The sequence below is a fragment of the Benincasa hispida genome, chromosome 10 (genome assembly GCF_027475165.1).
Source record: "Benincasa hispida cultivar pf3 chromosome 10, pf3_genome.v1.1, whole genome shotgun sequence".
Lineage (NCBI taxonomy): Eukaryota > Viridiplantae > Streptophyta > Magnoliopsida > Cucurbitales > Cucurbitaceae > Benincasa > Benincasa hispida.
The window spans coordinates 9,084,728-9,156,816 of NC_143487.1; the positions used below are offsets into that span (position 1 = coordinate 9,084,728).

The window sequence follows — 72,089 nt, forward strand, 5'->3', positions numbered from 1 at the left end:
AGGTTTATCGGTCCTTAATGCAAGGTCCAAATCCATACACCCGAGAAGTATCTCTAAACTTTCCTTCCAAATTTTGAAGTTCAATCCATTCAACTTAGAGATTGAACTCATATTTCCAGATATTTGAGTAAGACCAACTGCCACAATAAACAACGAAACATATACTCACAATTAAAATATAAATAAAATAATTTCACATATGTGGTGGGCTCCCTTAACAAGATACCTAACACAACTCTGATGTTCAACCTTTGGGCAAAAACACCCGCTGTAAATGGTACTCTCAATGTAGTAATCAAAGTACTGACAATAAACTCTATCAAAAAATAGCCTTTCTTTGGACCGACTATTTGTCACATGAGCAATCCTTATAATTGTCACATACACATTACCACATACATACCGTAATTTGGCCAAATAATTATTTTCTTTGGGCCGATAATTATCCACTTAAATTCATGAATATGCACATCTTTTATTTCATAATTAAATTAATCTAAATAACAAAGGCTATTTTGGTAACATATAATTTTGACCAATTCAATCTAAATATAAGACACAATAATATAATAATATTATTATACAAAAATAATGGGAAAAGAACACCAAATAGTCTTAGACCAAAATTCACTTAATAATTGCATACACATAATACAATTAACGCAATATAAACATGTGAATATTACCAAATATCATTGATCAAATTTAAATTTAAATTAACCAAAATATCAATCAAATTTAAATTTAATCTACAACATGATCAATTAATTTTGAATCCACAACATGATCAATTAATGTTGAATCCACAACATGATTAATCAAATTTAACTTAAATCTACAAATGATTAATCAAAATTAAACCAGATTCGTAATATAATTAATTTAATTTAATCTTGATTCATCAATCAAATTTTAAATTCAAATTCACAAACTTAATTTAAAAAACTAAATTTAAATTCAATTATTAAGATCATGAACCACCAATAAGATCACACAAACAACAAAAATTCAATTGCCAATTGACCGATTTGATGCTCCAATCGACGTCCAGTTTCTTAGCTTGCCAACCATCAATGATGAAGCCTTGCTTCCACCACCGATGAAAGAAACTTGCTGCCATGAAAAGAATTTTGGCACTTGCCGACGATGACAAGAATATGCACACTCTATGCATATTATTTATTTATTATTTATTTTTTTAATTCTTTTAATCACAATATGTGTTCATTCTAACTATTAATAAAAAATTAAAAAAAAAAAAACAAATTTGTGTTCATGCTTACTATTAATCACACTAGATTACTAAAAGAACAAAAAAAAAATTATGAACAAAATCTAAACAATGGTAACGATTCAATTTTTGGGCTTCACTTTTAGGCTGTGTTCATGCCACAACAAAAAGAATCTTTGAATTCTTTAACCAAAACTAAAATTGAATCACAATACCAATGAAAAACGAATAAAACCAACAATCCAACATAAAATTTATGCTCTAATACCACTTGTTAGCATATACTTTAAATCTTTATTAAATATATATAAGAAACAAGAAAGGCGAAAACTATGTAGCTTGTTTTCGCCTTTCTTGTTTCTTTTTTCTTGCTTCCATGGCAGGAATTGAAACTCAAGATCCTTCATCCTCTAATTTTCAAGGGGCATTCGGGGCAAGGGTTATTATCAAAATATAATAACCACCTCTTGCTACAGTAAAAACTATTTCAAAACATCCAATTAATTACGGTCAACATTATTTTAAAACCCCATTTGCTACAGTTTTTACTATTTTACAGTATTTACTACAGTTTTTACTATTTTACATTCATCATTTTTTTTATTATTTGCTACAGTGTTTACTATTTCCTTCTCAAACTAAAATAGTTTACACCTCAAACACATACTATTATAACCCAAACTAAAATAATCTACACCCCAAACACAAATTATCATAACCCAACTATAATAACCTAGGACTATAATAACTAACTGATTGCTCGAAACACCTCCTAAGTCTCTTCCAGTATCGCAAATTTGCTACCTACTAATCGGACCATTCTTGAACAATACTCAAATTCATATGGTCTCCGCTGTTCCAATAACACTAATATTTTTTACGTCTTTAATCTTGTGATAGAAACCAACTACATTGCATGGAGTCAAGTGATGATCATGTTCGGATTGATGCCCTAAATCTCATAGGGTTCTATAGTTTGTAAACCTTGTATGAACAAACATGTCTATGTTTAATAATATTTGATATTATATTCACTTGGTCTATGAAATATATGATATTTCAGTTGCATTAACCACAAGCTAATAAACTAACATCCAAGGTTATCGTTGTAACTTAACCATGTATGTGGAGACATACAGGTGGATCATGTTTAGAGGATAAGGTACCCAGCCTTATCCTAGTGATACTACGAGTATGGCTCGCTTTGTAGATGTTACAAATGTTGTAAGGTACTACAAATGATTTGATCCTAATCATTCATGTATTAGACATGCGAGCGGGGATATTCTATACAAAGAAGTCTGTATAAGACCGGACCACGAAATTTTTAGTCTCGTTATATAACACCGTTTATAATAGAGACTTTCATTTCACTAGGATGACCATAGGTAACATGACCTTAATCCTAAGTGAGTTGTGAACTCCTGCCTATGAGGGCGGTCCTTTGATTTGTATGGGTGAGATTGGCCAGATCACCGACTCAACAAGCCTACCATGGGTATTCGTCTAATTAGGGAGCTGGGAACTCAGCTATACAAGATGAAATTCACTCTTTCCCCAAAATAGGGGTAAGTAGATAAATTGTTCCCTTAAAGGTTGATTCCAGGTCTTGAACAATGTGGTGTCACACTCTCTCCTAGCCCGAGATGGGTTTAATCATAGTGGGACTATGATCTATTGTTCATTAGAGAGATCAGTGGTACTTAAAGAGTTAGAGGTAACTATTGGGGCAAAACGGTAATTTGGCCAAACTGTACTTACGAGCAATTTGTGAAAGATCATTATACTATTGATTGGTTATATCCAATGGACACAGAAATATACCTGCAGTATTGATTGGTTATATCCAATGGACATAGAAATATATCTGTAGTGCGAAGAGTACAACTGTCGGTCTCTAGTGGAGTACCCGACAGTTAACGGATGGTGGATAATGTGATTAAAGAGTTTAATTAATTATTCATGTACCGTTGGAGCTTCAAGCTACAAGTCCGTAAGGTCCATTTGATAGCTCAAAAAGATTATATATGATATAATTAAATTGATTCAATTATATATGATATAATTGACATAATGTATTTGATACATTATAGGTTAATTGAAAGAATAAATATTTGAATGTGATTCAAATATATTTTCTATGAGTAAGATTTATAGTTGAAATTTAATATAAATATGATTTATATTAAATGCCATAAAATAGAGAAAAAGAATTATAGTTTATATTGTATGTAATGCAATATTAAAACTATAGGTTATAAATATAATATGGTAAGTTGGTTATCATATTTATTTATATTATTAATTATTTGATAATTATCCATTTTTTCTCTCTAACCACCTTAGTGGGAAGTTAAGTGGTTTTGTGGCTATGGGGATAAATAAAATGTGATTTTATTTTTTCCATAATTAATGTTACACAATTTGTGATTGGATATACGATTTATATAGAGAGCCTATACGATAGTCTCATCGCCTAAATGATTGAAGTAACTTTGCTATGCGATAGCTTGTTCTTCCTCAATCGTCTTCCTCCTCTAAACTCCAAACTCCTTCCTAACCAAAATAACCAGAGTCCACCACTCCTGGGTTCTCACATCTAGAATACCAAAGTCACCAAGTAGTAGTGTCCTTCACTATTAGTTCGAGTGTCTAGTTGTTGTTTGTTCAAGGAGAGTTCATTGCTATTCGAGGAGTTCGAGTTAGTTCGAGTTAGTTCGAGGGATTTATATGAAGAAGAGTTCTTCAAAGGTATAATCTTTAACCCCTTTTTGTTATTTGAAAGCATGCCGTAATTTTATTAAGAATGCATAATCTATACTGTTTACGGTAAACGTTTGGTTTCAATCGAAATGGAATTTGAACGATTTGCTTTTGCTCATAGATTTTCTGTAGAACGAGTTCCTTCAGAGCAGTGGTCTCATTGTCAAGAACAAGATTAGATTCGTTAATGGCGATATTTCATGTCCTATTGGAGAATTATTGAGTTCTTGGATTATCGTAACGATGTTGTTACAGTTTGGATTCTTAACTCACTTTCCAAAGAAATTCTCTTTCTAAAGAAATCTGGTTGGATCTTCAAGAAAGCCATCGACGTGAATGAACCTAAGGTTTTTTTTTCCAAAGGGAATACCAACATAAACCCACAGCAGAAAGTATTAGAACAGCTTTGAATTTATTTAAATAAAAATACATAGGCTAAACAAAACATACCTGGAACTATTATGGAGATAGTACCTTTTTCCTTCTATACTAAATTTACTCCAAATTTTATTCATATGAAACTTTGAATACCATTCTAGGAATAGATATATGAGAAAGAGTAGAGAGGTGATTGGTTCATTTTTTCTCTCATATGGTTGTCATCTTGGGTGTACATATACTCTTTTGCAGTTCATCCAGTTGTTCAATTATTGTTTGATGTGGATAGATTTTTTCTTTTTTTTTTTAACTATTAAGCCACGTTTACTAAACTTTAATAAAAATTTATATATTCGTAATAAAATTTTATTGATGGATCAATTGTAATGAACATAGATCGCAAACTTATTGGATTGACTTCAATCGCATTTACTTAGAATTATAAATTTTGACAAATTTATTGTTATCATTACCTCTACCTGTAACTATAATGACAATAGTAAAAATGTCAAAAATTTATAATTTTTCTGTTGTAATAGTAACAATATGGCAGTCTAACGGTAACGATGAGACGTAATTCTCAAGTGTAATCGAATTGAATACTATTTATTAATACATTACTTCATTATGAAGTAAAAATTTGGATGTGGGGTAGAGTGCAAAATAATCAAATGAACCCACTTTGTTTATTCCATTGATCTATTATGTTTTAAGTAGGGATAGGACGTGGTCTTATTGAAACTTTTTACTCTTAGATAAATGGACTAAAAGAAGGGTGCATCAGGCACGTGCACACCAAGTATTGATGTTTGTCAAATGTTACGTAAGAGAGAAATTTGAGCCAGCATCTCATCAATCTTCTCCTCTCGTTTTCTCCTCAAAATCTCACTCATTTCTCTTACTTTCATCCTCAAGTCTTCTCTGGTTTTCTCAACCACTACGTCTTTGATGAGCTTTGCCACTTCTTGTCTTTGAATTTTGCCGTCGGGATCTCTCTTGGTCTCCACCCCGACCCCTGCTTCTTCCACAACTCCGGCATTAAAGGGTTGGTCTCCAGTTATCGGAACCCCAATTATGGGTACTCCAGACACGATGCTCTCCAACACAGAGTTCCATCCACAATGGCTCACAAATCCCCCTATGTTCCCATGCTTCAGTATCTTCCCCTGTGGAACCCATCCTTTCACTACCATCGCCCTTTCTCCAGCCCTCTCCACAAATTCCCTTCTCTTTTGTTCTTCATCTCCTTTTTGATTATTAATCCTTTCCACCCATATGAAATTCGCCTCACTCTCCTCTAATCCTTTCCCTATTTCCTCCTTTTCTTCTTCCGACGCGTAACTTTCACTTCCGAGTGACACCAGAACCGTCGACAGAGCTTCCTTTTTGTCCAGCCAATTCTTGATCCTCCAATAATCTTCATCTTCCTGATCCTCCTCATTCGGTTCGTACACCAAGGGCCCTACTGGGATTACTTTCTTCTTCAACAGAAGGGAGAGATAATCCATATGTTCCCCATCCACTTCCCTGAAGCTATTCGTTAGAATTACATCACAAGAAGCATTGAAGCAATAGAAAAAGGCTTCTCTGACACTGCGGCTGTGTTCTGAAGCGGCGGCAGGGTTTAACTTGGCTTTCCAATGCTTGTGAAGAACAAAATCGGAGACTGGGTATTTAGAATCGGGGTAGTGAATGGAGTGAAATGCATGAGAAATGAGGGAAACTCCAGAGGTGTTGAAGTTGATGGCGGGGATATTGAGAGAGGAAGCTAAGCGAGGAGCCCAAGGCTGGAAATAGTCATAAATGAGGAGATGCGGAGAAAGTGTTTGTAAAATTGCCTCAAAGCGTGGGGCAGCCGCAGCGAAAGCTTGGTGGAGAGTGGGCGTAAGGTGAGGAGGGAGGGCGTTGGTTGTGTAAAGATTAGGAGGAAATTCAGGAGAAGACGGGAGATGAAGCTCCACAAATTCGATGTAAGAAGAAGAAGAAGAAGGAATTAGCTTTGGTTTAATGGATTCAAGATTAACAGGGGTTGAACAGAAGTAGATGTGAAATTTGTTGTTCCTACACCTAGTTAGAGCTTTGGCCAGCTCCAAGTAAGGAGAGAGATGGCCATAGCCAAGCCATGGAAACATCAAAATAGTTGTGGGGTTGAGGGTGTTGCTTCCAGCTTGTTGGGCTTCCATGGCGATGCAAATTATAGGCTGAGAGTTTGGAATGACATAGCTTTGTATTTTGTAGTGGAGACCAGAGAGGAGTGGGTTGATTATCACGTGCATAACGTGGTGGTAGGTCATACATGGATGAGATTTTAAATATTGACTTTGAAATTTGAAGTTGGAGTTTTGATTGGAAAAAAACAAAAAAAAAACTTGGGCTTGTTAGAATTTGAGAAGGACAATTTCAGATAACTTCACTGTATTTCTTCTATATCAATAGAGGGCAATCAAGCCTATTTTATACAGATTTTTCCAAATTAGGGTTCAGAAGAATAATTGAATAAAGAAATGATTTAAAGTTGTATATCACACATGGCTCAATTAGAGCATGAGGGAACAAAACAATGAATAGATTTGTTGACGAGAATCATAACAGATTTGATCCATTTGTCATCTTTCGTGCGTGACTTTTCTTTGTGATGTGGTAATCTTGATCTAATGTGTCTTCTTTGACCTATCCTCGTCGACGCTTGCTCTAACATCCCCCTCAACTTGTGGGGAGGTCAACCACTCCAAGTTTGGACAGTATGCAGAAATATTGTGACTGTATCAACGGTTTCATTAGGCAATCTACTAGTTGATCGGAGGATGGAACATACCTAATTTCCAACTTGCCTTTGAGTATTTGATCACGCACGAAGTACACATCAATTTCAATGTGCTTGGTTCTAGCATGAAAGATGGGATTGGTTGCAAGGGCTTGAGCACTAACATTATCACACCAGATGACAAGTTTTTGAATAGTTTGCAGCTAAATCTCAGCTAGGAGTTGTTGAAGCCAAATTATTTCGGATGAAGTATGTGCAAGGGCATGATACTCAAACTCCGTGCTGGATCAAGCGACTACTCTCTGATTTTTTTGGACCATGAAACAAGGTTATTTCCCACAAATACACAGTAAATAGCTATTGATTTCCTATCATCAATGTTCGACGCCCAGTCAACATCCGAGTAGACTGAGATGTAAAGATACTGGTTGGGTTGGAAAAGTAATCCATAATGTCTTGTGCCACTGACATATCTGAGTACACGTTTGGCCACTTGCCAATTAATATCGGTTGGGGCCATAAAAAACTGACTGAAATGATTTACGATGTAAGCAATGTCCAGTCTCATATGGATTAAGTATTGAAGAGCACCAATGGTGCTTCTATACATATATGGTTTAGACAAAAGAACTCCATCAGATGAAGCCCTTTAGCTACCAATTTGGCTTTATGCCTTTGGATTGTCCCATCTGGATTCACTTGGTGCTTCTATACAGATTGAATCTTAATAGAATTTTTATGAATTGATCTGACAAATTAGTTTATCGAAATTCTTGTTTGCAAAATCGTCATAGCCTATGCATATATTGATTGATTTAGTTGCGCAAATTAGGATCGCATGCATGAAGTCCAGACTTTTTCTGACCAAACTCATGTATGCCCTAATTTAATCTTTTCAAATAAATAATGCTATAAGATGTGGCTTTTCCGGCTTATAGCATGTCTCAACAATTGAACCCTTTCATAATGAAATTCAATTTTAACTTGTATGTCACTAAGGAGGAAGAGTTGTAAATTGAATTGGGCTAATTTGGTTTACTATCGAATTTGGCTTTTCCGGCTTATAGTATGTCTCAACAATTGAACCCTTTCATAATGAAATTCAATTTTAACTTGTATGTCACTAAGGAGGAAGAGTTGTAAATTGAATTGGGCTAATTTGGTTTACTATCGAATTTGGCTTTTCCGGCTTATAGTATGTCTCAACAATTGAACCCTTTCATAATGAAATTCAATGTATGTCACTAAGGAGGAAGAGTTGTAAATTGAATTGGGCTAATTTGGTTTACTATCGAATTTGGCTAATTGGGCTGTTAGATTTTCTAATAGGTTGACAGGTTGACAGGTTCAATGCAATTAATTGGTACCTAATGAAAGAAATTACATAGGATTATCTCTCTTTCTCTAGAAATTAGATAGATTCCTATTCTACATTACATTTACCCTTTTATTTTAATTTCACACGTTTTATCTCTTCCACACTAGAACCCCCTATTTACCGCTCTAGTTAGGAAATTAACTTAACAAAACAAATCACACTTCCCTGCGGATCGACTCGGACTTACCACTATTGCTATGTTTTAATAGTAATTGGAATAGTTCGGTATTTACAAATTTTCTTTTATTTCGTAGTCCTTTTCGGGAATTAAACGACACCGTAAGAGGCTCGAACAAAAATCGCGTTGTTGCTAAGGAAGCCATTAATATTTCGTTAGTTAAATTTCTAGTTAGAGTACTCTTTTGCTTTTGATTTGTTTTCCTTTTTTATGTCAGTATTCTAAGCATGGACAGATATCATCAACAAGGATGGGGACAATCGAGTGGAGCATCTCGACTTAGTGACGAGGTTTGTGACCTTCGAAGTCAACTTGCTAAGTTAACTTCTTTGGTTAGTCAATTGGTTGCAGGTAACCAGCAGCAGGTGAAAGCATGTAGGATTGATCACCCTAAGCAAGTATGCCCAAGTTTGCAATGGAGCCCTATGCCACAAGATTACTCCATGGGAGGGTATCATAGTTATATGGATGACGATTTCCATCGGCCTAGATGGGAGGAGCCCTATGGCTATGGAAACCTAGGATGGAACCAGTGCCACTATGATCCATACCCTGCCACATCCGACATATCGATGCATGCTCACACCGTCGACTCAGGTATGCCACTAGAAGATGTGATTAGACAACTTGCTATTAACAATCTTGTTTTTAAGAAGGAGATCTGCAACTTCCAAGAGAGCTTTAGTTTTCAAACTGAGGTTGGGACTGATCTTCAAAGTTTGAGAGACTCAGTCATTCAATCTTCTATTCAGTTGAGAGAGGATGTGAATCCTTGTTACACACATCTTATGACAATACCAAGGTGTGCAGTGATGAGGTAACCTATGTCGACATCGAGGATGAGTTGGAAGATAGCATGCCATATCTAGAGCCAGTTTGTGAGGACTATTGAGAATCTGACCCTACACCCGTCAATTTCCAGGTGATGGAGTTAAAGGTTGAGAAACCTTGCCCTATTCCAGCCTCTGGTATATCATACATTTTTTAGTCTTGTTAGTCTTGTTCTTATTGTTCTCAAAATTCTGTTGAGTCTTTTCTTTATTTTGACTCTTTTGGGTCACTTGAGTCTTTTGATTCTTTCTTTTTACCTTTTTTGTCTAATATGAAAAATACCAAATTCGATCTGTCTGGTTTTCTTCAAAATATGAAGAGTTTTATAGTCTTACCGGGCTATATCGACTCATCCAAGAAGGGACCAGAGAAATACAAGAATTTCTTTGTGCCTTTATAGGAGACTAGTCACGTTGAGCAATCGATATTAAAAATTTTCCCTTCTTTGAGGGAACCGGATGATAAAATTTACTGCTTTCTTTATTTGTTTTCTAGATTAGCTTTCTTTTTGTTTTTGTTTTTTTTGTTTTTTTTTTTTTTTTGTAGGGATGACCTAGAAGAGGAGAGCATTTTTTGTAAGCGAGCCTACTACTACCACCACCATCCCGTGCGCGACAATATTTCAGGGGTGGTTTTCTGTTCCCTTGAACTTTTTTTTTAGTTATATTTGAGATACATTGGGGACAATGTATTACTTTAATTTGAGGGTGGGGTACCCTGTTGGGTAGTTTCTATTTTAGTTTGGGGTCCTTGAGCATTGTGCTCGGACTATGCTTTGTGTGCTGTGATTGCCTTGTTAGCTCGGACTACTACTACCACCATCATCTCGTTTTCTCGGACTATGCTTTATGATACACTCTTCCTATAATAAAATTTGCATGAAATAGCGTTAGGAAAGCATGATCATGATTTTAGCCCAAGTTTAAAAAAAATTCTTATCTCTCATGCATCTTTAAGTCATTGTTTTGCGAAATTAAAATATTCCGTGCTTAGAATTGGGTTATCTGGCTTATATTTTGTTGTCACCCCGAAATATCCACCTTTGACTTAGTAGTAACCATACTTGTTGTAGAGAAAAACTAGACAAAGTAGATAAAATAGGACCTACTGTGAATAAAAACAAAGAGGCAAAAAAAGAAAGAAAAGAAAGAAAAGAAAATTTGTTGCTTGAAAAAAAAAAATCAAAAAACAAAGAGGCATTAGTCGACGTGCCTGCAAAAAAATAGTGTGTGTGTGCATGGATAGAGGTGAAAAGAGCTATCTCCACTATGTCTAGTTAGGGCCCATGAGAAAAGAGTGATAGGTTCTTGACGGTGGGGTGCGAAAGCTAGCCCTCTAGGTAAAATAAATTATTTTTATGTTTTTTGTGTGTGTGTTTAAGCACCCTTGTTCTAGTGTTACCCTCTTTTTGCAAGTTTGGTATGTCCGAGGCTGATAACCGAGCCAGTGTAGGGGAAAAACGAGATGAGGACCTTTTAAAACTTTTCTGAGTCGTGCAAGCTTAACTAGCAAAACTCTAGGCTCACCCATGCATGAATAGATTAAAAACCATTCTTAAACTTGTGCTTCACTGATTGATCATAATTGATTTTCTTTATTAATTACAAATTTTATTCTAACTGATTGTTGATACTGGAGAAACAACCTTGAAAATTAAGCTAGCATATCTTCAATTATCTTATATTTTATTTGATTGTGTGCTCTCTACCTTGCTCGGGGTGAGCAAGAATCAAGTGGGGGTGTTTGATAGCTCCCAAAAAGAGCTATTATTCTTAGCTTATTTTAGGCTTGGTAAAGGATTTTATGTGTTTATTGTGTTATTTTGTAGGTACCGAGCAATCAAGAGGTAAAACCAAGCAATCAAGAGGTAGAATTGGCAATTTGGTGAAGAACGAGGTTAATTTGAAGCAATTTAGAAGTGGTTTGAGCATCCGAGCTTCAAATGAGTCAAAAAGACCAAAATGTCCCTACTTCAGCATCGCAACGCTCACCTTATATGAAGCTCGACACTCGCCTGATATTGAAAGGTAGTAGCTTGATGTGTAGGGGAGTGTTGCAACGCTCGAGTTGGTATCAACGCCATCGTTGTAACGTTTCCCTGATGCTAATGGCTTTATTTTCCGAGCGTTGCGATGTTACGATGATTTTTATAAATACCTCTCTTTGTCTTTAGGTCAATATATGTTGAATTTTGGGGCCGAATTTGATGGAGGCCAAAGTTAACCTTCATTCTTTTTATTTTTTTCTCAGAATTTAGTGTCTTTAGGTTAGTTTTTCTTATTGTTTTGGGTTGTAATTGATGGATCAGATGTGTATCTTGGATTTGTATATGAATTAAGAGGTAACTCCTATCTAATTCCTTTGAGCAAGAGCCATATGTTTAATCTCTTGAAGGATTTCTAGTTAATTTAACTGAATTGTTGTGAACTTTTTAGGTGGATTTGATTGAATCTTAATGAAACTTTTATGAATTGATCTGACAAATTAGTTTATCAAAATTCTTATTTGCAAAATCGTCATGATTTAGTTGCGCAAATTAGGATCGCATGTGTGAAGTCCAGACTTTTTCTGACCAAACTCATGTATACCCTGATTTAATCTTTCCAAATAAATCATGCTATATGATATAGCTTTTCTAGCTTGTAGCATGCCTCAACAATTGAACTCTTTCATAATGTAATTCAATTTTAACTTGTATGTCGCTAAGAAGGAAGAGTTGTAGATTGAATTGGGACTAATTTAGTTTAATATCAAATTTGGCTAATTGGGCTGTTAGATTTTCTAATAGGTTGAGGGATTGACAGGTTCAATACAATTAATTGGTACCTAATAAAAGAAATTACATAGGATTCTCTCTCTTTCTTTATAAATTAGATAGATTCCTCTTTTAGATTACATTTACCCTTTTATTTTAATTTCGTACATTTTATCTCTTCCACACCAAAACCCCCCATTCATCACTCTAGTTAGAAAATTAACTGAACAGAACAAATCATAAATCGCACTTCCCTATGGATCAACTCGGACTTACCACTGTTGCTATATTTCAGTAGTAATAGGAGTAGTTCAATATCTACAAATTTTCTTTTGATTCATAGTCCTTTTTTGGAATTAAACGACACCGTAAGAGCCTCAAATAGCTTTAAGCACATGTGTTAGGCAATCCCAAATTATGAAATGACGTAAACTAGCTTTACGACCATTTCATTACTCCAAAGGTGTACTTGTAACACTTTTGTATAGAACGTAGTTCAATATATACGCTACAGTTTCTACTGCATAACCCCAAAACGAGTTAGGTAAGGAAGCGTAACTCATCTTAGACCGAACCATGTCCAACATGGTTCGATTTCTCCTTTCTAATACACCATTCTGTTGAGGTGTACCAGGTGCTGAGAGTTGGGATACAATTCCATGATCTATCAAATAGTTCTGAAATGTTAGATCCAAAAACTCTCCACCTCGATTAGATCCAAAAGTCTTAATTAGTCTATTTAATGCATTTTCAACTTTGGCCTTGAATTCTTTGAACTTTTCAAAAGATTCAGACTTGTGTTGCATTAAATAAACATACCCATATCTTGAATAATCATTAGTAAAGGTGATGAAATATTCAAAACCTCCCCTTGCTTTGACATTCATCGAACCACAGAGGTCTGAATGTACTAACTCTAGAGATTCTTTGGCCCTGTGACCTTTTCTAGTAAAAGATCTTTTAGTCATTTTACCTTCAAGACATGACTCGCACACAGGTAAAGAATTTTCTTTTAACTCGCTTAGAAGTTCATTCTTCACCAATCTCTCAATCCTATTAAGATTGATGTGTCCTAATCTGAGGTGCCAAAGTTAGACATCTTCTTTAGGAGAAATTTTAAGTTTTTTATGTTGAGTTACTGTAGTTTTAAATAGTGTTATGAAGGGCTTTAGTTGCTAACAGTCTTAGCACATAAAGGTTGTTTTCCAATTTAGCAGAACAAATATCAATGCCATTTTTCGAAATAAACGCTTTATTTACATGGAAGTTGATACAATAAGATTGTTCAAGTAAACACTTTACAGAAATTAGGTTTCTTTTTAAACCAGAAACTACATACACATTTTCTAGTAAAATGAATCTATTCTGTAAAGTTAACTGGAGACCTCTCACTACCACAGCTGAGACGACGTGCCCAGTTCCAACCCTTATCATCATCTCACCAGCTTCTAGTTGCCGCCAGGAACTAATTCCCTAAAATTAAAAACAAACTTGGTCAATAGTACCAAAATCCATAATCCAAGCAGAATCATCATTCTCAACTAAACAGGTTTCCAAAACAAGTAAATCATATTTACTTTGCTCGACCTTCTTCTTTTCTGCCAAATACTTGGAACAGTTCCTCTTCCAATGTCCCTCCTGGTTGCAATGGAAATAGATTCCCTTTACAACCTTGGCTTTCTTGCACTTTTGGGCAACAACTGGTGGGTTAGCTTTCCCCTTTCCACCTTTCTTCTGCTTCCACTTTTTGGTGCCGGAGGAAAAAGATACAGGCTTTGTTCCAGAGGTTGAAGCTCTGTGAAACTTTTTAAAGGATGAAACAATATTTGTTAGGCCCTTTTGTTCCTTGTTTTTCATCAAAGACTGGAAGGTTTGTAGCTCGTTGAGCAAGGTAGTTATGTTGTAGTCAATCCTATTCAAAACAGTATTACTAAGGAAGTGTAGAAAAATTTCAAGTAAAGATTCAAAATGAAGTTAACCTGGCTAGCTTCATCGATGACGGACCCATTCATCTCCGCCACATTGAAGTGGACCATCATGTTGAGAACATGTTCTCGAACAAATGCACCTTCTTGCATACGGGCATTGAAGATATGTTTGAGAGGGTCATGCTTAAGCTGTGCAAACGGTTATCCGAACATTCCCCTCAGGGACTCTATGATCTCACGGGCCGTGAGCATAGGCTCATACTTTTTGGTCAAGACTTCGAAAAGACTTGCCAAGATATATGCTCAGGCCTTTTTGTTTGCCCGTGTCCAACGCTTGTATGCTTCTCGAACATTTCGAGTAGCATTAAGAGTTAGAATTGGAGAACAATCCTCCATGAGGACAAAATAAAGTCATCAACGATAAGTAATGATTGTGTTTTTAGCATTAAGAGTTGGAATTGGAGGACAATCCTCCATGAGGACAAAATGAAGTCATCAACAATAATTATGTTGATTGTGTTTTTCCATAAAGTGTAATTTGTGTTTGTTATTTTGTTTGTGGCGAGTAGATTTAAGGTAGCGAAAGTCATATTGAAATAAATTTGCTGAAATATACAAATTATTTATATTAATCTATTTACAATAAACCATTAAGACAACCAATCAGTTTTAGCAAAATAGTCTAATGTATCATAAGTTACATCTATTTTGCAATGATGTTTCAGTGAGGCAGGATAAAAGTCACTGTAGGGTGATCAAGTGCCCCTTTACTGAAATGAGACATTTTCAACCAATAGACAGAACAATACCTTGTTACTGTAACTATCAATCACCATTGTTCGGTCCAATATTTTTTAAACTCGCTTAACAATTCTTGTAAGTGTAACCCCTCATTTTAGGTCCTAGAGTTCCGCCCCAATGAGCCAACCGTAGGGAAAAACCGATTGGGACATGAAACTAAAGCAACCTTATCCATTTCTGGAGGTTCAATAAAGCGTCATGCAAAATATGTCATCCTTTAGGGGACACCCATGGTGCCACGAGGCCATGCATGAAACTTTACTTCAAACTAATAAAAGAGACCGAGGGATTTGTTGTCATACGTCTCACTCCCACTTACTATAAACACTCTCTCCATTAACCTTGATATTGATCTATACAAATGTCACCCATAGAGGGACACCCATGGTGCCTCGAGGCTGAGTATAGATCTCATAATGTGAACTTTATGGAAAATGAAGCATCATATATCCCATCTTCTTCCCACTAAGCGTTTTGCCTAGGGTTAATTAACTTAGAAAATTCGGCTACTGATTTTATCAAAGTGATGGTTTAATTTGCCCAAAAACAACACCTGCCTTTAGATAGTTTAAACAATTTTGATTAAGGCCCATTAAACTCTTTAACAAACTTTAATCAAACTTGCATGCTTGTAACAAATCTATTTAATTCACCTTTCCAGTAAGTTTCCAGGTAGGGGTGTTACATTTCCGTCAACTTAAATACTCCAGCTTAGACAAAACTAAGCTTAATCAAAAGGTCCCTTATCGAAACATTTGTTACAATATTTAATCTTTTAATTAAGATCAATTTATCCTATTAAACCAATTAAAAGATTAAACTTAAATTTCTAATCTCATTAGAAAAGTGATCTTAGGTTTATGTGAATCATGTTTTAAAACAAATGATTATTAACCTAAGGTTTGCATGCAACTCTTAATTATTTATTTTAATTTCTAATTTCATTTTGTTATAACAATTATAAAAAGAAAAAAATTAAAACCATACATTGCATGTTGTGACATACTTTAGTAAATTATAACATTTATAAACTAACCTAATGTAATTTCATGCTTCATACAATTTCATTTCATTACTAACATATATAACATTTATATAATAAAGTAATGAAACATACAATAGCATACATCTATACATATATTTAACCAAATATTATAACATTTATAATATAAATGACGCATGGATATGCTATAAATGCATACATGCATATATTATAACTTTTATACTATATGATGGATGGGCATGCTATATCAATTAAATCATGCATATACATATATTATAACACTTATAATATAAATGATGCATGAAATTAAATGCATAACCTATGGTGGGATTTTATTTTATATGATATATAAAAAGGAATAAAACATACATCACGTGTATATTAAAATAAAAGTTAATGGACCGAGATTGGGCACCTATTAAACAAAATAAAAACTAACTATTACAAAATAATAGCCATCCAGTTCGAAATAGGTGAATCGGGCCTTGAACCACTCGAACCAGACCAAGAATCGATCCAGATGAACCCAAACAACTCGAATAGGAGAACCCACAAATTGAACTAGACTAACAGACCTCGAACCATGCGCGAACCGGAGCAGAACCACATGTCCTAGCGCCACGACGCTACGAAAAATTTCTTCGTCCACTGCATCGTAACATTGCGACGTTACTGTACAATCTCACCTATATAGTTTTGAACTACTTCGAAACTCCACCGTTTTTCGCCTCGAAATCTCCAGAAACCAGTCGGGAACAACCATGAACGACTCAACATATGAAATTACAGACTCTAAACAAAAATATGCCCCAAAACATGGGCCTTTACATAACCAAATTTACAATAGAAAGCTATAAATGAACACCATTCATGCGTCATAGAGATATGACAAATGGTTGGTTGCCAAGAGGTGTGCAATGAACGAATGTTATGAGCCTAGATTACCGTTGAAGCTAAACTTAGGAACTAGGCATAGACTTCCCCTCAAACCATACTTCTCCATACTTTTTTTTACACACATTAAAGCTACTGTCTCTCTAAGTTTTCTCAAAATTAAACTCGAAGTGTTCATTGCCTGTTTAGATGATTTCATCGCATAGTTTCTTTAATCGCATGGTTTTTTACTTTACTACAATTACTTTAATCCTTGTAGCGTACATGTCACTTTCCAAAAATTCATAGCTACAAATCCCTGAGTTCGACCTTGGTTCACACCGAGAAACTTGTAATTTGTTTATACTTGGCAAACTATAAGAACTTGTGATCAGTGCATGATTAATTACAACTTGGCGCACGGTTAGTTCAGCGCATAGTAATTCTATCACAGATTATGTTAACCGCATTGAACACAACAGAGCACGACCTTAAGATATTGGTTTTGAATACATAAATGAAGGAATAATGCATTGAAAGTCCATTTGGATGCATAGTAAGTGTGTATTGGATGCATAGTTGAAATTTGGTTAAGTGTTGAACAACACATAAGTAGGTTCAACTCGCCAAGGTGAGTAAGTCCATAGAAGGACCATGTTGGACACCTGGAAGGGTATTTTGGATGCCTAAAAGATTATTTGTACACTATCTTAGACACGTGAGGAGTACAAACAAAACATAAAATGATTACTTTGAAAAAAGTTGCACCAGACAACCTAAGAAAGACTAGGCTATAGGAATAAGAAACTAGGTTATGAGAATAAGAAACTAGGTTTTGATAATGAGAAACTACGCTATAAAAAACAAGTAAAGAAATTATTCTATGAGAAGGAGACAATAACCAAAAGAAGGATAAATAGGAGCAAGTTGGACGCATGGTGTGGACCAGGCATCCAAACATAATAAGGGGATGCATTGAGACCAAGTTACTTAGGGAGCAAGGCCAAGTTAACAGTTAGAAAGGGCATGTGGCGAACTTGGAAAAAGTCGACTAAGTCAAAGTAGGAGGTGGCCACATATGGAGCAAGAAGAAGCCATGAAAAGATTTGGTGATGACACCTCAAAGGGGGATGTTGTGCTAGGTTATGTATGTTGAAGACATGTAGACATGCATGCAAGTAGAAGATGTCAAACAAAGAGATGAGGTGAAAAGGCTATGAATACTCAAGGGAAGTTCATTTCACCTCATAGTTTCGTGACCTCTTAAAAGAAACTCAAAAGAGAGGTGTGGGAGAAGAACTTAGGAAGTTTGGGTGAGAAAGAGGAAGTCGACCGTCGCCGACATCGCCTGTTGACATGCTAAGCACCCAACTGAAGTCTGGGATGCATCCAAAAGGATGGGAATGAGCTGAGGAGTTCTTCTAGGCGACCAACTTGAAAGGATAGGTGACCAACCCAGTTGGGAAAGCTGGCTACGTGCCCACTAAGCAAACTAGGCACCCAACAAGTCTAAAAAAGATCATCTCAGCGCCCACTGTTGTCTTAGGTTGTCCAATGCCTAGTTTCATGTCCATTGGAGTTAGTAAGCCAAATTTAGGACTAAGAAGGACTCTAAGGTTCTTTTTGGCCCTACTCTTGGATTCTAAGCTAAACTTGGACAAATTGAGGACAAGTTGGTGTTTGGAGAAAACTGGGAATCCAAGAAGAAATGAGTAAGTTAGAAAGGCTTGGAAAAAAGAGAAATCTTTGCCCGTTGACTATGAGTGACTCTTTTTCAAAGAAAATCTTGTTTGGCAAAGCTTTAAAAGATTATGTCTATAAAATCATGCTTTGAGTTATTGGTTAAAATATAACTCTTATTTGATTATTCATGTGATGTTTCTGAAAATTATGTTTGAGAAAGAGTTTTTCAAACCATTGGATCTAGTACCCAGGACGAGAACTACTAAACATTGAGTTGGTTCGGCATTAGCAAAGACTGGGTGTCTTGATTTGGTTCCACCTCAGTGATTGAGTGTATTGAGTTGCTTCCACTTCAATATCTGGGTGTATTGAGTAGTATACCTAGCGATGTTTGGTTACAGGTTTAATGATTGATTTATCATACGTACTCATGTGTTGTAAAAAGTTTCATGTGATGCATTGCTTTAAAAGATTTATCATGCATTATTAAAGTTAAATACTGTTTCACGAAATGTCACTCACTAAGCTTCCCAGTTCAGTTTTCCAAAATATCCCCCCCCCCCCTCCCCCTAAGTAGCGTAAAGGAGAATAGTTCCAAAAGTGTCGTCTGAGGTCAAGGTCTGCCGCACTTCAAAGTTTAAGTCTGTTGTTTATGAGGATTTGGAAATTTTCAAAATAAGTTGTATAAATTTTGAATTGTTATTAATAAAATAACCCTTGATTGAAATACAGTTGTATACTTAGTTTTTAAGTTGTAAGTAAAACAGGTCAAGGCGGACAGTAGGTACCGCAAAAGGGTAGTATATGTCGTCTTCACGCCTCCTTCTGGGTGAAAGAGATAAGTGCAAGAGAGGGTGTGACATGATCACCATCAGGCCTTTTCACAAAGGTACTCTAATACCAATTTGATGTAGACTACGAATCTTGGAGAATTTTTAGAGTAGAAATATTATTCATTAGTTGTTCATCCATGAGAAGAAGACTCCTATTTATAGAGTTTTAATTCAAGTGGGGTAAAAAAAGAATTAATCTAAACCTATTACCTAATTACCTAATTTATCTTCATTCTACTTGCATCAAAGTAGCAAAACTAATAAAAGAAGTCGTGGCTGAGAAAACCAGCGAAGACATGGGGATGAAGGTAAGAGAAATGAGTGAGATTTTGAGGAGAAAATGAGATGAGAAGATTGATGAGATGGTGGTTGAAACTATCTCTTACTTAAAATATAATTTTATTTTTAAGTTTGACCAAGTCAATTCTTTCAATAATTGCATCACGCAACTTTTAAGTTTGTTTAATTTTTTTCCTCTTTTTTTAAAATGAAAAAAAAAAAAAAAAAAAAAAAATATCTTCATGTCATTTTTTAATGAAAAATTTTGACCCATATCACAGACCGGCATGTATTTCTTAAATTAATGAAGACAAAAGTTGGTTGATCTCGATGATTCTATGTGCCTTCATATCTTGAATAAAATAGTTTGGTCTAAATCTTGTGTTAATATCTGGGTCAGATTTAATTAGCCCAAAAATAGGTTTATTTTGGCCCAAAGACCACGAAACCCAAAATTCATTTAGCTTTGTCCAAAGGACAAATGCATGGACCAATCAAGTCCAAGCTAAGTCCACAAAACACATATGAGAATTCTATAGATAGATTATTTCTTTTCATTTGAGGGTTAAGAATTTTAAGAATCCATTAAGAGAGGATTCTCTTCAACTATTAGAAGACTTCTAAGCTTTTAAAACTGAATCACACTTGAAGATTAAAATCCTTTGAAGATACAAATGTTGTTACAATCAACAGAGAGAATCAGGAGATAAAATATTAGAGATCGAACCACATCTGCATAAATTAATATAAATTAAAGTTCAACTCCACGATGCACATTTTTTCGTAAACTTGTGTGAACAATTATGTCTCTTTTCATTTAGTACAAGCACTATATCAATTGAATTATGCTCACTTTACAACTTAATAACGGTATATGAAATAATTTTTACCACTTATAATTTAAATTTATATTGTACGTTATATTTTGTAAATTTGATGTTGAAAGATTTAGAAAATAATTTCAGAGTTATTTTCATTTTCCAAATCAATTCTAGAATGATTTCCTAACAATCATAACTATCTTCAAAAATTATAAAAATAAAATTTACTTAAAAGTTGGGAAGAAGTTGCTTGGATGATAAATGAAAATTGTTGAAGGATGAAGAATTGGGCAGACAAAAAGGAGGTTGGGTTGAGGGTAGGGTGTGAAAATCAGCTTGGCAACTCGAATAATCTGGACTTTCTAACTAAATATTTATTGAGTTGAGTTAGTTTTGCTTTTGAGTTGAATTAGATCTTTGATTGAATAATCTTTTTTTAGGTTGACCTAACCCAATTCTACTTGTCTTTATTTAATGTTTGATTGGATTTGGAATTTTTAATATTTTCTTTTAGGATTGTTATGATGTTTGCCTGAGTTTAAAATTGTATTAGATATCATATATATCTGATATTTGACATTTGAGTTCTATGAGATTTTAGTTATTAGTCATGGGTTATAGATAAATTAATTATTTTAAATTAATTTTAAAAAATAATAATAATAACTCGACAATTCAACTCAATCCAGTCCAATCTAACTCGAACTTGAGTTGAAGATCCTGTTTGGGTCTTTCGAGTAGTCAATCCGACCAACTTGAAACTTTAAGCTGGTCCAGAAAACCTCAACTTAACCCAACCCAATCCGTATACACCCCTATTTGAGGGTTACGATGTCATTTGAGAATAAATTATAGGGAAAAGGTTAGAGGAGAGTGAAGGTAATTATTGGAAATGCGACCAAAGTTAAACATTGGTGAAATAAAGGATGATCATAGGTTTATAAAGGAGATTGAGCCTTTTTGGGTGAAACCAAAAGCAAAGTCATAAGGGTTTATGTTCAAAGTAGACAATATCCTATAATTTTTAGATAAAATCAAAAGTAAAATCATGAGAGTTTATGCTCAAAATGGATAATATCATACCATTATAGATATAGTTGAAGGGTCATTATCTCTAACAAATAAGTGCCGAATAGAGATGTAGTAGAACCTAAAAAATAGTCATAGTGTCATTCAATCAATGATTAGTGTAATAAATCGAGAGTACCTGCATCAGTTTTGTAGTCTCAAACAAAACATTCAAGACACGTGGAAATTCAAGATAGTTTAACTATTTTTCTTAAAAGACGAAGCTCTATCTCATCCTACATCTATAGTGTTATATTCCTTTATTATTATTATTATAATAATAATAGTACGTCAAAAAAACTTTGACCTCACTGTCTGTAATAAAATATAGGTTAATAAAACACTTTTGATCTCCGAACTTTTATGAAAATAACAATTTAGTCTCTGAAGTTTGAATTGTAATAATTTAGTCTCTATACTTTTAATCTTGTAACAATTTATTCCATGAATTTTAATATGTAACAATTTAGTCTATGTACTTAAGACATTATAACAATTTAGTCCTTAACGTATAACAAAATTATCAAAATTAAATATCAATTTTTTAATACATTATGATGTAAATTTTGTATATTGTAAAAATATTAAGTCCCTAATTAATTTAACGGTTTATTTATACATGAAATCTCATTAAACCTTATTAATTTCTATAATAGAGATTAAATCATTACAAATTTTAAAGTTTTAAGAACTAAATTGTTAAATAGTAAAAATCAAAAACTAAATTGTTAAAAAACTGAAAGTATAAAGACTAAATCGTTATAAACCAAACTTCAATAACTAGATTATTACTTATATAAAAATTTAGGGACTAAAAATGATTTTTAACTTAAAATAGAATTTTGAAGAAACTAGAGGTTAAGACAAATGTTCATATATTTTCCAAATTTTTTCCTAAAGAAATTTAATCCAATGTCATACCTTGGTTCCATCGAGAGGCCAAAGAATCGATGTCCACTAATTGTTAAATTTGAAGCCTTGAAGTTGACAATAATTGTAAGATAATCTAATAAATAATATATCGGGTGCGTGCTTTCCAACTAGCTCCTCCATTTTATGCCTTAGTTTATTGCTCTTGTTCTTGTATGTACACTCCCTTTGCTGCCATTTCATATTCTGTCCATTCACAAAATGACATTACCTTCTGCCTATAAATAATATCTTCTTCTTCTTCTAGGAATTGCAAAGCTTAACTAATCAGTCTGCCGCCATGGATGTCCAGAAAGTTAGAGACACAACCACAAGCATTTTGATGTTTCCATGGATTGGCTATGGCCATATCTCTGCCTATTTGGAGCTAGCCAAAGCCCTCTCTAGAAGAAATAACTTCTATATCTACTTTTGTTCAACTCCTGTTAATCTTGACTCCATTAAACCAAAGCTAATTCCTTCTTCTTCTTCTTCTTCTTCTTCAATCGAATTTGTGGAGCTTCATCTTCCTTCTTCTCCTGAATTTCCTCCCCATCTACACACAACCAACGCCCTCCCCCCTCACCTTACGCCCACTCTCCACCAAGCCTTCGCAGCGGCTGCCCCACGCTTCGAGGCAATTTTACAAACACTTTGTCCGCATCTCCTCATTTATGACTGTCTACAGCCGTGGGCTCCACGAATCGCTTCCTCCCTCAATATTCCCGCCATCAACTTCAATACCACTGCATCTTCCATCATTTGTCACGCTCTTCATAATATCCACTACCCCGATTCTAAATTCCCACTCTCGGATTTTGTTCTTCACGATTATTGGAAAGCCAAGTACATAACCGCTGATGGAACCACTACAGAAAGAGCCCGACGAGTTAGAGAATCCTTTCTGTATTGCTTGAATGCTTCTCGCGATGTAACTCTAATCAATAGCTTCAGAGAGATGGAGGGAGAATACATGGATTACCTCTCTGTTCTGTTGAAGAAGAAAGTAATAGCGGTTGGTCCTTTGGTGTACGAACCGAGAGAGGATGAGGAAGATGAAGATTATTCGAGGATTAAGAATTGGCTGGACAAAAAGGAAGCATCGTCGACGGTTCTGGTGTCATTCGGAAGCGAATTCTTCCCGTCGAAGGAAGAAATGGAAGAGATCGCGAACGGATTGGAACAGAGTGGAGTTAATTTCATATGGGTGGTTAGGTTTCCGAAAGGAGAAGAGAGGAGAGGGATTGAAGAGGCGTTGCCAGAGGGATTCGTGGAGAGAGTGGGAGAAAAGGCGATGGTGGTGAAAGAATGGGCGCCTCAGGGGAACATATTGAAGCATCGGAGCATCGGAGGATTTGTGAGTCACTGTGGGTGGAATTCGGTGATGGAGAGCATAATGCTTGGGATACCTGTAATAGGGGTTCCGATGCATGTGGATCAGCCCTATAACGCCGGACTTATTGAAGACGCCGGGGTGGGGGTGGAGGCCAAGCGAGATACCGACGGCAAAATTCAAAGGGAGGAAGTAGCAAAGCTGATCAAAGAAGTGGTCGTTGAGAAAACCAGAGAAGACTTGAGGAAGAAGGTAGGAGAAATGAGTGAGATTTTGAGGAGAAAAGGAGATGAGAAGATTGATGAGATGGTGGCTGAAATTTCTCTCTTGCTTAAAATATGAGATTTTTTTAAAAAAATATATTATATAATAGAGGTCAGAAAAATGGGTACTAAAAGAATAAAATTTTGTTATAAAATTAATAGCAAGGAGAAATCGAAGGAAAGAAAGACTATCCCTTCGAATCATGAATTGACCCAAAAGTAATGTGATTAATTGACTTTTTTTTAATGATACTATTAAATGATATGATATTAAATTTATCTTTACTTATTAACTTAAACAATTATCTCAAAAGCTTAAGTGAATATAAATTTAACATTATATCATCAACTAATATCCCATGCATGGATGTCGGTATTGAATGATTTTTTGTTGAAGTAAGAGAATGTAGATACATCAAATATGATTCCCCTTCTTTAATTGGCAAGTATTGATGATAGCTAGAGATGTCCAATTTTCCTATTGGGGACGGGTCCCGCCCCGAACAGGGTGGGGAATGGAGGAGAGAGTGGGGGAAAAATTTTCTCCGTGAGCTAAACGGGGATGGGGACGTTCCCGTCCCCGCCCCTGACCTCAGCCCGATTAGCTTTTACATATTTATTTAGTATAGTTATTTAATGTATGTTATTATTATTATTATTATTATATAAATATTACATTTAAATTTCAAATTTGATTATTTATTGGGAAAGATAATGAATATGTTAAAATTGAATGTTTAAATTTAGATTAAATATGTGAATAATTTGATTTATATTCATTTTTTTCTACTAAAAAATTAATTAGGTTTTTAGGACCAAAATTTGAGTAATTTATCTTTAAATTCAAATTGTCATCTAAAACTAACCATAATAAATAATTTAGTGATAAAGTTAATTATTTAATTAAAATTTACTCACATTAATGATTTAAATTAATTTAATTTTTTTTAAAAAAAAAAAGGGTAACGGGAAAAATTTCCTTAGAAAACTCGATCCCCACGAATTTCCCGCAGAGAATCCCGTCTTGATCTGTTGGGGAATTTCACGGGGATAGGGAATGTAATGGGGAACGGAGAAGGGATGGGGAATGGTATTTCCAGCCTCACTCCGCCCCGTTAACATCTCTAATGATAACTGTTGAATTCTTGAACCCACTATGTAAAGAGTTATTAAGACGTAAAATTGATGTTATTTAGTTGTGGCCCACGAATTCCTTAAGCTAAAGGAGAAGTGGATTTCAAATTCCACTTCCCCCAACTCCTTCAATTGCTGAGTTTTAAGGTAAACAAGTGATGCCTTCTATGTTAGTATTAGATGAGTTTTTGTTAGCATTTTGGTTTCTGTCCAATTTTGTCACGTCATTTCTCACCATTTTTGTTAACATAAGGCATAAAATCAATGTTTTTGTTAATATTTTTTTATCTCTGATTTGATGTTGAAATTACTTCATCGTCAATTATTTTTCAAAACTAAGGATGAAATTACAAGAATTATATCAATTAGGTTATGCTCATTTTGTAATTACTTATTTTACTTAATAATGGTATATGAAATAATTTTTTCAATTTATAATTTAAATATATATTGTAGTTTACATTTAGGAAATTTGATGTTGAAAGATTTAGAAAATAATTTTAGAGTTATTTCTATTTTCCAAATCAAATTTAGAATGATTTCCTAACTGTCATAAGTCTAATATCTTGAAAAATTAAAAAATAAAATTTACTTAAAAGTTGGGGAAAAGTTGCACGGATGATAAATGAAAGTTGTTGAAGGACAAAGAATTGGGTGGACAAAGGAACTTGTATCAATATCGGCAATGATCAAATGACCCGACAATCTAAATAATTTGGACTAATCAATCTAACCCTTAGTTGAGTTAGGTTCGTTTTTTTCGAGTTGGATTGGACCTCAAGTTGAATAGTCTTTTTTCAGTTTGACCTAACTCAACACAAATTATATATATACACTTAATGTTTGATTGTTTATGAATTTGATGGATTTGGAATTTTTAATATTTTTATGTTAGAATGGTTATGATGTGTATCTTTGTTTAAAGTTTGTTATAGATATCATAGATATTTGATATTTAATATTTGAGTTACATGAAATTTTAGTTATTAGTCAGGTTTTGTAGATTAAATTTAATTATTTAAAACTAATAAAAAAATAATAATAATAACTTGACGATCCAATCCAAATTGAATTTAGCTTAGAATCCAATTTGGAGTCTTTTCTTGTAGCCAACCTTACCAGTTTAGATTTTTGGAATGGTTCGAAAAACTCCAAACGTGATCCAATCTAATTCATGTAAACCCTTAGTCGAGGGTTGTGATCTCATTTGAGAATAAATTATAGTAGAGGAAAGTGAGGGTAATTTCATATGGGTTGGAGAAAGTGTGATGATTGCTAGTGAAAGAATGCACTCCACTCCACAGGGAGATTTGGATTTCCATTGTGTGTTCATGTTGGTAACACAATGATTAGTATTTAATTTTACGCCACATTTATATCAGGTGGAAGATAATCCATCAATGGTAATGTAAAAAGTGGGTCTCAATTGATTGTTTTTGTTGTTGTTTACCAGCATTTCATAATCGTAATGAGTTTTGGAACTTGTCTCGAAATTTGTAATCAAATCGTGCAATCTAATTGAGGAATGAAAGGTATTCAATTTGATTGTGGTTGAAAATCATACAGCAACAAGAAGAATGAAATGGATTGAATAGAGGAACTTCTAAACATTTAGCAATCTCAGATGTATTGACATTGATGGTGACTCATTATTATGATGAATCATTTCTTCGGACAAAAGTAGATTATGAAAACATTTATTCAAAATCTTAGATTTCATTATGGAATATACAATTTTTTCTGAAGAATTTGCCATGATATATCTGATCCATGCATAATATCATAAAAAAATGGATACAAATTTTCAATTGCTACTTAACATACAATAGGTCTAAAAAAGTATCTAAAAATAGAAAATTCAGTTATTAACCATGGCATATATATTTGGAATAGATTCCATTTTGAGAGAGTTGAAAAAGAACTTGAACTATCTCATTGAAAGATTCTATACGTCTGTCCTTTCTCAAGGCATTTCTTTAGACAAAGACTCTATATTTTTTTCTTCTTTTCAAATGGTAAATATTTCTCAAAACATGGAATGTGCAAACCCATGTTTGACTTGAAATTGAGATATTGATGTAAGTTCTTCCTTTCTAGATAGATTCATATCTAAAAGAGCTTAATAATAAGTTCTTTCAAAATTGACTATTTGTCCCTCCGTTAGAGGTGTTTCAGAAATATCTATAATCAAGTAAATAGCTCAACGAACGAATAGATTTGATCAAATTGGAAAATAGAAAGATTTGTACTAGTTATATCTTTCGTCACAACTTTGTGGAAAATAGTTAGGTATGAATATGTTAGATACATGTGACTCGATTAGTGAAATAGTATCTCTCTCCCAAAAAGGATGTTTTTTTCCATCACACAAAGAAAATATTTGTTGTGAATGAACAAGATATTTAGGAATTGTTCATACGTAAAATCATAATTGTTGGTACAGGCCTTTTCCACATAGTTAACATACAAAATGAATCTTTTGTTACAATAGAGGCAGAAGTGGGGTGGATTACTCAAGAATCAAAGTCAAGTTGCTTTAATGAAGAGAAGATATCAATGAACTTCTATGAAATGGTTTCACGGGATTTAGCCAATTGTCTTGATCGTGGGATACATTGAGAAATAAGAATATGTGTTATCAAAGGATTTCCTGCGATTATTTCTAGTCTAGAATGAGTCAATCATCCACATTGTTGTCTTATTGAAAAAAAAATGGTGATCTTGTTCCTCCATTGATCAAGAATTTCGATTTTGGGAACTATCATGATCATCCAATAAGAAGGGTTTCAATTTTTTTCAAATGAACGATTTGAAGACCTATTGATTCTAACAATTGATTGCTGAGTTGATCATTCGAACATTTCAATTCATAAATGTGGATCTCGAACCTATGAATGGGGATATTCCCAAAATTCACAAAGAAAAAATGAAGTGAGTTAGACAAAAAGAGAAGAAACTTGGACAAAAAAAAAAACAAGTAACTTGGACTAAAAGACAAGTAACACATAAGAACCTACCTTTTGGAGGGGAACAATAGCTGGAAACTGCTACTAATATCCCGTACACTGAGAAGCAAAAGGAGGAATATACCCGAAGAGGGGCTCATATCTAATTAGCTAGTTGGTGAGGCAATAGCTTACCAAAGCGAAGATGGTTCAAGAGGATGATTAGCCACACTGGGACTGAGAAATGGCCCAGACTCCTATGGAAGGCAACAATAGAGAATTTTTCGCAATGGATGAAAGCCTAAAAGAGCAATGTCTCGTGGAAGTAGAAGGCCTACAGGTCGTGAACTTCTTTTCTCAAAGAAGGAACAATGATGGTATATGAGAAATAAGCATCAGCTAACTATGTGCTAGTAGTCGCGATAATACAGAGGATGTAAGCGTTATCCGGAATAATTGGGCATAAAGTATTTGTAGATGGCTTTTTAAGCTACATAAGCAATATATTTATTTTCTTCTCCAGGAATAGGCTCGATTTCATCGCATCGTCTTTTGTAATGATCAAGACTGGTATGCCCATCAATTCACATAATTGCCCACGTATCAGTAGAAGATTTAGCAAATACAGTGACCCTTGCTTCCTCGGGTGGAACTCCCGATTGAGGTTACATGGAATGCTGCCAAGATATAAGTATCTTTGGTTTCATATTCAGGGGTATAAAAGTCAAATTTATGATCTTTAACAACAACATTGAATCCAACGGTTGCTTTAGTCTCAATTTGTGGTGATATAAGTCTTCCCTACAACTCATGAATTAAGAACTCTCGCAACAACAAGGTCTATTCGACATGAATTAGGAGTTAATGAAACCTTTTACAGTTGTTGTTATCGTTACCATTATAGATATTTTTAATGTAACAGTATAAAAATTATGAATCTACCACATTTCTTGTTACCTTTACCTTTACCGTTACTACCGTTACCATTAGGGTCAAGTAGTAACGGTAACGATAACGGTAATAATAAAATGTGGCAGATTCATAATTCTAGATAAACACAATTGAAAGAAATCCAATTATGTTTGTGGTTTATGCCTATCCTGATTTATCCATTAATGACATATCATTTCGGTTACACCAATTTTCATTACGGTCTAGTAAAGATGACCTTAGTTCAATACAACAGATGAAACCCTTCTATATTTGAATAACTAATCAAAATATCTTATGTACTAAATTATATTTGGATGGACAAAATTAGGGTCGCTTAGATTCATATGCAATGCAATGAGTACGTCACCAAATCATTAGGATGAAAAACGTGGAAAAGAAAGTATCACTTTATACAACAAGTCAAAATAAGTCTCGTCTTTATAAATATCAAATATCTCTGCAATTAAAAGAAAGAGAACTTAATCCAATCTATGATTAGTGTAATAAACCATGGTTACGTGCATCATTTATTTTAGTCTCAAACAAAACGCTCAAGGTGGGTGAAAATCCAAAATAGTTTAACTAGTTTAAAACAACAATAATTTTTCTTAAAAGACAAATAGTCTAATCTCACTGTACATTTATGGCGTCATATTTGTGAAAAGATCTTTCCCTTTTGGTTATATAGATCAGACACTTTCACACCACTAAATTAAGGTTTGATATAAGACCACATTGGTGTTTAGTCACTTTTCTCTTATCTCGTGAGTGATTATGGTAAAAGATTTCTCATGGTCAATAAGTTGTTTAAATGAATGGTACAATGTAACTATATTGTTGTTGTTATGTTTTTTTTTTTAATTTTTTTCTACTAAAACGAGCATAGTTCAATTTGCTTACGGATATGTTTTTGCATAGAAGGGTTAGAATGGTAGATACAAAAGAGTTAGTAATTAATAATAATTAATATTTATAGAAAAGTAGAGGAATGGAAAAGTGAAATAATTGAGTTAGAGTCTAAAGCACACAACACTGGTGGATGCGACGCCTGAGGACTCCACGTTTTTTCTTATCTTTGGACTCTTTCAGGGATTTCCTCTTCCTCCTCCCCTCTCGCATTGCTTCCATCCGTCTATATCCATATCACAAATGCAAACATAATTACCCACAAAGCCCTTCAATTTTCAAACACACATTATTTCTTCTTCCTACTTGCCTTTCTTTATTTCCAAAAAAGCCAAAATACTACTTTTATAAATAATTTTTAATAATTGAAAAATGAAACAAAATTACAAAATTAACACATTTTGTATACAATATTAGATATCATAAAAACATTGTTAACACACACATCTATCTCTAAACCAACAAAGACAAATAATCGAAAAACAAGAATGTTACACTAGACAACTCGTTAACCATTAGTTGACTGTTATTTAAATAAATAAATAAAAATAACCGAACAACAATATTGCTGTTGATCTTTGATTGTATATTTTGTGGCAATCTTCCATGAAAGAACAGTTTGATCCCTGTGCATTTTTCCCCCTTTCAAACTGTTCTTCAGGATTTTCACGAGATCGCTAGTGAAAATCCTCCTCCATGAGAGAACACTTCAAAAATATATGTAAAGAAAATGGAGTTGACCGGTAGATCATCAACGATTCTGCTCTATTGTCCAGCCAAATGATTCGTCTTCCTAGATTCTAATACTTAAGGTAATATTGTGGCTTTCTAAATTTCATATTCCTCTATCCTAAAAGGTCAATTTTCAAACACTTGAAGAACAAGGTAGAAGATCTTGTAGTCATCCTTCAATTCAAACAATACTAGCTTTGCAACCAAACTCAATTTAATATATATAAAAAATATATATATATTGGATCTAGATCTGGAAGATGTAAATGGAGGGGGAAAATTTTTATTCTCAGGCAAAGGATGGGAAGTTAGGGAAACTAGAGACAAGTATAACTTCCCACAAGCAAAATCTTCTGAATCGATCAACCAATGGTTCTGGGTTCATAGCATCACAGGTAGAAAGAAATATTAAAAATTAGAGACTACGGACACGAACAGCCATGCCAAACTACAGAAATCGTTGCAGCAAAGAAACAGGATACTGAAAAACAGTACCACAAATAATGGAAACGAGAGAGACAAACATAGATAGTAAAACAAAATGGAGACAACCTAAATGGGAAAACAAATCATATCATCAACTTATCTGCCCATATCCCTCTTCATTTTCAAGCAGAATAAGGTTTAAGATTTCAGTTGATTGATTCTCACTTGGCCATCATGACTTTGACAAATTCCTCATAGTTGATTTGCCCATCTCCGTCAACATCTGCCTCACGGATCATTTCATCAACTTCCTCGTCTGTCAACTTCTCACCAAGGTTTGTCATTACATGCCGGAGCTCGGCGGCAGAAATGAACCCATTCTGATCTTTATCAAACACACGGAAAGCTTCCTTGAGCTCCTCCTCTGAATCAGTGTCCTTCATTTTTCTTGCCATCAGATTAAGAAACTCAGGAAAATCGATAGTTCCATTTCCATCAGCATCAACTTCATTGATCATGTCTTGTAGCTCAGCTTCAGTTGGATTCTGGCCCAGTGACCGCATTACAGTCCCCAGTTCCTTGGTGGTGATGCAGCCTATAAAGAATAGAAAAAAGGTAGTCATTATTAAGAAAAATAGGACGGACTCAACATCTGATTTATCCAAGCAGAACCAATAACCATACACTAGAATGAAAATTGAGAGGCAAAACATGTTTCAGAAAAATGGAAAATTTCAAAGATTATGGAGTAACTGAGAGTGATAAAGTTCAACTGCATGTTAGCTGAAAGATGTAATAAGCATAAACTTCCAGTAATGTAAAATGCCAGCAGGTCTAGGCAATCATTTCAAGACAAAGTAAGGTTCAAAAACACTCTGATAATACACGTCACCAGTAAATCAACTACTGCAAGAAAAGAATACGACAAACCTACCCACCAGAAATAAAACAAAGAAGACGCAATTAATGTGATCAGTGTAAAGCTTGACATATATTAACAAACGAATACATGTTAGTCTTTGTTTAGTTAAGCATCACGTGAGGGTGAAATTTAAACTTTCGACCTTTTGGTTGAACATATATGCCTTAACCAATTGAGTTGTTTTCATGTTTGCCCAAATACATGTTAGTCTTGAAAAGTATAATGTTTAATGAATTCAATGGAGCAGGTTACAATAAAGAAATAGGGGGGGCAAGAAGTAGTAGGAGTGCTTGGTAGGATATCCCAAAGTAGTAGCAGACTTGGGTTAAATGTTGTCAGGAAGTCGAAGAATCCCAGCAAAGTCAATATTTTCTGTAGATTGGTCCACTTGGATGGTGGGTAGAGTACCCAAAAAAAACACCTTCGATGGTTGTCTCCTACAGTAAATGTTCTTTGTTTCTTGGCGGGAGAAGACCAATCTTGTTTGACCTCTCAATGTTCCTACACTTGCAAATGTTGGGCACACATCTTTGTGTTCATTGTGAACTGTTCCAGACATTTGTTTCAGTTCCCTTACAGACCAACGAACGTATCTAATCTAACCGATGCTTAATAATTCAGATTGGAATTGACAGATACACAAACAAAATACGTGGGCCAACATTAGAGAGAGATTACCACTTAATGGAACATGCAAAATCAATTAATATTTGCTAAACAGTATGCAGGGAACATGATCCAATACATAAAATTTAAACCCAATAGGAGAGTTCAGATGTCTAGTTGCTGATTCTCCGTACAGTAAACACTTCTAGACAGAAAGCAACAAAGACACTTAAATATCAAGTCAAACCCACAAGATAATGAGGCAAGAGAGACTAGAAGGCCGCAACTGCTTGCTTTAACAACTCATGGAGCTATGAATTTGTTAGAAAAACTTTAACATAAACAAGTTCAAAGGAAGAAGTTATTACATGGGTTAGCTTGGTTTATATATTAGCATTTTCTAGAAATAACCCATTTATCACACCTTTAATTATTTTGAAAACATGCAGCTCACTTTGTATAGAATGAAGGACGGATGATAAAATTACAGGGGAGAAGTTGTGTTAATGAGAGGATTCATTGCCAGATTTGTTGATCATACCATATACATGAGTGTGTATATATAGACACCCAAAGACATATATATTAATAAATGAATTCCAAACCTCCATCTAACCAATGGACATGTCTACCATGTTAATTCTGAACTCGAAGGGCAGACGTGCATACTTATTAAGCATATTCAATCAAATAATAACATATATGGAGAGTAAACAAGAAGCCCACAAACGACGCCAGGATGAATGAATGCATCGTTCCTTGTAACGTAAACCGCCTCGAAAGTCAAAAGGTACAGAAAAGCAACGATCCAGATGTTATTTCCACTGCCTGACGAGGCGCAGTGGTAATATGTTGACTAAAATGCCATAATATATGTCTGTATGTATGAATCATTCTCCAGATTCCAAACTATAATACACAACCTATGAAGAATCATTTTCAAACGACAATTTTCAAATCGAAATCGACTGTCATCCATCCATTCATGATTTCCAAGCTTCCTAATCACGGAATATTCATCGTAATCGACAATCCAATATAACAGAAACGGATCGAGAAAACCCAGGAACACGAAACAAAATTGCATCGAAAAAGAAAAACAATTTATAATCATCGCGAAAATCAATCAACAGCAAAAAGATTAAAAAAAAATACTACGATGGGCAGGCAATATAGCAACCAAGACATACATACATACATATATATATATATAACAATTCCATGAGGACGAAAATAGATCTAAAATGGGGGGATGGAAAATCATAAAGGGAGAAAGAGGGAGGCGAAAGGAGAAAGGATCTGAAAGAAGCAGACCATCGCCATCCTTGTCGAACAAACTGAAGGCCTCCTTGAACTCGGAGATCTGATCGTCGGTGAGCTGGTCAGCCATGGAAATTGATGTGGAGAGGAAATGAGAAGGGAAGGGGAAGAAGGAGGAAAATAGGAAAGGAGAGATCCAGACGAGGCGGAAGTCAGAATGGTAAAAGCAGCGAAGGGGATATAAATAGGAGAATCATAAACGAGGAGGAGGTGGTCCAAATCTCGGGCTTCGCCTTCTCTTCTCTCCTCTAATTTTATTTATTTCTTTTTCTTTTTTTTTTTCTTTTCCCTCTCCTTTATTTATTCCATTTTCCTTTGATTATTCTTTTGTTTTTATGTCTCCAAATTAATTGTTTTTTTTTCTTTTTTGGATAAATTTTCCATACCTTTTTAATGTCTATCCTCACAATCAACCTATATTTTTAGCCTTTCTACTTTGAATTCAAATGTTGCTTTAATGACTTGTATAGTTAAGTTATGTCACATTACACAAATATGCCTTCCTTAAAAGAGTATATAAATAAATAGTACATTTTGTGTTGACTGCCTATGCCAAGCTGCATTAGGATTTTTTATTTTCAAAAAAAAAAATGTTTTTTATAATTCAACATTATGTGAAATTTAATATTTTAGGGTGTGTTGGATAACTATTTTGTTTTTTTTTTTTTTAAACTAAACCTATTTCTTTCCCATTTCTTATTTTCATCTTTTTTAAGTACAATAGTTGAATTCTTAGCTAAATTTTTTATAAAAAAAAAGTTTTTAAAAGCTATTTTAGATCTCGTTTAGTAACCATTTTGTTTTTTATTTTTGTTTTTAAATTAAGTTTATGGACATTACTTCACCTCTAAATTTCTTAATTTGTTATCTACTTTTCACCAATAGTTTAAAAAATCAAGCCAAGGTTTGAGAACTAAAAAATTAGCTTTCAAAAAGTTATTTTTGTTTTTTGAATTTGGCTAAGAATTCAACCATTATACTGAAGAAACATGTAAATCATTATAAGAAATGTTGATGAAAAAGACTTAATTTTCAAAAACAAAAACAAAAAATCAAATGGTTGCCAAACGGAGCCTAGTTTTCAAAATTTAGCTTTGTTTTTTAAATCATTTGTAAAAAGTAGATAACAAATGAAGAAATTTAAAAGTGGAAATAGTGTCTAAAAACTTGATTTTTAAGAACAAAAAACTAAAAACTAAGACTCTGTTTGATAATCATTTGATTTTTTGTTTTTGTTTTTGAAATTTATACCTATTTCATCCACATTTCTTACAATGATCTGCATATTTCTTTGTTGAATTCTTAGTCAAATTTCAAAAATAAAAATAACCTTTTGAACGCTACTTTTTTTAGTTCTCAAATTTTGGTTTAGTTTTCTAAACCCTTGGTGAAAGGTAAATAACAAAGAAATAAATTTGGAGGTGAAAATAGTGCACATAGGCTTAATTTTCAAAAGCAAAAACAAACAAAAAAAAAATTACGAAATGTGGCCTAAATGATTACCAAACGTGTAGACGAAGTTATGGTTTTTATTTAGTTTAAATGATTATAGGTTGATAGAAATAAATGTTATTTTTCCTATAAGTCATTATAAGCAAATAATAGTTTAAATTTTAAAAATAAACTTAGTTTCCGAGCTTTGTTTTTACATTGCAATGAATATTCAATCGACTAGCCAATGAATTTACATTCATGATCTATTTTTATGTTGGAAATTAATAATGCATATTGCATTTGAAAATCAAGGTAAACTTATTGTAATTTAAGCTTTGGGTCGATTCTATGCCAGCAACACTGATAATATAAAGGATGCAAACGTCTGAATGATTGAGCATAAAACATCTGTAGATGACTTTTTAAGTACACCTAACAAACAGTAGAAACTACCATTGTGAATATTGTACACTTGCCGTCTTTGTTGTCTTAGTTGTAAATTAAGGATCATGTAAAGACCCACAACTCGGCCTAAGTTAGACTTCCACTTTATAGTTCCAACCAAACCTAGTCCAATTCCCTTATCATCATTTAAAGATAAAGTGTAAGCTCTTAGGAATGAGTTTTATTTATTAAACTTAAAAAAAATGTCCAACAATTTAAAAAACTTTTTATTTTTGTGTATAATATTTTAACCTTAAAAGATATCCGATGCATCATTAAACTGTCAAAGTTTTATGTCAATAGAGTATATGGCAAAGAAGGAAAAGTGGTGGATCCTTAAGCTTAACTTGGATAAGACATTTGATCGTGTGGATTGGGATTTCCTTGAGGATGTTCTTTCATTGAAAAGTTTCAATCCCAAATGGATTTATTGGATAAATGGTTGTGTTCGTGACCCCAAATTTTCAATATTTATTAATGGAAGGCTAGTGGGTCATATTTTTACCACTAGGGGTATTAAACAAGGGGGCCCAATTTCCCTACTTTTTTCCTCTTAGTTAGTGAAATCTTTGTTGGAAATGACATTTGGGCTTAGGCCCATAGCAAAAGTTAAAAGGAAATGGGAGAATGTTATCCCATAATGGAGAATTATGCAATGTTTAAAAGGTATAAATACCATGTTATTGGTGTGATAACTTGTAGAAATATAAGTTATTGTTCTCTTAAGTCAATGTAATTATAGGGGCAAAATGGTAAATTGAATATAAATATGATTTTATATCTAGGTGGAGGAAAATATTATAATTAATATATGATATTAATTTATATGTTATGAATATGATGAGATCACATTCATTGGACGGTTAAAGGAAATGAAATATTATAATTAATATATGATATTAATTTATATATTATGAATATGATGAGATCACATTCATTGGACGGTTAAAGGAAATGAGACGGCGTCTCTTCTATTCTAATAACGGATGAGTGTATTGAAAGAGTACTTTGAGATGCATAAATAGCTGACACGATGTGTTAAGCATGAGATGCGCGGACATTGTGTTAAAGAGTGTATCATCACTTAGAAAATCAGTGCTTGCACGATCGCTTACATATACGATACTGCTAAGCGATCGTTTACCAGTTATACCTTCGCGCGCTATTTACTAAATGATCGTTTATCTTTTCCTAAGCAATCGTTTAGCTCCCGATATTTACTAAACGATCGTATAGATGATTGCTTAGTTTTTCCTACACGATCGTTTAGACGATTGCTTACCCTTTTCTACACAATCGTTTAGACGATCGCTTACTTTTTCCTACATGATCATATACTTCACCTAAACGATCAAGCATCTTGTCTATACGATAGACAACCTCATCTCCCACTTGCTTGATCGTTGTGTACGGTCTCTCTTCCTCCTTCCCTCTACCAAATCCGAACAAAGCTCACACTTTGGATTCTCACTCTAAGAATATTGAGGGCTCTGAGTGGTGGTGTCATCTTTGTTTCCTTCCGTTCGAGTGGTGATTGTTCGAGGTAGACGGTTGGGTTTTAGACTCGTTGGGAAGAAGAATTCACTTGTGAATGCATATTAGTATGTCTGAATATATATGTGGTAATTATATCACAATGAATTGGAAAAATCCACTTCCGCTCGTAGGTACTCTTGAATTAGAGTTCCTTCAATTCCATATATGTAGTAAACTCATACAAAAGTATCTTTTTTAGTAAAAAGTTGCTTCACTAACGCATATCAACGCAAGAATTCGAAATTTAATAAACGATGCAGGAAGGCCAAAAAAGACAAGAGACTAAACTTTGCGGCTTGGCTTATTCCTTTTCATCTTACATTTTCATTCACCATCTTATTTCATTGAACTGAGATTGTTATACAAACATTTGTTATCTTTAAGTCAATATTATCTTTGATCATTCATCACTTCTCCATCTGTTTACTCTCAATTTTGTTTGTGTTTATGAATTTTCTGACTTAAGGAGGGCATGAAATCTATTGCTTAAGTCTTCCTGATCAGTTGATTAAAGTGATTAAGTAGTTAAGTCCCTCGAAAGAGCAATTTAACTATTGAATGCATTAGGTCAGGGCGTGAAGTAATTTTAGAGATAGAATTGCTTATGTCTTTTGTCTGTTTTTTATAACCAACGCATGCACTATAGAGATAGAATTATGTGTGGCATTCACATCGAGAGATGTTGAACTTAGCATGAACTAAAGAATAGAATTTCCCAACGCATAGCACATACATTTAGATTGTAAACAAATATCTGCATCATCATTATTCCATCTACATTGTGCTCATATAGGCTCGTTATTCCTACTAGGAGGTCAACGTATATCACTTACACTTAAAACCATTCGTCCATAAATCTCTATCTCCCTCTGAACTTCTATTTTTTCTTGCATGTGTGCCATTAGTTTAGTGTAAATAATCAACGCCACTTAGTTTATTAGGAAACTTTTGCATTGGATACAAAAACAATTCTTGCGTTAGTACATTCTAGAATCCTCATGTTCAACCTTGGACTTACCAAGAAATTTAGGTTAGATTTATACTTAGGTCTATCTTAAGAGAAGTTGTATACATCAACAAGGTGTGCACGCATCTGTCACCAACGCAACGTTGATTTATACTTCACGTAACCGCGCTTGCACAAGAAAATAACTTTTTATTATTTAATTATTTTTCTTCTTCATAAACTCAAAGCAATAGAGCGCCAAAATTTCTTTCAAGCAGTGGTTATTCCACGGTGCAACAACTTTTTTATGTCTACATCTAACAATCTAAAAACAATTTGCGATTATCTGAGATGTCGATCAAGAACAGTAAGGTCTTCTCCAATCTATCCAAACTCGAACCACTCGATGAAGTAAATTACCGCCACTTGTCATAAAAGTTGCTAATCTTCTTTGAGCAGTTAGAGGTTTACATCCTTACCATAGAAGGCCCTGCTGCTATCAAAAAGTTGCCTATTGTCATTGACCTATAATCCTTCAGTGAAGCTTCTGTTGTTTCTGACTAACCGAAACAGTTATCTGAGGTGGATCCCTACAAATACGGGAAAGACAAAAAGACTGTCTGTTGCCATCTGCTCAATCGTATGACATATTTGATGTTTGATCCATTCATGGTCCAAAAGTCAACAAAGGTGATTTAGAATATGTTGAAGTCTCGATATGGAGGAGATGATGCAGGCCATAAGAAGTATGTCGTTGAAAAATGGCTACAATTTTAGATGGAGGACGAGAAACCAGTAGTGGAGCAAATTCATGAATATGAAAATTTGGTGGCCAGCAATCTGTTCGAAGGTATATAGATGTGTGAGATTCTCCAAACAAATGTACTGCTTGAGAAATTTCCCCCAATCCTAGAGCGACTACAGAAACCATCTGAAATACAAAAAAAAAAAAAGAAAAAAAGATCTGACACTCCAAAAGTTGATCGATCACATGCGCACGGAAGAAGTGAACAAGCTAAAAGATAAGTTGATTTCTGAAAATTTAAATTCAGTTCATGCTAACTTGGTTGAATTTTCTATCATTAATAAAGACAGGTTCAAAAGTCACAATAATCAGCCTGGTAAAAATAATTCCTTTCAAAAGAAGGGACATCATAAAGCTTCTGGTGGAAATATTGAAAAAAAGAAATTAATTTGCTACGTTTGTGGGAAACAAGGCCATAAATCCTACCAATGTAATCAAAGGAAAGGAAAGCAAGATCAGTGATCTACCCTACAAGCCAATCTTGCTTAACAAGATGACAAAATACTTGTTATTGTGGAAGCCAACCTAGTGGAAAACAAATTTGACTGGAATTTTCACGCTGAAGCTTTAAGACACTTTTGCTTAAACCAAGAGGTTTTCCATGATTAACAGAACACTACTAACAGAGAGTGTGTAGTCATGGGTAACTTTGCCACGACAGGAATGCTTGAAAAAAGGAAGATTCTTTTAAAATTAACTTCTAGAAAAATTTTATCCTTAAGTAATGTGTTGTATGTACCTTTCTTATGAAGGAACATAGTGTCAGGAAGTTTATTGAATCGAGCTAAGCTTAAAATTGTACTATAAGCTGACAAGGTTATCCTCACAAGAAATGGTGACTTTGTTGGTAAGAGGTACTTAGCTGATGGACTTTTCGTTTTGAACATTATTCTTGTTTCAAATTTTATGAATATAAGTGCTTCTAATTCTGCCTATATTGTTGAATCTATTGATTTATGGCATGGTAAATTAGGTCATGTGAATGTTGCATCGATTAAAAACCTTAAAGCACTAAAATTATCGATGCATCTGAAATACATGAAATTGGTAAATGCTCTGTATATGTAGAAGCTAAGTTACCAAAAAATCTTTTAAATCTATCATATTAGATGTACAGAGTTACTTGAATTAGTTCATACAGACTTGGTTGACTTAAAAAACACTACTAGTAGAGGTGGAAGAAATTATTATATCACTTTTGTTGATGATTTTTCTAGGTATAGTAAAATTTATCTATTGAAAACAAAGGACGAGGCGAGTAGCATGTTTTTGAAATATAAAGTTGAAGTAGAAAATCAATTAGATAAAATAATTAAAAGGTTGAGATTAGATAGAGGAGGAGAATATAATGATAAGTCACTAAAAGAATTTTTTAATTGAATGGAATTATACATTATAAACATCTGCACCTTATTCTCCTTAACAAAATGGTATAGTTGAACGAAAAATAGAACACTAAAAGAAATGATGAATGCCATGTTGGTAAGTTCTGGTTTATCTCATGGTATGACGGCGAAAACAGTGCTTTCTGCCTGTTTTATTCTTAACAAGGTACCTCACAAAAAAATGGATAAGACGCCTTATGAACTGTGGAAAGGTCATGCACCCAACCTCAATTACCTGAGGGTGTAGGGATGTTTGGCTAAGGTAGCATATCCTGCTTTCAAAAAACCTACGGTAGGTTTTAAAACTTTGATTGTATGTTCATTGGTTATGCTCAAAATAGTGTTGCATATAGATTTATATGCTTGAATGATAGATCCATATGTGAATGTAAAGATGCCAAATTCTTTTAGCATAATATTTCCAATGGTAAAGGCAAAAAGTGAATTACTTATAACATTTAATGATGACAATGTATCTATTTCTATGCCTTCTTCGATTAATAATATGTATAAAACTGAAAATACTAAAACTTCTGGTAGTATGTATGAAACTGAAAATAATAAAGTTTATAGTAGTATGCTTGAAATTGAAGATATTAGAACTTCTAATAGAATGCATGAAATTCAACTTAGAAGAAGTAAAAGACAGAGAACTGAGAAATTTTGTTGTCCTGATTCCTTGACTATCTTTCTAGTTGAAAGGCTAAAGGATATTGACTATCAGTTTGCATGTATTTATCTAATAGATGAGGTGCAGACTCTAGCTTATGGAAGAAAGACATTAAGAGTGAACTGGATTCTTTAACCATTAACTAAACTTAGGACTTGGTAGATCTCCCGAAAGTAAGTAAGTCCATTACGTGCAAATGGATGTTCAAGAAGAAAACAAGACCTAGTGGTTCAATTGAAAGATACAAGATTAGATTGGTAGTAGTAGGGTATACACGAAAACAAGGTATTCACTACTTTGACACATACTACCGTGTAACTAAAATAGCTACAATTAGAGCCTTCATTACACTAGTTGCCATCCACAAACTTCTAATCCACCAAATGGATGTAAAAATAGCATTTCTTAATGGTAATCTATAAGAAGAAATATATAAGATACAGCTTAAAGTCTTTACAGTTGCTGATTAGGAAAATAAAGTATGTAAACTTAAAAAATCTCTTTATGGTCTTAAGCAAGCTCCCGAACAATGGTATGAAAAAATGAATAATATTTTAATGAACAACGGGTTCTAGTGAATTCCTCTGATACATGTGTTTATTCAAAATTGTTTGGAGTCGAGTGTGTGATTATATGCTTGTATGTTGATGATATACTCATCTTTGGAACAAACATAAAGGTATTAATAATACCAAATTGTCATTATTGTCGCATTTTGAAATGAAAGATTTAAGAGAATCTGACCTAATATTTGGTGTTAAAATAAGAAAAACTGAAGATGGATTCTCTCTGTGTCAATCACACTACATTGAAAAATTATTAAAGAGATTTGATTGTTTTAATGATTCTCCTGTAAGAACACCTTACAATGCTAGTATAAGTCTTAAGAAAAATAAAGAAGATAAAGTCTCAATTTCAATATGCAAAAATCATAGATAGTGTTATGTTTCTAATGAACTATATTAGACCCGATATTGCATATGCTGTAAGTGTAGGTTGAGTAGATATACACATAATCCTGATAAAGATCATTGTGGTACTCTTCATCGTCTGTTGAGATATCTTAAGGGCACAATAAATTATTGTTTGCATTTCAATAAATGCTCTATCGTATTATAAGGTTATTGTGATGTAAATTGGGTAATTGATAATGATAAGGTTAGTTCTATTAGTGGATATATATTTTTACTCAGAGGAGGAGCCATATCATGGAAGTCTGTAAAAGAGGCATGCATAGGAAGATCCACAATGAAATCTGAATTTATTACTCTAGAATTAGTAGGATAAAAGGCTGAGTGGCTTAGAAGCCTATTAGGAGATGTGCCATTGTAGGGAGTATCAATACCAATCTTCGTGCATTGTGATTCACAAGCTGCCATAGGAATTGCTAAAAATAATATAATGGCAAAATGAGGCATAAACTGTTGGAATTTATGTCATAAAGCCTTGTAATTTATTAGTTGATTAATTTAATTGTTAACTAAGCAATATTAATTTATCCATTAATCGAAGAAATCCAAGGTTATTACATGAAATCTTGAACATGTATGTAGTTGACATATAGGTGGATAATGTTCAAGAAATAATCTAAAGATCTATAGTATATAGATAAGGTTGGGTGTCTTATCCCGGTGACACTATATATATGACCAACTTTGTAATAGTTACAAATGGTTTGTATAAGATCGGACTGTGAAATATTTAATCTCTCTTTCTAAATCAGTTAATTGATGAGATTAATATTTCATAAGATAATCATGTGCAACTCAATCTTAGTCCTAAGTGATTTATAAACTCTTGAGGTCGTCCTTTGATTTACATGGGTGAGAGTGGCCCAAGTTGCCAATTCAATAAGCCTACCATTTCGGAGACTTAACTAAATTGGGAGCTGAAAACATAAGTTCACAAGATGAAATTCACTCCTTCCCCCACAAGACAAGTAGATGAGTAGTTCCCCAGTCTTGAGTAAGAGGCCCCACCCTCTCACTGGCCTAAGTATGGTTGGATCATAAACAAATTGTTCGTTAGAGAAATTAGTGGTACTTAAGAAAAAAAGGTAATTACAGGGGTAAAACAGACATTTGACCTAGTTGTAATTATGAACTGAAGGAATCGAATTCCTTGTAGAAGCGTGTGAAAGCCATACAATCTAAAATTCAATTGATGAAAAATGAAATGTAGAGAAAACAATAATAAAAAATTATCAGGATAAACATTCACAAAACTTAAGAATGCATATTGTTGAGAGATTTAGAGAAAAGGAAACTAACCCTTGAAGTTTTCACTTCTTCACAAAAATCCTCTCCGAATTGAACAACACACCTTTTGTTCGAACAACAAAACTTTCCAAAAACACGCACACAGTAAGAATGAACACTACCACTTGAAACAAGGAATTGGATGTATAGGATCCTTGATTTGGTTTTTGGTAGATGAAATTTTACAGACAGGTTGAATGTGTGAGAAAAAGAGCTTCTTAGGATTTCTCAAAGAAAAAGTATTATGTATCGTGATTTTCAAAATCAATAGGTTAAGAGATGAATGAGGGAAAGGGAGTTGCAATAACTCCATCTCAGATTTGAATATAACTCCCCTATCATGGGGAGTTATGATTATATTATTAAACCATTAATAATATAATATGTATATTATATGGTTGGTTATTTAATTAACAAACCATATAATATGCACTATAATTATATCATATGCAACTCTTTCTCATAACCTATAGTTTTAATATGAATCATATTCATATTAAATTTTAGCCTATAGTTTTTATACAAGTCTTATTTATATAAATAATATTTAAATCTCATTCAAATATTTCTCTCTCACATATTATATAGTTTTAATTATAAACCATATTCATAATTAACTATATAATATAATATATCAATATACATTATACATTATATTAATCATATTACTATAATTAATTACTTAAACTCCCATAAATAATTTGAACAATTCAAATGATTCCAAGAAAAATTATTCCTTGTTTTTATCCTTAGTGAGCCAAGGGGATTTTGTGGACCTACAGATTAAAAGCTCAAATGATAGGAGATTAATCAGTTAAACACTTTAATTAGATTAATCAACATTCATTAACTGTCAGTCACTTCATTCAATAACGAAAATTGCACTTTTCGCATTGTAGATATATTTTTGTATCCACGGATATAACCACTCAACAGTAAGTTGACCCTTCACAAATTTCTCATTGAAGGGAACTCGACATAAGGAAATCCTTGAGCGGAAGCAGATCATCCAAATTCCATTGATTATTGAATATAAAATTTACAGTAAACATACAAATAGATATACATTTAAAATATAAATTACAACATGCTTTTAGATGAAAAATAAAACCTCACCTTTGAAGAACCTTTCTTCAAGTAATCCCTCGTACGAGCCACGAACAAAACTCTTTCCTTGTGGATCTCATTCTCCACGCATGGACACTACCAGTCGAATACCCTCTGTATTCTCTTTTAGTATAAAAGGATTAAAGCAGGAGTTGTGGGCTTTGCTTGAATCCCCTGCTTGAATCCTTGGAAGAGGGAAGGATAAGAAACGGATGAGAAGAAAGTTTTGTTCAGAGAACTCTTCTCTGTGTGAATTGTTGGAAAAAGATGATTCTCTCAGCTTCTTTTATCACACATTAGTTACTGAGAGAATGGGGGGAGGAAGTTATAATTCATTCTCTTTTATTAATTTCAAATAAATTAATAAAATAGAATATATAATAACTACTTTATTTATATATACACTATATGTCATATCAAATATAACATATAGCCTATAGTTTTATATTGCATCAAATACAACATAAACTATAGTTTTTATTCTGTCTCAACTATACATGCCATTTAATATAAATCCCACTTATATGAATCTCATTCGTATAAATGATATTTGGATCATGTCCAAATATTTTATTTCTCTAAATATAAATTATATTTATATTTAATTACATGAATCTCATTCATGTAATTGATATTTGAATCATATACAAATTCCTCTCATAATGTATCAAATACATTATAATTAATTATATCATATATAATTAATTCCCTCAATTAATTTGAACATTTCAAATTAATCCAAAGATCAAATCCTTGTTGAGCTACTGGGGATCTTATGGACCTATTGATTGAAGCTCCAACGGTACTCAGATAATTAATTAAACTATTTAATTAAATTACCCTACATCCGATAACTGTCGGTCACTCCACTAAAGACAAACAGCTACACTCTTTACACTACAACTATATTTCTGTGTCCATTGAATATAACCAATCAACAGTGTGATAACCCTTCACAAATTGCTCGTAAGTTCAGTTGGGCCAAAATACCATTTTGCTCCTGTAGTTACATATAATTCATTAAGTACCATTGATTCTCCTAATGAACATTAGTCATAGTCCTACTATGACCAAGTCCTCTCGGGCCAGGAGAGTGTGTGGCCACTATGTTCAAGACCCAGAATCAGTCCTTAAGGGAACAATTTATCTACTTGCCCCTGTATCGGGGAATGAGTGAATTCCGTCTTGGTAGCTAAGTTCTCAGCTCCCCAATCACACGAATCCCCAAAATGGTAGGTTTGTTGAGTTGGCAATCTGACCACTCTTACCCATACAAATCAAATGACCGCCTTCATGAGTAGGAGTTCACAACTCACTCAGGATTTAGGTCATATCACATATGGTCATCCTAGTGAAATATAAGTCTCTATTATTAACAATGTTATATAAAGAGACTAATCATTTTGTAGTCCAGTTTTATACAAAATCTTTGTATAGGATACCCCCGTTCGCATGTCTCCACATGAATGATCAGGATCAGATTATTTGTAGCACTTTACAACACTTGTAACACCTACAAAGTGAGCCATATCCGTAGTGTCACCAGGATAAGGTACTCAGCCTTATCCATCTACTACAAACCATTTAGGTTATTATCTAAACAAGATCCACTTGTATGTCTCTACACGCTTATTTAAATTACATGAAATAACCTCAGATCTTAGTTTATTGGATTAAATATATGTTTATAACATAACATTTGTTTTATTAACAACAATATGTTTATACAGAGTTTACAAACTACGAGATTATAATAAGATTTAGGACATAATTTCCAACAATCTCTCACTTGTCCTAAAGCTTAGGGAGACTAATGTACAATACAAATAAAGTACAAAAATACAATAAACTAGGGCATACACTGTACCCCAGTAACATCTCCCACTTTCCCTAGTCAATGTGTCGCATATTTTGTAGACCCAAACTTTCTAGATGACCCTCAAACACTTTAGCCGTGAGAGCATTTGTAAACGGATCGGCAACGTTATGCTCTGACGCGATCTTTATGACAATCACATCACCGCGATGTATAATCTCTTGAATCAAATGATATTTCTGTTCTATGTGCTTGCCTCTTTGGTGACTCCTAGGTTTCTTAGAATTTGCCACAACACCACTATTATCACAATAAAGTGTGAAGGGCAAAGATATATTTGGAACAAGTTTCAAATCAGTAAGGAACTTCTTAAGCCAAACAACCTCTTTAGCAGTTTCACAAGCACCTATGTATTCAGCTTCCATAGTGGAATCTGTGATGCATCATTGCTTGATGCTTTGCCATACTATAGCTCCTCCATTCAGAGTGAACCCTGACCCTGATGTAGATTTTTTAGAATTTCAATCAGTCTGAAAGTCAGAGTTTGTGTATCCTGTAAGGATCAAATTCTTATCTCCATACACAAGCATATAGTCCCTCGTTCTCTGAAGATACTTGAGGATCGTTTTGACTGACATCCAGTGATCTAATCATGGATTAGACTAATATTGACTGATAATCCCTACTGCATAGCAAATGTTAGGTCTAGTACATAATATTGCATACATAAGGCTATCAATAACCGATGCATAGGAAATCCGTCTCATTTCCTCAACCTCTTAAGGAATCTGAGGACATTGTTCCTTAGAAAATACAACTTCATGCTTGAAAGATAATAAACCCTTCTTGGAATTGTGCATCGAATATCTGATAAGCATCTTGTCAATAAACGATGCCTGAGATAAGACCAACCTTTTGTTCTTATAATCCTTATAATTTAGATCCCTAGAACAAACAGCACCTCTCCCAAATCTTTCATTTGGAATTGGGCGGCTAGCCATTTCTTAACATCAGTAAAAAAAAACTTATATCATTCCCAATGAGTAGGATATCATCTATATACAACATGAGGAAAGCTACTGAGTTGTTGATGATTTTCTTGTAAACACAAGGCTCAACATTATGATCAAAGCTATAAGATTTGATCGCAATATTAAATCTTATATTTCAAGATTGAGATGATTGTTTAAGTCCATAAATGAACCGATTAGGCTTGCAAACCTTTTACCCTTGATTTTGTTTAATGAATCCTTTTGGTTGAATCATGTAGATAGTCTCCTAAAACATACCATTCAAAAAGGCAATCTTGACATCCATTTTTCATATCTCATAGTCATAATATGTGGCTATGGACAAGAGAATCTTGATAAACTTTAACATCACAACAGGTGAGAAAGTTTCTTCATAGTCCACTCCCTCAACTTGGATATAACCTTTTACCACAAGTCTAGCTTTAAAAGTCTATACCTTTCCATCTATACCTTTTTTCCTCTTGTAGATCCATTTACAACCTATAGTTTTTGTAACGACCCGACCCCCTAGGACTCAAGTTAGGCTATTACTAAACATAGACATGCATGGAACTTAAAACGACACCCTTTTATAGTGAAATAAATGCTAAATAAATAAGGTAATATTCAAAAGACCTTCATTAGATTCAAATATAAATCATAAATGATAATAAATAGGTCTGAAAACAAATCTTAATAGTAAGTTTCAATCATCAAAACTGAAAGTTGAAAAACATGAAAAGAAATCTAAATATGATGAGTTGAAGCATGAAACTAGTCCCAGTGGCTCGGTCACGGATTTCGCTTATCAATCACTGGTGTATCTCTACCCTTACCTAAAACAACAACATGAGAAATAATGAATATAAAATACTCAGTAAGTAATCCCACAACTAGGGTCAGGCTAGGTATCTATGTCCTCTAGATGCCTACCTCTGATGGAACATATACACTTCTCTAGTCCTCAGGGGACACATACATACATGAAAAACTGATTTTTATCATACTGTAGTTAAATATGCCCACTACCTCTAGTAAGTCCCGTAGGACCCACAACCTCTGATGGATCCCGAAGGAAAGCACCACCTCTAGTGAATCCCGAGGCAAACACAACTTCTGGTGGATCCCGAAGGAAACCATCACCTCCAGTGAATTCCAAAGGAAACACAACCTCTGGTGAATCTCGAAGGAAACACAACCTCTAGTAAATCCTGAAGGAAAACACAACCTCTAGTGAATCCCGAGGGAAACATGACCTTTGATAGATCCCGAAGGAAACCACCACCTCTAGTGAATCCCGAAAGAAACACAATCTCTGGTGAATTCCGAAGGAAACACAACATCTAGTGGACATCTATAATCAATGAGGACACTATCATGATCTTAGCGTCACAAGTATCACAACATGGTTATATGACATACCTATACATCTCAATATCATAGTTCTAAGCATACATATACATCTCAACATCATGACTCTACAACATGCATATACGTCTCGATATCCTCATATCAAATACAACCTCATGGAATCAAATATCATCTCATGCTAGCATTCAAGTGTCTATGTGCACAATTAATCTTTTAGATCCTCATACAAGAACATACATCGATTATACTATACTATCAGTCTATCATGCTATTGTCCTGTCATAATATCCATCCATCATTCTAGCATACATCTAGGGCCTGGCCTGTGGGCAGTTCCCAGTAGTAAGATTACTTACGTCAAATCACAATTCTCAAATTAATCAATGCAATGAATCCTTTACCACTGTTGGAAGACCATAATCCCTTTTATAATATAAATTACAATGTTTAATTTAGCACCCCTGGCCCAAAACAATAAATCCAATGCTTGCAACTTATTCTTTAGGGTCTAACTGAATTTAAACAAATTACCAAAGGTCCCTAAATTAAGCTTAACAAAGTTGTGGTTTGGTTCATAGTCAGTTCCAAAGCTCAATTTATGAGCCTGTGTCCAATCTAAACATAAATAAAATCAATATTTAATAACTAAATTTCCAACAATTATCCTAAATCCAAAAGGGCCAAAGGTAACAAAACTTACCAAAATCAAACCTTTGTATCACCGTACAACATGCTTTCAATCTTCAAACTCCGCTAAAACTCGAATCTATGACCCAAACATTGTGGGTTTTATCAAAATTAACCCAAAATCAAATGGGTAATCAAGATCCATTCAAGAAACTTCATAAAACCCACCAAGATCTTACCCAAAACCAAGCTTTTCGACGAAACCCACAAATCTGGCGAGCAAAAGTAGAAGTCCGGCAACGGTGAAGAGTAGTTGGCGAGGGAGACCTTCGACGGTGATGGTGCGTTGAGGGAGGACCCGGACTAGTGGCGAACAACTGTTGCAACTGTAACTTGTGGACACGCACTCCTCAACCGGGATGTGCGGCGCCGATGAGCAGATGACTGACGACAGCAAATTATACGACGCCTGAGCAGAACGCGACTGACGGTAGGTACTTCTGACGGCGACATGGTTGCAGCCGACGGTTAGAAAGAGAGAAAAAGAGTGTGAGTCAATTAAGGGAAGGATAAGAGGAAGAAGATGACCTCTTAGGGATTTGTGCGGCTCAAATGGCCTAAGTGACTTAATTGGCTTCCCTTACTATTAATATAAAATAAACATATTTAATCTCTTTCCATTTTTCCTCTTCAAATTCCAAATCTTTTTGGGATTTCAAATCCAAATATCTTTTCAAAATTCTAAAATAGAACCAAAATTTCAAATTTTAATTCAATTTCCCAAATTAAATCAAAATTGAAACCATTTGACATAAATTTCAAATTTTTTTCCTAATCAAATTTTAAATTCCAAATTCTCCTCAAATCAAATATTAAAATTGAATTATCTTCTCTCAATAATTCAATTTAACCTTCAAGAATCCAAATTTATCCTGAAGTATTACAAAATAACTAAATTCAAAATTACGAAGAAAGAAAAATTGGGATGTCAATCTTCCTTCCTTAAGAAACTTTCGTCCTTGAAAGTTTATTCCTAAAAAAGCTTTGGGTACTGGGCTCTCATCTCATCCTCCCACTCCCAAATAGTCTCCTCGAACTGGTAATTCTGCCACAAAACTTTCACAAGTTTGCGTTAGACCTTCACCTCCCTGGCGAGGATTCTTATAGGCTTCTCTTCATGACTCAAGTTTTCATTCAACTGCAATGGTTCAAAGTCCACACATGGGACGGATTGGTCACATACTTCCTCAAAATTGAAATGTGGAAGACATTATGAACTGAAGACAGTGTTGGAGGTAATGCCAATCGGTAAGCTACGGGGCCAATTCGCTCTAAGACCTCGAAAGGCCCAATGAACCTCGAACTCAGCTTCCCTTTCCTGCCAAACCCCATAATACCTTTCATAGGTACTACTTTCAAAAACACCTTGTCACCAATTTCAAATTCTAGGTCTTTACGTCTCACATTGGCATAGCTTTTTTTTTTGTTTACTCTGAGCTATTTGCATACGAGCCCTGATCTTTTATATTTCCTCATTCGTGGTTTGCACTAGCTCAGGTCCTAGCAATTTCCTCTCTCCTACCTTATCTCAACACATAGGAGACTTGCAACTCTTTCCATATAGGGCCTCAAATGGTGACATTCCAATAGTAGACTGGTAGCTATTATTGTAAGTAAATCCCGTCAAATGCAGGTGAGAGTCTCAACTTCCTGAAAACTCTAACGGACAAGTGCACAACATATCCTCCTATGTCTGGTTCAAACGTTCTTTTTGAATAACAGTCTGTGGGTGAAAAGTTGTACTAAAATCCGATCGAGTACCCAATGCTAACTGAAGACTCTTCCAAAAACTAGATGTAAAACGAGGGTCACCGTTTGACATAGCTTAAACTAGTATCAAAAGAGGTGTGAAAACCCCTTCCATATATAACTATGAAACTCAAGATGCTGAAAATCAACAACGCTTTAACACGTTCACGTTGAGAACTCTGAAAACTATCGTGAGCTTAAGAAAGTCTCATCCACTAAAAACATATATTTGAACCTACCATACTATCACAGGAAAATCTCCATACAAGCGGTGGAGAAACTGATCATACTATATAATGCGTCATCTAAAGAATTGTAACAGAACAAGTCGACTGTGATATATTTCTTAGGGTTTACATGTCTGAGGATAACTCTGTCTAATTAAGTCTCGCATTCATGAGAAACTCATCATGAGGCTCTATATTACCATGGGCTATAAAACTTGCTTGAGTCAATCCTCATTTTATTCTTTAGCCTTAAAATAATCACATATCATTACTTAGACCCTATTGCAAATGAGTATAAAATCCCCTTTGAAAATGAGGTTTTGAAGTCCCTAGATGCTAAAGCGTTAATCAGTTGATAACACATTTCCATAACCTCGTAATAATTGTAATTGATCCCTAAAGTCAGTTTTTACGATAAAACCTTCTTGATCCATAAGTCTTAACTTGGATTACTCGTACTCCATAAAGCTAGTAAACTCATTGCCCATGCAAGAGAATACATACTATCTTGTAATGCTCCAAACCCACTTTTAAAAACTTCTTACTATGAACACAACTTTATTGCCAAGTCTATCCCTTATACCAATGGTTATATTGGAAGATCCAACTTACTTACTTTTATGCATATACTATTATTGTCTACCTCAAGTTGGATTATTTTCTTTTCTCAATCAAATTGATGGTCTTACTAGTTCATGTTTCCAACTTGCACACAAAGTCAAAATCCCTTAAATCTTACTAATGCCCCAATGTTTTTCCTCTTAACTAATGAAGCCTCAACATACCATATCAATAGTTCTCGAACATCTACTGTTATTAGTAACTCCATTTTAGCTTATCCCTTCTCAACCTTCTATTTCGGTAACAGATTCTTGTGTTAAAATAAAGTTCCATACCAATCACCTACATAAGCTATCTTTCCATCCAACACATATTGTACAAAAGTTCCACCTGATAATGAGGTATTCTTCTTTAACACCATAACAAATACCTTGTAACCCCTCTTATCAAGCTTCCGAACCATACTTAACTAAGAGTTTTGAACACATTAAATTCCTTTCTCTTCCCAAAAAAGTAAACTTTCTTGGATACTTTTATCTCCTTCACACTTATCTTTGATAAAACCACTAAATTCAAGACACCTCAATTTTTTTTTCCACTTTCCAAGTGGAATATAATCTCTTTACTAAATTATATTTTACTCAACTCCTCCATAAATCTTATCTCTCTCACTAAGAATTTCCATCTTGTAGAATTCCTCTTTGTCAATTTGCATATTAAACTCCAAACTCCAAAAGACTTTTGTTTCTTCAAATTTGCCTAACTTGGATCTCCTCATCATAATAAGGCTTTGGGTTTAGTCTAGGTATACTAAAATAATCCTTCAACCTAAATAAATAACGCCTTGCTTTAACCTCTTTAAGTCCAAGGTCATGTCCAACTATTTTTGCTTCCTTTAATGACATCTGCTTAGCTAGAAATTCCAAAATAATTTTTCATATCATTGCACATACTTTACCTAGTCCATCAAGCGTAGTATTATCCAAATGATTATGACTTATGAATCCTTTTAAAATTCTTCTCGAAATGTTGGGTTTTTAATATCTCAAAACCTTTAATAAATCTATACACTCTTATTCTTTTCCTCCTTATTCATAAAACAACTTTTAACCTTATAATTAAGTACTGGCATATGTATTTATACTACCACTGATTGTACTATCCAACACAAAATATAACACTAGTCCTTGATCAATTCTTGTCTCAACAATTTTATTCCTTGGTTTAAACATTTAAATACCTTCATCCCTAAATTATCATAGCTCTACATAGGTTCATCAACCTTTAACATCTTTGAACCGAGGTATATATTTGTTCGTTTCTAACATAATTTCCATGAGATAAACTAGTGCCAAGTGACCTCATAATTTACTCTATTTTATTTTTCTCCTTTTGTAGTGTCATACTTGATAATCATCTTATAATAACTTCTAACGAGTCATTGACCTAGCATTAGAATATAACTGGTGCATTTAAGCTAAACAAATATTTTAATGCACAACTATCATAAAACTTGTAATTGATAAGACATACCTGGCAATGACGAGGAATTCATTCATGGGCCACAAGAAAAATTTGGACTTACATAGTAAGTCAGTCTACAAAACCCAAAACACGGGCTTTGATACCAACTATAACGATTTGACCCCCTATGACTTAAGTTAAGCCGTTACTAAATACATGCATGCATGGAACTTAAAACGACACCCTTTTATAGTGAAATAAATGCTAAATAAATAAGGTAATCTTCAAAAGACCTTCATCAGATTCAAATATAAATCATAAATGATAATAAATAGGTCTGAAAACAAATCTTAATAATAAGTTTCAAACATCAAAACTGAAAGTTGAAAAACATGAAAAGAAATCTAAATATGATGAGTTGAAGCATGAAACTAGTCCCAGTGGCTCGATCACGGATTTCGCTTGTCAATCACTGGTGCATCTCTACCCTTACCTAAAACAACAACATGAGAAATAATGAATATAAAATACTCAGTAAGTAATCCCACAACTAGGGTCAGGCTAGGTATCTATGTCCTCTAGATGCCTACCTCTGATGGAACATATACACTTCTCTAGTCCTCAAGGGACACATACATACATGAAAAACTGATTTTTATCATACTGTAGTTAAATATGCCCACTACCTCTAGTAAGTCCTGTAAGACCCACAACCTCTGGTGGATCCCGAAGGAAAGCACCACCTCTAGTGAATCCCGAGGCAAACACAACCTCTAGTGGATCCAAAAGGAACCACCACCTCTAGAGAATCTCGAAGGAAACACAACCTTTGGTGAATCCCAACAGAAACATAACCTCTGGTGAATCCCGAAGGAAAGCTCAACCTTTAGTGAATCCCGAGGGAAACACAACCTCTAGTGGATCCCGAAGGAAACCAGCACCTCTGGAGAATCCCGAAGGAAACATAACCTCTAGAGAATCCCGAAGGAAACACAACCTCTGATGAATCCCGAAGGAAACACAACCACTAGTGAATCCCAAAAGAAACACAACCTCTGATGAATCATAAAGGAAACACAACTTCTAGTGAATCCCGAAGGAAACACAACATTAGTGGGCATCTAACTAATCAGTGAGGACACTATCACAATCTTAACATCACGAGTATCACAACCTGGTTCTATAACATACCTATACATCTCAACATCATAGTTCTACGACATACATATACATCTTAACATCATGGCTCTACAACATGCATATACGTCTCGACATCCTCATATCAAATACAACCTCATGGAATCAAATATCATCTCATGCTAGCATTCAAGTGTCTATGTGCACAATTAATCTTTCAGATCCTCATACAAGAACATACATCGATTATACTATACTATCAGTCTATCATGCTATTGTTTTGTCATAATATCCATCCATCATGCTAGCATACATCTAGAGCCTAGCCCGTGGGTAGTTTTCAATAGTAAGATTACTTACCTCAAATCACAATTCTCAAATTAATTCAAGCAATGAATCCTTTAACACTGTTGGAAGACCATAATCCCTCCTATAATATAAATTACAATGTTTAATTTAGCACCTCTGACCCAAAACAAGAAATCCAACGCTTGCAACTTATTCTTTAGGGTCTAACTGAATTTAAACAAATTACCAAAGGTCCCCAAATTAAGCTTAACAAAGTTATGGTTTGGTTCAAAGTCAGTTCCAAAGCTCAACTTATGTGTCCATGTTCAATCTGAACATAAATAAAACTAATATTAATAACTAAATTTTCAACAATTACCCTAAATCCAAAAGGGCCAAAGGTACCAAAACTTACCAAAATCAAACCTTTGTAACACCGTACAACATGCTTTCAATCTTCAATCTTTGCTAAAACTCGAATCTATGACCCAAACATAGTGTATTTTATCAAAATTAACCCAAAATCAAATGGGTAATCAATATCCATTCAAGAAAATTCATAAAACCCACCAAGATCTTACCCAAAACCAAGCTTTTCGATGAAACTCACAAATCTGGCGAGCAAAAGAAGATGTCCAGCAACGGTGAAGAGCAGTTTGGTGGGGGAGACCTTCAACGGTGATGGTGCACTGAGGGAAGACCCAGACTAGTGGCAAATAGTTGCTGCATCTGTAAGTTGCGGACACGGGCTCCTCGACCCAGATGTGCGGCACCGATGAGTAGATGACCGACGGTAGCAGATCGCACGACGCCTGAGCAAAATGCAACCGATGGTAGGTACTCCTAATGATGACCTGGTTGCGGTTGGTGGTTAGAAATAGAGAAAAATAGTGTGGGTCGGTTGAGGGAAGGATAAGAGGAAGAAGATGGCCTCTTAGGGATTTGTGTGGCTCAAATGGCCTAAGTGGCTTAATTGACTTCCTTTACTCTTAATATAAAATAAACATATTTAATCCCTTTCCTTTTTCCTCTTCAAATTTCAAATCTTTTTGGGATTCCAAATCCAAATATCTTTTCAAAATTCTAAAATAAAACCAAAATTTCCAATTTTAATTCAATTTCCTAAATTAAATCAAAATTGAAACCATTTGACATAAATTTCAAATTTTTTTCTAATCACATTTTAAATTCCAAATTTCTTCTCGAATCAAATATTAAAATTGAATTATCTTCTCACAATTATTCAATTTAGCCTCCAAGAATCCAAAATTTTCCTAAAATATTACAAAATAACTTAATTTAAATTATGAAGAAAAAAATGGGATGTCACAAGATTTACCCCATCCGGTTGATCTACAAGCTCCTAGATAGAATTGAAGTACATGGACTCCATTTCTTGATTCATGACTTTAATCCATTCATCTTTGTCAACTTTTTTCATTTCTTTCCTATAAGACAATGGATCCTCAACTCCATCATCAGATATGATGTTTTTGGCTTCTTTTAAACCCATGTAGTGTACAAGTGGGTTCATAACTCTCCTACTATGTCGAGGCAATCTCAACTCTTGAGATGGATGACTATATGAATTGACATCAATAACTCTTGTTGATCTATCAGTTTGTTCAACAACTCTTGTTGAAGTCTTAGCAGTCTCATTAGAAATCTCATTTAAAACAAGTTTACTTCGTGGCTTATGATCCCTCATGTGGTCTTCTTCCAATAAGGTAGCATTTGTCGATACAAATACTTTATTCTCACTTAGATCATAGAAGTATCCACCTCTCGTTTCCTTGGGGTAACCTACAAATAGGCACACTTTTGAACGAGGTTCCAACTTTTTGGGGTTTGCCAAAAGCACATGGGCTGGACATCCCCAAATCCTGAAGTGACATAAACTACCTTTAAGACGTCTCCATAACTCAAAAGGTGTTTCAGAAACACTCTTTGAGGGAATGTTGTTCAAAATATAAACTGCAGTCTCTACTGTATATCCCCAAAATGAATATGGAAAATGAGTATAACTCATCATAGACCGAACCATATCCAACAGGGTTCTGTTTCTCCTTTCTGATACATCATTCTGTTGAGGTGTACCTGGGGCCGAGAGTTGGGACGTGATTCCATGTTCTATCATATAGTTATGGAATATTAAGTCCATATACTCTCAACTACAATCAGATCGTAGTGTTTTTATCTTCTTACCTAACAAGTTTTCAACTTCATTATTGTACTTCTTAAACTTTTTAAGAGCTTCAAACTTATGTTGCAATAGGTATAGATGCCCAAATCTAGAAAAATCATCTAAAGAGATTGCACATTCATACCCACCTCGTACTCTACATTCATCGGACCACAGAGGTCAGAATTTATAAGCTCCAAGGTTTCTTGATAGGCCTCCAATTATGCTACAATATCAAAAAAGAAATAATAGAGGAGATAAGGGGAAGTCGGCGGTTGAGTCAGTTAAGGAGGTTGGGGACCACAGTTAAACTATTTTCAGTACTGTTGGGAGAAGTTGAGGTTCAAAAGAAAAAAGAAACTGGAAGAAAAGGCAGAGAAGTTTGAATATCTAGAGTGAGGAAGGAGAGCTCTCGAGAGTGGGAGTTCAGAAGTCCCTATCGTGTATAATCCGTCATAGTGTGTCGTTCATCATCCACCTCGTCTACTAAGCAATCGAGTAGCAAAGCCTAGCGATCGTGTAGTATTAGGTAGGCGATCGTATAGTATTTGGTAAGCGATCGTGTAATATCTTGTAAGTGATCGTGTAATATCTTGTAAGCGATCGTGGAGTGTTTTGTAAGCGATCATCTAGTATTACTCAGTGATCATATAGAGACTATAAGCGATCATATAGAGTTTGTAAATGATCGTTTAGAGTTTGATAAGTGATCATCTAGTCTTTGTTTGACTCATATCATTTAATGAAGAACTTGTTCATCGTTTAGTTTTTATTTCAGGTGATTGTGCCAACTCGTTACGATAATAAAATCTTTTCAAAGATCAGTGTTCTAACATTTCTTTGGCTCTATAACCTTTTCCAGTAAAAGGTCGTTTGGTCATTTTGCCCTAAGGCATGACTCATATATTGGTAAAGAGTTTTATTCTAAACCATTTAGAAGTCCATTTTTCACCAATTTCTCAATCCTATTGAGATTAATGTACCTTAGATGCCAAAGATGGACATTTTTTTTAGGAGAAATTCTTGGTCTTTTTACGGTTGTTACTGTTTTGAACATTTCAGTATTGAGCACAACTTTTATGACTAACGGTCTTAGGATATAAATTATTTTCCATTGAACTAAAACCTAACTCCATTCCATTCTTAAAAATAAACACTTTATTCTCAGAGAAGGAAATGGAGTAATTTGTTCAATCAGACAGGAAACAGAAATTAGGTTCCTCTTGATATGAGGAACTACATATACATTATCTAATAACATATATCGTTTCTTGTCCAAAAATAACTTAAGTCTACCTACAGCAACAGCTGAACCGGCCTCACAGTACCGACCCTAAGAGTTATCTCTCCAACTTCCAATTGTTTCTAGGAACTAAATCCTTGGTAGGAAGAATACACATGGTTAGTAGCCCCTGAATCAAGTATCCAGGCAGAATCATCATTCTCTATTAATCAGGTCTCCAATACAAATAAATCATATTTATTGTCTTTGAAGTTCTTCCTTTTCTGGAGAGTAGTGGGATCAGTACACGAACCCATATCATAAACTCCAAGTTTCATTTTAGAGAACAATCCTCATCGATGAACTTCATCAGAGTTAAAAACAATTGCTTTCTCTGTTAGTCCCTTGACATTCAATATGGACTGGAGATTATCTTGGGAACTGACACTACTAGTTTCATTGTCATTAATCTCGTTTTGCTTGAATAGTGAGAACTTACGTTCAAACAATTCTCGCATTGATTCCATGATCTCAGGTGTAATGGCCATGTTCTCAAACCTTTTGGCCAATGCATCAGGTATGCTTACCAAAATGTGAACTCGGACCCTCAAATTAGCCTTCATCCACACCTCATATGCATTACAAATATTTCATGGTGCATCAGGGGTTGGACTTGAGGGTAATCCTCATTCATGACAACTTCGAGGTCGTTTACCACGAAAAATGTTTTAATGGATTCTTTCCACGTCATATAATTAAAACTGATCAAACTAGAAAAGGCAACTAACAAAAAATCACTATTTGACATTTTGCTGAAAAAACAAACATATTGATCTACATTAGATTTTAACATAACTCCTTAAAAAAATCCAATCAATTCTAGCAAAATCTAAATAAACTCCATTTAACATCTAATCCACGTCATATTATTTAATTTTAATTTTAAAATTAAATGGAGGAAAATAACTTATCTCCCCCTTAATTCTCTCTTAATCTCACGTCAGAGTAGGGCAGTTTAGGGTGATAATCTTCTTCACAGAAGATTTGTGACAGAGGCCTTCTTTGAGTTTTTTGTGATCTCTCTGAAATTTTTTCTCCCTGTCACTCTCATCTCCTCTTAATCTCTCCTTCTTCCAAAAATCACAGAGCTTACACCTCCTGTGATTCTCTTCCCCTATGGAGAATATGGAGGAAGATTTTGTGGTGGTGACCATTTTGGATCATGATTGTTCATGATCGAAGGGGAAGAAACTCATGAAACACGGTTCTTCAAGGGTAATTTTCCTATTTTTTTAACCCTTATTTCTTTTTTCTTTCTCCTTTTGCATATTGTAATTTTGATAATGCATATTCTGTTATGTAAATTTTTCATTATATGAAAATAAAAATTGGACTGATTCCCACTTCTGCTGCAGAACTTCACAATTCATTCACCTGAAGGAACATGCGTCAATCATAGTATGTAACCCAAAGGTTCGCAAATCAGTCGTAAACATGAACCTGAAGGAACATGCATCAATCATAATGTGTAACCCAAAGGTCCACAACTTAGTCATAATGTACACATATGTAGTCAAATGTGTACACCTACCCAGATAAGAAAAATTAATAAGAATCCTATAACTTAGCATGCATCAATTTACATATAACTCTTTTGTTATATGTACAATCGTTTATCTTAGGGTAAAATTCTCAGTCAACCTTATGTATCATCATGGTCAAAACAATCTATTCAATCAATATCATTAAATCATGCAATTCAATCAGTCAAAAATAGCACTAGCGACAATGGCAGCAGTGGCAACCGTAGACAAGCAGCGGGCATTTATGTCAAATGGCGCAAATTATTTAGGCTAGTGGCTGGTAGTGAGGGTCTTGCATAAGGAGGGTTTGTGACAGTGAGAGAGATGGGAGTTTTTAATCTTACAGATTCTATTCAGCAACGATTACAAATAAATCAAAGCTCTAAACAATGATCCATCCATTCAAAACGAGATCCTATATGTCCCCAACAGACTAACCAAATTTCAGCACGATCCAACGGTTCAAACTTTGACAATTGAAAATTTTGTGGAAGCCGTCGTTGAAAAATCGAACTTTTGTCTTTTTCTCCGATTTTCTACCTCTTTTCACTCTCCTTTACTTTCAAATATCCCAAATATTTCATTTTTTTTTCCAAATTTTAAAATCTCCAAAATCTTTAATTTCAAATATTTTATCACAATATCTCTAAAATCTCCAAAGATTCTATCAAATTAACAAATTAATTAACTTCTCAAATTACCTTAATTTAGGCTCCAAAACCCAAAATTAAAGGGCATAAAATCATCAATTCGATACAAATTAAATCCTTTCAAATATTTACCACATAAAATTAATTATCTTCTCGACTGCTTTTAAGTTGACTCCAAAATAAAAAAAAAATTAAAAGAAATTAAAGTCCAATAATTTAAGATAATTAATCCCAATTTATCCGGAACTCAAGAGGTTACAAATATGCTCTGTGCAAAATTAATGTGGATGATGAAAAGTTGACTTATACTTCTTCACGGCTTCATTGTAAGGTAGAATCATTGCCCTTTTTATACCTTGGAATTCCATTGGATGGATATCCCAAAAAAGTCTCATTTCGACAACCCATAATTGATAAATTTTAGAAAAAAATTAGATTGATGGAAATGTTTCAATATCTCTCCTGTAAGAAGGCTTACATTATTCAAAGTTGTTTTGGAAACCTTCTAATTATTATAAATATTATAAAAAAAAAATAGATGTCCATTAGATGCTCATGCTTAGTGTCCATTGACCATATGGCATGCCTCCATTTTCCAAAGTATATCTATGTGTCTTGTAAATGCTCATTCTTAGTGTCCATGTAATCCACTTCAATAGTGGCCTTTGGTGGGTTTTGAGAGATACACAGTGCAAATTCCATATAAATTGGAGAAAGTGGAGAAATTTGATAATTTTCTCATTTCTCATTTTGTTAATTTATTTTAATATTGATTTATTTTATTATTATATTATATCTATTTTAATATTATATTTTATTACCATCCGTGTTCCCGTTGTACTCCTAAAATTCACAACACGTTATCAGCATGAGCTTCTGTCGTTTTCCCCACTAAAGGTAGGTCTTAAAGGTATATTAGTTTTTCCCTCTTCGTTATAATTAATAAATTTAATATTATTTTGCATATTCAATATATAACATTCCGACATCTAGATAAATTTAAATTAGTTCATGAAATTATTGGGTTTTTCTTTTTAATTCAAGGCCAAATATTAGGCAACTAAAAGATTTGTTTAGTTCAATTTTATTTTTATTTATTTTTATCATTTTAATTGGTCATTGTTGGAGAAGATTTGTTAAAATAAGATTTGGGGGTTCGAGTTATTTTTGGATTTTCAGGGGGTTTAGAGTATATATATATATTTAATGAATATGATTCTCCATCAATTATTAAATATTTTAAACCCCTAATAGGTAATGTATTTACTGCACAATTTGATAATTGTTATTTTAATGAGATAATTTTTCAAACATTAGGAGGAGGAATTAAGAAATTGGAAAAATAAATTACATGGAATGCATCGTTGTTGTCTCACTTAGAACCTCATACAAATCATTGTGAACTTGAAGTTCAGAAAATAATTTATTTACAAAATATAGCAAATCAATTACCATATGCATTTATAGATGCAAAGAAAGTAACTAAATCACATATACCAACTACAAATATTCTATAAAAAAATTGATATCCCAACACAACAAGTTATCATTAATGAGTTTGGAATACGCTAGAAGCGTGGTAGACCAGTGGGTTCCAAAGATAAAAATCTTTGAAAACGAAAAATAATGAATAGTGAAAAATACTTGGTTGAGGATGTAAATACCCATGAAGAAATCCTCGACATGACTAGTGAGAAAGGTGAAATACCTAAAAATAATAATGAGATTTCAATAAACTATGTCATGTCAGGAAAAGATGGAATCGAACTAATGTAATTATTGACAAGATTTTTGCGTATGATGTTGCTCTTGATATTATATCTGAAGATGAAGAACCTGAACCAATTGTCAACAGGTGAAGGCCCCAAGGCAGAAGCCAACGAGCTTATTATAGCTATTGGATATGCCATAATGGAAGTGGGAGAGTGTGTCCATGGATTTCATTAGTTTTTCCAAGACAACGAAAGGCTTCTCAGTGATTTGGGTTGTGATAGACAGGCTCACCAAGGTGGCACATTTAATTCTAGGAAGCCACATACGCAGTGAGTAAGTGGTCTCAGCTATACATGAAGGAGATAGTAAGGTTGCTTGGTGGGCCAGTGTCAATTGTGTTCGACAGGGACCGTATTTTTACCTTCAGTTTTTGGAAGAGCCTTTAGGCAGCCTTAGGGATGCGGTTAAACTTTAGTACAACCTTCTACCCTCAGACGGATGGGTAAACAGAGCGCTTGAATCAGACGTTGGAGAATATGTTGCGCGCTTGTGCATTGGAGTTTTCAGGAAGTTGGGATTCTCATTTGCATTTGGCAGAGTTTGCTTATAATAATAGTTATCGGGCTACCATTGGCATGTCGCCATTTGAAGCTCTATATGATGAAGGTTGCAAGTCTCATGTTTGCTAAGGGGAGGTTGGTGAGAGAAAACTGATAGGAATTGAGCTAGTGGAGTTAACAAATGAAGCCATGCAAAAGATCAGGGCTTGAATGCTAGTAGCACCGAGTAGACAGAAAAGTTACGCTAATGTTAGACGTAAAAAGCTTGAGTTTGAGGTAGGTAATAAAGTGTTCCTAAAAGTAGCACCTATGAAGGGTGTTCTAAGGTTTGGAAGGAAGGGAAAGTTAAGTCCACGCTTCGTTAGGCCATTCGAGATCCTAGAACGAGTGGGCCTCGTGGCTTATCGTTTGGCCTTGCCACCCTCTCTCTTTGCAGTCCATAAGGTCTTTCATGTTTCCATGCTGAGGAAGTACGTAACGGACCCGTCTCATGTGGTGGACTTTGAACCCTTGCAGCTGAATCAAAACTTAAGTTATGAAGAGAAGCCTATGCAGATTATTGCAAGGGAAGTGAAGATTTTGTACAACATGGAGGTGCCACTAGTGAAGGTTCTGTGGCAGAATCATCAGTTTGAGGGGCCAACTTGGAAGCGAGAGAATGAGATGAGAACACTGTATCCAAAGTTCTTCTAGGACTAGAACTTTCGAGGACGAAAGTTTCTTAAGAAGGGAAGATTGTAACATTCCGGAATCTAGGTAAATTTAAATTAGTTCATGAAATTATTGAGTTTTTCTTTTTAATTCAAGGCCAAAGATTAGGCAAGTAAATGATTGTTTAGTTCAATATATATATATATATATTTCTTTAAGGAAAAGGAAGGGGTTAGGGTTTTAATAGGGTTTTAATAGGGGTTTATTAATAGGAAAAGGAAGGGGTTAGGGTTACAAGTAAATGATTGTCTCGTTTAGCATGCAAAATAATAATAAAAAAATCCCTTATTCTTCCTCATGAAGCACTGACAAAACCCCCTCTGTTTTTTCTTTCCTTCGACTTCTTCTTTTCCGTCCGTGCCATGCCTAGTCGCACCGCTGCGTTAGCCTCACCGGCGCTGACCTGAAGCCGGTCGACGCTCAGTGCCTGGCGTAGTCGACCCAAAGCCACTCGTTCATCCAGTCACTGCCCAGTGCCACGCATTCTTGTCGAGTTCGCCTGTCGCCGCTCCACAGTCCTTCGCCCCTGCATTCTTGCCGCTCCGCCAGCTTAGCCCAAGCACTCATTCACCGATTTGACGTAGACAGCCCCGTCTGTCGTCGGATCGTGGTTAATTTTTGTCAAATTCTGCTGTAAGATTTGGAACATTTTGTGTCTGTCCCCAATTGTTTAGTTGTTGCCCATTAAATTATCAGCCTGATTCTTGGTGTTGTGTTGTTAGACTCGAGTTATGGAAATCGTGGGCTTGGTGTCCAGTGCTTGAAGGTTGCTTTAGAGGAGCTTTGGTGAGTAGTAATCCTTAAAAGCCCTTTGGTAATGGTGTTGGTTGTTGGAATTGGGGTCTTTAATTCCTGGAATTTAATATCACTTAAGGATAGGTCTATTTTGGCATTTGGTGGTTTTTGGGGGTCACATTACGTTTTGGGGTAGGTGACTTGAGGAAATTTAAGATAATTTTAAGTATGGATTTAAGCCTAATGGGTTCAATTGATGTTTTTTTGGTTCAGGTTATAGTGGTTGATTTAGGGTCTCTCAAAACTAAAATGAGAAATTAAATAGCTAACGCTGAGGTAAGTGATTTACTACCAGTTCGCCTTCGCACCCAAGCATGTGTTACTACTGGTTCCTATGTTAGTGTGAGATATCTTGATATGCCTATTGGTTAGTTGAAAATTTTGGAAGCTTAAGTTGATGTCATGGAATGTTGCTATTATATGTTCTAGCAGTGTTTGATGGATGGATAAATTGTGAATTGTTATGTGATCTTAGCATGATTTATGACTTTGGTTGTATGCTTATGTCTGTATGAGATTGCAGTGACTGTTAACACTTCCATTAGGCTACGCACATCGCATGTTGTGAGCCTTCGGGCCCACACCTTATACTTATATATGATGACCCATTGGGACCACCACTTATGTTTATGATTGGGTCCTCCGGGGTCACTACTTATGAAAGTATGCCTTCGGGTTCGCCCCCTTATGCTTATGCCTATGCCTATGTTTACGCCTACGATGCCACTATGCACTTGTGTCCCAATAGGAAGGCTAACAGAGTGGGTCCAGTAGTGGGTCGCTTACTGAGTATACTTATGTACTTACCCTTTTCCTTTCATGTTTTTCAGGTAAAGGTAGAGATAGACCAGCGAATGACAAGAGAGATCCGTGACCTGGCCATCTGGACGAGTCATTGCTTCCGCTATTAGGTTTCATGCACTAGTGTCTAGGTTAGGAGTTAAGAGTTTTTTTTTTTTAAAAAAAAACCTATGAATATTCCTGAATTTCATTTATTGATTCATTTAATTATTATTTATTTTAAAGTTGGGTCAGGGGTATCCCAAACAGTAAATTGTTTTTTTCTTTTTGGAATTTTCTTCCTTATTTAACGAAATAAAATTTTTATCTCTTTTACTTTGATATCCTTCGAGAAATGTATTACCAGGCATATGCATGCATAGAGTAGCGTCTTAGAAACATACTAGAAATTAAGGTCGTTACACAATATCTATTACATTTTTAACATAAGTACAATATTTTGTGATAGTGCCGCCATGACAAATCTCACAAGATTAGAATTTTTCGCCCTTGATATTAACTATAATAATTATTTGTCATGGGTACTTGATGCCGAAATTCACTTGGATGCTGTGAACTTGGGAGAAACAATTAAAGAAGGAAATACGACATCCAGTCAGGACAAAGCAAAAGTTATCATTTTCCTTCGTCTTCATCTCCACGAGGGATTGAAATTTGAGTATCTTACAATAAAGATCCCCGCATCTTGTGGAAAAATTTGAAAGAGAGGCACGATCATAAAAAAATAGTTATTCTTCTTAAAGCTCATTTTGAGTGGATGTCCTTGAGGCTACAAGATTTCAAATCAGTAGGTGATTACAACTCCACATTATTTAAAAATAGTTCAAAATTATTGTTATGTGAAGAGAAAATTACTGATGTTGATATGTTAGAGAAGACATTTTTACATTTCATGTCTCGAATATGCTCATGCAGCAGCAATATCGAGAAAAAAAGTTTTAAACAGTATTCTGAATTAATTTCATGTCTTCTCATGGCCGAACAAAATAACGAGTTATTGATAAAAAAAAGATGAATCGACCAATTGGAACGACAACATTCCCTGAAGTGAATGTTGTGGATGTTAATAGTCGAGGTCGAGGTCGTGGTCATGGTCGTGGGCCAAGTCATGAACGTGGTAGAGGAATAAATAATTATCATTTTTGTGGTGTTCACTCTAATCATTCAAACTTCAAAAGAATTATGTAAAATGATGATCACAAAGGAAAAACTTCATAAGATAAAAGTTCACAGAGTATTGAAAATAAATGCTTCCGATGCGGAATGACTGGGCATTGGTCACGTACCTGTCGTACGTCAAAATACTTAGTTGACCTCTATCAAGCCTCCCTAAAGGAAGAAGATAAAAATGTGGAAGCAAATTTTGCATACCAGGATAATGACATATTTGACCCATCCAACATGATAATTTTGGATGTGGCGGACTTCTTTGAATCTTCTGAAGAGAAGATTGGCACAGTTGATGGAACATCAAGTGTTCCTTTGATTTTGAGAATATTTAGACTTAATGTTATTGTTTTCTTTTATCTATCTTCATATTTTTTTAGTAACTTTTGTATATTTTAAGTGTTGTTTTTTTTTATTGTAATTATCTTCTTTTAATGAAGAAACATGGATTATTTTCATATGCTGGGTGTTTCAAAGAAGAGCAAAGAAGATTTATGTCTGGTAAACAGTGCAACTACACACACAATACTCACAAACAAAAAATACTTTTCCAAATTGACAATGTTGAAAGCAAAAGTAAATATAATATCAGGTTCTTCAAACTTAATCGAAGGTTTTGGAAAAGTAAATATTGTTTTGCCTAGAGGAACAAAATTTACAATTGACAATGTATTGTTCTCTAGTCAATCAAAGAGAAATCTTCTAAGTTTTAAATATATACGTTATAATGGTTAATATATTGAGACTGATAATAGGAATAATGTGGAATATCTATATATCATATCCACCGTCTCAAATGAAAAACGTATATTAGAAGAGTTGCTTGCTTTGTCTTCTAGATTGTATTATACTCATATACGAGTAATTGAAACATATGCAATAATGAACTTGAAGTTCATGAATTCAGACATATTTACAATTTAGCATGACCGATTGGGTTATCCAGGATCTATAATGATGAGGAGAATTATTGAGAATTCAAATGGACATCCATTGAAGAGTCAGGAGATTTTTCAATCTAATGAATTATCATGTGATGCTTGCTCTAAAGAAAAATTGATAATTAGGTCATCACCATCTAAAGTGGGGACTGAATCACCTGTATTTTTATAACGAATTCATGGTGATATATGCGGACCTATTAATCCATCAAGTGGACCATTTAAATACTTGATGGTATTAATGGATGCATCAGTAGATGTCACATATGTGTTTATTATCAAGTTGAAATCTTGAATTTGCAAGATTACTTTCTCCAATAATTAAGTTAATAGCACAATTTTCTGATTATACAATTAAGACCATTCATCTTGATAATGTTGGTGAATTTACATCCCAAGCTTTTGATAATTATTGTATGTCAATTGGGATAAGTGTTGAACATCTTGTAGCTCATGTTCATACACAAAATGGTTTAGCAGAATTATTTATAAAACATTTGCAATTAATTGCAAGACCATTACTTATGAGAGCTAAGCTTCATTCATCTGTATGGGGACATGCTATTTTGCATGTTGCATCACTTGTACGCATTAGGCCAGTAGCTTATCATAAGTACTCGCCATTACAATTAGCTAATCTCATGAGCCAGATATTTCCCATCTGAGAATTTTTGGATGTGCAGTATATAATCCAATTACTCCACCACAACGTAGTAAAATGAATCCTCAAAGGAGGTTAGGAATATATAATGAATATGATTCCCCATCAATTATTAAATATTTTGAACCCCTAACGGGTAATGTATTTACTGCACAATTTGTTAATTGTCATTTTAATGAGACAATTTTTCAAACATTAGGGGGAGGAATTAAGAAATTGGTAAAATAAATTACATGGAATGCATCGTTATTGTCTCACTTAGAACCTCATACAAATCATTGTGAACTTGAAGTTCAGAAAATAATTTATTTACAAAATATAGCAAATCAATTACCATATGCATTTATAGATGCAAAGAAAGTAACTAAATCACATATACCAACTACAAATATTCTATAAAAAATTGATATCCCAACACAACAAGTTATCATTAATGAGTTTGGAATACGCTAGAAGCGTGGTAGACTAGTGGGTTCCAAAGATAAAAATCTTTGAAAACGAAAAATAATGAATAGTGAAAAATACTTGGTTGAGGATGTAAATACCCATGAAAAAATCCTCGACATGACTAGTGAGAAAGGTGAAATACCTAAAAATAATAATGAGATTTCAATAAACTATGTCATGTCAGGAAAAGATGGAATCGAACTAATGTAATTATTGACAAGATTTTTGCGTATGATGTTGCTCTTGATATTATATCTGAAGATGAAGAACCTGAACCAAAATTTGTTGAAGAATGTCAACATAGAAAAGATTAACTTTAGTGGAAAGAAGCAATAGAGACAGAATTAAACTCACTTTCAAAACGTCAGGTTTTTGGACCAGTAGTTCGTACACTAGAAGGTGTTAAACCTGTGGGATACAAATAGTGAAATGGGTATTCGTGAGAAAAAGAAATGAAAATAATGAGGTCACAAGATATAACGTAAGACTAGTTGCACAAGGTTTTTTACAAAAACCTAATATTGATTTTGAGGAGACGTATTCCCCGGTGGTGAATGTAATTACATTAAGATATTTAATTGGCTTGACTGTGTATAAAAGTCTGGATATGCATCTTATGGATGTAGTCACAACATATTTACATGGATTCTTGATAATAATATTTATATGAGAATCCTATAAGGATTTAAGGTACCTGAAACATATACATCAAATTCTCAGGATGGTATTCAATAAAGTTACAGAGATCACTATATGGATTGTAACAATTAGGACGAATGTGGTACAATCGCCTGAGTGGATATTTATTGAAAGAAGGACATCAAAATAATCCAATATGTCCATGTGTTTTTATAAAGAAGTCACAATCATGATTTGCTATTATAACTGTATATGTTGATGACTTGAATATAATTGGAACTCCTGAAGAGCTTTCAAATGCAATAGAATATCTTAAGAAATAATTTGAGATGAAAGAACTTGGAAAAACAAAATTTTGCATTGGTTTGCAAATTGAGCATTTAGCTGATGGAATATTTATTCATCAGTCAATTTATACAGTAAAAGTTTTGAAAATATTTTATATGAACAAAGCACATCCATTAAATATTCCAATGGAAGTCCGTTAATTGGATATAAAGAAAGATATATTTCGATCTCGAGAATATAATGAAGAACTTCTTGGTCCTGAAGTACCATATTTTAGTGCAATTGGTGTACTTATGTATCTTGCTAATAATACAAGACTAGATATTCCAACAAAAAGACATTGGAATGAAATCAAGCGTATACTTTGTTATCTCCGAGGAACGATTGATATGAGTTTGTTTTATTCAAATAAATCAAATTTTGATCTAGTTGGTTATGAAAATTCTAGATATTTATCTGATCTACACAAAGCTAGATCTCAAACATGTTATTTGTTCACATATGGAGGAACTGCTTTTCATGGCGATCAATGAAATAGACCATAATGACCACTTCCTCAAACCATGCTGAAATTCTTACAATTCACGAAACTAGTTGAGAATGTGTATGGCTAAGATCAATGGCTGAGCACATTCGTGAAACGTGTGGCTTGTCTTCTAATAAAAATCTCCCTATGATATTATACGAAAACAACAGAGCTTGTATAGCTCAAATCAAAGGAGGATATATTAAAGGAGATAGAATAAAACATATTTTACCGAATCTTTTCTACACTCATGATCTTAAAAAAAATGACGACATCACTGTAGAACAAATTTGCTCAAAGGACAACCTGACAGACTTATTTACAAAGGCATTACCAATCGCAACTTTTGAAAAATTGATGCACAATATTGGAATACGACGACTCAGAAATCCTAAGTGATATTTTCGTGATGGGGGCAAATATATTGTATTTTTTTAGGAGTATGTATTATATGAAATATGTACTCTTTTTCCTTCACTAGGGTTTTTTCCTAGTAAGGTTTTAACGAGACATATTATATATAATATAATGGGTATCAAAGGGGAAGTATTATAAATATTATAGAAAATAGATGCTCATTAGATGCTCATACCCTCATTTTCCAAAGGTATTATCCATGTGTCTTGTAAATACTCATCATTCTTAGTGTCTATGTAATCCACTTCCTACTTGCCAAATTGCCTATAAATAGTGGCATTTGATAGGTTTTAAAAGATATACAAGGGGCAAATTCCATACAAATTGGAGAAAGTGGAGAAATTTGAGAATTTTCTAATTTCTTATTTTGTTAATTTATTTTAATTTAATTAATTAATTTTATTATTATATTATATTTTATTACCATTCATATTTCCATTGTGCTCCTCAAATTCACAACACCAATTTATTATATGTCGCTCTTATGCTAGCAAAAATAGCTTCAATTATTGAGAGAATTTTGCGATCCTTCTTTTGGGAAGGAAATAAAGGCAGCAAGCTTAATCACATTGTGAGGTGGGATTTGGCATCCAAGTCACGGAGGGATGGTGGTCTCGGCATTATGGGCTTAAAATCATATGGTTTGAGCTTGAGAAATCATTGGATTGGTCCAGAATTTGGATGCAAGTTGATTCCTTGGCAACTTTTAAATTGGGTAATGGTAAAAGAATTTAATTTTGGAACCATCCTTGGTTGAAAATTGCCTCCTTAGTTCTCTTTTTTTCGACTTTTCAAGATTGCATTATCTCTCAATGGTTCAATATTTAATCACTGGGATGGAGATGCTTATTTTTGGCTATTTATTTTAAAAAACTACTGAAATATGTTGAAATTGTGGAGTTTGAGCAGCTGCTACAAGTTTTATTGGGAAAAAAGATAGAACCCTTCTCAGATAGTCATACATGGAGCTTGGATCCTTTAGGAATTTACTTGATTAAATCTTTATCTAAGCATTTGGTAGCCTTGCAATTGATAAAGTGATTTTTTTTTTTTTTTTTTTTTTTTTTTTTTTTTTTTTTTTTTTTTATAAATTGTGGAAAACTAAAAACCCTAAGAAAGTTAACATCCTTATTTGGGTTGTAATTTTATGTTGCTAAATTAATCTTCCACTCTCCATAGGAAGTTTCCATCTCATTATAGGGGTGTTCGGCTCACCCACATGAGTTGAATTGAGTTGGTATATTATACCAATTCATTGTTTAATCCATCAACTTTAAATGTTGATGGAGTTGAGTTGGTATATTTTACCAACCCACTCAACTCTCTATTCTTTCCATATTTTCAATGACTCCACCCATCTGCCACTGTTATATTCAAAGAACTAACTCCAGGCTCCAACAACCACCATTCATGATAATTCCGATGATGAAATCCGAACTTTGGCAACCACCTCTGGCGATAGCTCTGGCAACCAACTCCGACAACCAATTCTGGCTTTCGACAACCACCTTTACGTTACCAACTCCAACGACCAATTGGCTCTGACAACAAACTCTGATGATCAACTTCGACAACCACTTTCGTCCACCAACTCCAAGATTCGAAAACCACCTCCGATGACAAACTTTGACAACCAACTCCAATACATCTTCATGTGACCAACTTTAGGCTCCGACAATCACTTTTGACTATAAACTCCAACAAAAATCATTTTCGATAACCACTTTCGACTACTAATAACTATTAAAGTATGTTGTAGGGTTGTTGATTATATAAAAAAAAAAATTATTTTATCTACATTAAATGCAATATTTATACGTAATGAATTCACATAATATTTAGACAAAAAGTATGAATATAGTTAAAAACAACATGTAACATATAACAAAAAAACC

The 72,089-nt window shown here is 34.2% G+C and overlaps 3 protein-coding genes, 3 long non-coding RNA genes and 1 pseudogene across 7 annotated transcripts in view; 3 read left to right on the top strand and 4 right to left on the bottom strand.

Annotated features, from left to right (window-relative positions):
• Positions 1 to 4,946: 4,946 nt before the first annotated feature.
• On the bottom strand, positions 4,947 to 6,952 carry LOC120088563 (mogroside IIIx synthase pseudogene; annotated as a pseudogene). Its single transcript, XR_016523827.1, has one exon. The product of XR_016523827.1 is annotated as a mogroside IIIx synthase pseudogene (transcript).
• A 14,056-nt stretch (positions 6,953 to 21,008) lies between these two features.
• Positions 21,009 to 24,347, top strand: LOC120088765 (mogroside IIIx synthase-like). The gene has a single exon (XM_039046201.2). The coding sequence runs from the start codon at positions 22,778 to 22,780 to the stop codon at positions 24,149 to 24,151; it is 1,374 nt and encodes a 457-aa protein (XP_038902129.2). The 5' UTR covers positions 21,009 to 22,777; the 3' UTR covers positions 24,152 to 24,347.
• Positions 24,348 to 30,976: 6,629 nt separating this feature from the next.
• Positions 30,977 to 34,290, bottom strand: LOC120088528 (calmodulin-7). The gene is made up of 2 exons (XM_039045906.2): positions 33,991 to 34,290; positions 30,977 to 31,743 (listed from the first exon to the last, which is right to left on the bottom strand). The coding sequence occupies exons 1-2, from the start codon at positions 34,064 to 34,066 to the stop codon at positions 31,370 to 31,372; spliced, it is 450 nt and encodes a 149-aa protein (XP_038901834.1). The 5' UTR covers positions 34,067 to 34,290; the 3' UTR covers positions 30,977 to 31,369.
• A 13,733-nt stretch (positions 34,291 to 48,023) lies between these two features.
• LOC150033089 (uncharacterized) lies at positions 48,024 to 50,086 on the bottom strand. The gene is made up of 3 exons (XR_016523828.1): positions 49,645 to 50,086; positions 49,479 to 49,544; positions 48,024 to 49,393 (listed from the first exon to the last, which is right to left on the bottom strand). It is a non-coding gene; the product is annotated as an uncharacterized LOC150033089 (long non-coding RNA).
• Positions 50,087 to 63,011: 12,925 nt separating this feature from the next.
• Positions 63,012 to 63,494, top strand: LOC150033090 (uncharacterized). Its single transcript, XM_090306276.1, has one exon. The coding sequence runs from the start codon at positions 63,012 to 63,014 to the stop codon at positions 63,492 to 63,494; it is 483 nt and encodes a 160-aa protein (XP_090162402.1).
• A 273-nt stretch (positions 63,495 to 63,767) lies between these two features.
• On the top strand, positions 63,768 to 65,429 carry LOC150033091 (uncharacterized). Its single transcript, XR_016524081.1, has 4 exons — positions 63,768 to 64,145; positions 64,235 to 64,298; positions 64,521 to 64,583; positions 65,138 to 65,429. It is a non-coding gene; the product is annotated as an uncharacterized LOC150033091 (long non-coding RNA).
• Positions 65,430 to 68,457: 3,028 nt separating this feature from the next.
• LOC150033092 (uncharacterized) overlaps positions 68,458 to 72,089 on the bottom strand; it is a 5,562-nt gene continuing 1,930 nt past the window's right edge. The window contains exons 2-3 of the long non-coding RNA XR_016523807.1: positions 68,679 to 68,732; positions 68,458 to 68,594 (exon numbers count right to left, since the gene is read on the bottom strand). This is a non-coding gene — a long non-coding RNA (uncharacterized LOC150033092). The remainder of the gene's footprint in view (positions 68,595 to 68,678; positions 68,733 to 72,089) is intronic.

Coding starts and splice junctions, on each gene's coding strand:
- LOC120088765 (XM_039046201.2), top strand. CDS start 22,778: ATGGATGTCCAGAAAGTTAGAGACACAACCACAAGCATTTTGATGTTT.
- LOC120088528 (XM_039045906.2), bottom strand. CDS start 34,066: ATGGCTGACCAGCTCACCGACGATCAGATCTCCGAGTTCAAGGAGGCC. Junction 31,744..33,990: donor GTTCGACAAGGATGGCGATG/GTCTGCTTCTTT, acceptor TATTCTTTATAG/GCTGCATCACCACCAAGGAA.
- LOC150033090 (XM_090306276.1), top strand. CDS start 63,012: ATGCTAGTAGCACCGAGTAGACAGAAAAGTTACGCTAATGTTAGACGT.